This window comes from Lithobates pipiens, unplaced genomic scaffold (assembly GCF_037356315.1).
Source record: "Lithobates pipiens isolate NorthernLeopardFrog02 unplaced genomic scaffold, aLitPip1_a1.2 Scaffold_18, whole genome shotgun sequence".
NCBI lineage: Eukaryota > Metazoa > Chordata > Amphibia > Anura > Ranidae > Lithobates > Lithobates pipiens.
In genome coordinates this window covers 448,900,891-448,972,979 of record NW_027507758.1, presented here as the reverse complement: position 1 = coordinate 448,972,979, position 72,089 = coordinate 448,900,891, and positions in this window count along the sequence as shown.

The following is a 72,089-nucleotide window of genomic DNA, read 5'->3' as shown; positions in this document are numbered from 1 at the left end:
CTTCCTCCTGGGGCTGCTTACTATGAGGGGCTCCCACCATCCCTGTGCTATGCTGACTTCCTCCTGAGGCTGCTTATTATGAGGGGCTCCCACCATCCCTGTGCCATGCTGACTTCCTCCTGGGGCTGCTTACTATGAGGGGCTCCCACCATCCCTGTGCTATGCTGACTTCCTCCTGGGGCTGTACTTCTGCTGTGCTTATTATGAGGGGCTCCCACCATCCCTGTGCTGTGCTGACTTCCTCCTGGGGCTGCTTATTATGAGGGGCTCCTACCATCCCTGTGTTGTGCTGACTTCCTCCTGGGGCTGTACCTCTGCTGTGCATATTATGAGGGGCTCCCACCATCCCTGTGCTATGCTGACTTCCTCCTGGGGCTGCTTACTATGAGGGGCTCCCACCATCGCTGTGCTATGCTGACTTCCTCCTGGGGCTGCTTACTATGAGGGGCTCCCACCATCCCTGTGCTATGCTGACTTCCTCCTGGGGCTGTACCTCTGCTGTGCATATTATGAGGGGCTCCCACCATCCCTGTACTCATAAGTGAGTACACCCATCACATTTTTGGACATATTTTATTATATTTTTTCATGTGACAACACTGAAGAAATGACACTTTGCTATAATGTAAAGTAGTGAGTATACAGCTTGTATAACAGTGTACATTTGCTGTCCCCTCAAAATAACTCAACACACACCCATTAATGTCCTCTGTAAACCTCTGTCAACAAAAGTCAGTCTGTGCCCATCAATGCTAACTCTAAGCCTCCCAGTCTGTGCCCATCAATCCTGAGCCCCTCAGTCTGTGCCCATCAATGCTGACTCTGAGCCCCTCAGTCTGTGGCAATCAATGCTGTCTCTGAGTCCCTCAGTCTGTGCCCATCAATCCTGAGCCCCTCAGTCTGTGCCCACCAATGCTGACTCTAAGCCTCTCAGTCTCTGCCCATCAATCCTGAGCCCCTCAGTCTTTGGCCATCAATGCTGACTCTGAGCCCCTCAGTCTGTGCTCATCAATGCTGACTCTGAGCCCCTCAGCCTGTGCCCATCAGTCTGTGCCCATCAATCCTGGGCCCCTAAGTCTGTGCCCATCAATCCTGAGCCCCTCAGTTTGTACTTGGGGCAGCGCCTTGAGGTGATTCAGTTTGCGTTGTGTGCTATACAAATACTTCATTTATTCATTCATTCATACCCATCAATGCTGACTCTGAGCCCCTCAGTCTTTGCCCATCAATGCTGACTCTGAGCCCTTCAGTCTGTGCCCATCAAACCTGAGCCCTTCAGTCTGTGGCAATCAATACTGACTCTGAGCCCCTCAGTCTGTGCCCATCAATCTCCTGCTGAGTCATGGAGCTTGAGTCTGAATTATTCGGCCATGCTGTAACAGGGTCTCATCTCCTACAGCAGCTCCTCCTGTGATAGACGGAACTTCCGTCTATCACAAGAGGAGCCGGTGTAGGAGGCAGGCCTCTGTTACAGCGCAGCCGAAGAATTAAAAAGCAAGCTCCATGACATGGCTGTGTTATACACAAGAGGAGGAGGGAGGGGACTCGGGGAGGACTTTGCAATCTGCACTTGGATTGGCCGCAGACACTGCAAGAACTGCTTACAGACACCAGTGCTAAAATGAATGGCTGCGTGAGCGGCGCAGCCATTACTTTGACAGGCTGTCACTGAAACGGGCCCACTGAGCCATCAGCCCACTGGGAAACTCCCAGTGGTAGATTTAGCACAGAACGGTCCATAGACGACTGAGCATAGAAGCAGGGATCACTGTGGTCTAGTTGGCAGCGGTGGTGGTGTAAATGTGTCCAAGAACACTTATGCCGCGTACACATGACCAGACTTTCCGGCAGACTAGGTCTGATGGTCTTCCAAACTGACTTTCGGCAGAATTCCGACTGACTTTCCGAACTAATGGACTTGGCCACAAACGAACGGACTAAGTCCGTTCATTTTGAACGGGATGACGTAAACGGGACTAAATAAAGAAGTTCAATAGCCAGTAGTCAATAGCTTCCCTTGCGTCGTATTTGGTCCGTCGGACCAGCACACAGACGAGCGTTTTTCCCAATTTTAGTCCGTCGCAATTGAGTCTGTCGGATAGATTTGAAACATGTTCTATTTCTAGGTCCATTGTATTTTCTTTTCGAAAAACAATCAGACTAGCTCACATCCGATCGGATTGTCCGACAGACTAATTCCTTCGGATCTAGTCTGCCGGAAAGTCCGGTCATGTATACACGGCATCACTTATAATCCAGTGTGTGTGCATACCAGCTGGGGAGTGGGGATAGTGGGCAATTGAACTCAGGCATGGTTCAGTTCAACCTTGCCCAGTGTGTGTACACTCTTAGAGACTGACTAATGGCAACACAGTACATTGTCAGTATTCCCTTTGGAATAAGAAACAGGTAAATATTATGCACTATTTTATTTATTAAAGAGGAAGTTTGAATTACTTTTATATTTGTGTTGTTAGAATTGTTATTTATTTCATTTATTTACTATGACTTTCTATTTTGCAGTTGCTTTCTTTTTTTTAATAGGTATTTAAAGCGCTCCAATAATTTATTCAGTGGATACATACTGCAGATTCACCTCACATCACCCTGCCGTCAAGAAACGTACAATGTAAGCTCTCACAGGCATACATAGTAGGGCCAATTTCGACCGAAGCCAATTAAGCTACCAGCATAGACTGTGGAGTAAACTGAAGTACACAGTGTCAGGAACCTGTTTTCAGCACACTGAGAATTAATTGGTGAAGGATGAATTTTGAATGGTTGCTGTTGATAAGTGCACTCTGGAAACATGAAACTACTAATATCTTTATCAAATGTCAATATATATTGTAGGATCACTGCCAAGGAGCTTTAAAGTGAATATATAAACGCTGACTATTTCAAAACCCCTCCTCCCAATAGAAATGTAAGGTATCTTTGCATCAAAAATTCCACATTCCTGTGTACCTATATCGCATACAGAAAAAAAATGTTGGTTACTAAAAAAGAAATAGTAAAAAAATCTGTACCCTGCAAAGGAAAGAATTAATACTTACCTTGCCTGCTGCCTATGCTGCCAATCGGTGCTGTATTGCAGTCAAAGAAGCTGCAGTTAATTACTGTATTCTGCTTATTCCTGTTCTTCCGCTGATCACTTTGGTTTCTCCTGCAGGCCCCTATATCATTACTGTGTCACTTTATATAATGGACACAAAGAGAGGGTTTTACTAAAACTGGAGCATGCAAAATGTGGTGCAGCTCTGCATAGAAATCAGTCATCTTCCAGGTTTTATTGTCAAAGCCAAACTGAACAAGCTGAAGCTGCACCAGATTCTGAGTGCTCTAGTTTTATTAAATCTCCCCCAAAAGTGTAATTTATTTGTAAACCTGGGGGGTCAGTGATTGTAATGTGAAAGCAAGTTCTCTATGGGCCATCTCACACATGCGCATTGCGGCAAAGCATATTAAAACATAATCCATATGTCAGTTGGTGCATGGCAGTATCATTTACGTTTAATGGCACCTTAATGCAGCTCAACAACATACTGCAGTTCTCTACTATGTATGGTGTATGTATATATATATATATATATATATATATATATATATATATATATATATATATATATATATATATATATATATATCAATCAGTATCATGTGTCCATTTTCATTAGTGTGTTATACTTTGGCAGCAGACGATAATAAACAAATAAAAATGTTGTGCATATAGAGTTTTTCTCCACCAGTGGATGTAATGGATACCACTCTCACCTCACAAGATAGACCTAATATATATTGGGCCAAACACGCTTTTTACACTTTTAAATATGGTTATTATACTCTTTAATACATATCCTTCCATTTAAGTATGGATCTCTATAAAAACAGTCCACCGCGCTAGGTTTGAGTTTACATCTATGTGGGGCACCCAAGTCTGAGCACATTGGAGCACGGATATATCAACTTTGAGCATGAGCACTTTATATCCATAAATACTGGGATTGTTTCATATTTTGTACATATAATCTGTACCAAACCTAGCACAGTGGACTGTTTTTATATTTTCTTTTGCCTTTCTGACAATCACGTTACTGTTTATTACCTCTATAGGTGCTTGGTTTTTTATTTTTTCAAATATGGATCTTTCATTGCTGGTGTAAAGGACTCCTCAATGTTAATTCATGTTCCTCTTAGTGTTTTTTTCCAATATTGGACCCAAAATAGAATGATTTTCATAATGTTTACTGTTATTTTAACTTTATTTTTTTTAAATATAAAAAAATGCACTTGCAATATATTAGAAATAAATTTGCCTGTATATATTCCAATAGATGCAGCCTTTGTGTACTCTTGTACCTCCAACAAAATGGAGCTCCGCTTACTTCCGGTTGTGGTGTGATGTCACTGCCTCCTCCTCCTCCCTACGCGTTGCATCACTGTACCACATGACCCTTGACAAAGAGATTGGAAGAAACAAAGAATGAGTGGAGGATAAGAGAGGACAAATAGAATGGAGGGAGGCAAAAAAGTTGGGTATGGAAGGGAGGGACAGGTGAAAAGGAAAATTTGTAAAACATGAGTGGAAGGATGGATAGAAAGAATATAGTTAACAGGAAGGAAAAGATTAGAAGGGAGACATAATTAAAGGGAGAGAAAGTAAGGTAGGAAAACAAACATGATAACGGAGGGGAAGGAATTGAGTGAGGGAAGAAATGGATGAAGTGACAGAGAGGAGAGAAAATGAAGATAGGAAACAAAGGGAGGAGACAAAAGAGCAAGATGGGAGGAAAAGTCAAGTAGGGAAGGTGAGAATCAGTGAGTGGGGGAAGAGAGAATAAATAGAGAGAAGAATGATGAAAGGAAAATTGCTTTTGGAAGTCACCTAATTTGTAAATAGAGTCCATCTGTGTGTAATTTAATCTCAGTATAAATACAGCTGTTCTGTGAAGCCCTCAGAGGTTTGTTAGTGAGCCTTAGTGAACAAACTGTATCATGAAGGCCAAGTAACACACCAGACAGGTCAGGGATAGATTTGTGGAGAAGTTTAAAGCAGGGTTAGGTTACAAAAAAAATCCCAAGCTTAGAATATCTCACGGAGCACTGTTCAATCCATCACCTGAAAATGGAAAGAGTATGGCACAACTGCAAACCTCAGACTCAAGGGATGCTTTTCTTCAGCAGGGACAGGGAAGCTGGTCAGAGTTGATGACAATCTTAGAAGAATCTCCGACCCTGTGTACAGGGGCTTAGAATCTGCAAAAGACTTGAGACGGAGGCTGGGGCCATTTACCTTCCAGCAGGACAACAACCCTAAACATACAGCCAGAGCTACAATGGAATGGTTTAGATCAGGAGGTCTCCACACTTTCTAAACAAAGGGCCAGTTTACTGTCCTTCAAACTTTAGGGGGGGGGGGCAGATTGTGGCTATTGGGAGTAGAAATAGCCCTGGTGTCAGTGGGAAAAACATAATTCCCCATTGTTTGTTTCAGTGGGAGTATTGGTTCACCATCTTTGGTGTCATTGGGATAAATTGTGCCCCATCATAGGTGTCATTGGGAGGAATCGTGTCCCATATTAGATGTCATTGGGAGGAATTGTGCCGTAATGTTGGTTAGATTGGGAAGAATTGTGCCCCATTGTTGGTAACAGAAAATTAAATACTGCCCCAAGAGCCAGATAAAGACAAGCAAAGGGCCACATCTGGCCCATGGGCTGCAGTTTGGAGACCACTGGTTTAGATCAAAGCATATTCATGTGTTAGAATGGCCCAGTCAAAGTCCAGACCTAAATCCAATTGAGAATCTTTGGCAAGACTTGAAAATTACTGTTCACAGACACTCTCTATCCAATCTGACAGAGCTTGAGCTATTTTGCAAAGAAGAATGGGCAAACATTTCACTCTCTAGATGTGCAAAGCTGGTAGAGACATCCCCAGAAAGACTTGCAGCTGTAATTGCAGTGAAAGGTGGTTCAACAAAGTATTGACTCAGGGGGGGCTGAATACAAATGTACACCACACTTTTTACATATTTATTTGTAAGAGTTTGAAAACAATTTACAATCCTTCCACTTCACAATTATGTGCCACGTTGTGTCGGTCATCACATAAAATCCCAAAAAATTATATTTACGTTTTTGGTTGTAACATGACAAAATGTGGAAAATGTCAAGGGGTACGAATACTTTTTCAAGACACTGTATATACCATCTATAATTCACATGGTGGCAGGTCTGTCTACATTACACTGAAATCCAGTTGCTAAGGGTTACTGCCTTTGTTTATTGAAAAGATTTCATGCAAGGAAATGTTGTATCATTTGCTGACCTGTTAATCAAACGTTATTCACAAATGAAAAGTTTGAAATATTTTATACATCAGCACACGATGAATGAAAAGTGCGCGGACAGTAACATTTCTAGCCATAATCTTTCCTTTTCAATCTTGGAGTTCATAAATTACGGTTTAATGTTTACAGTTTGCTAAAAGCAACACAAAATTCATGATCATGCTCACTCACATGGGATATAATTATTTGTGGTGTCCACCCCTGCTTCCTTACTGTGTAGAAGAACTAACACCATATTTCAAGATGGATTCATCCCTGAATGTTCATCACAGATATTTTCCAATCATGCAATAGAATGATGAAAATAGCAAAGGGCATGTAGCTGGAACTAACTTTACCTTGTACTAAGCATTTCTTTTTCAGGGTCTACTTATACCACATGCATGTGCTGGTTGCTCCTTCCATCAGATCCTCTGCTCAAATGCTGCTTGGAGCTCAATGTAAGTGCTATATATGTATTGCAAGTTGTGGTATCACTGCTAATGGCTTGTGAGACAGACAACCCATAACTACTAAAAACTCATATTTTACTCCACTTTTCTCTTTGTTGTCTTCACTTTTTTGGTCTCTTTCCTGTTGCACTGCCTTAGAATTGAGTCATTAGTGCGCTGGCCTTTAGATTTCATACATAACTGATATATGTCATAAGTCAGAGAAACAGGTCACTTGAAGAAACACCCAAAAGGACCTACAAAAACATTTTCCTCCACGACATATGTTGGATATCTAAGCCATATGGAAAAAAAAATGATACTCAGAAATGTATCATTTTAGTTTTTTTTCCTTTTGATCATATTTGAAACTAAGAAAAATATACCTTTTTTAAAACGTTTCCTTTAAAAGAGAAGTATGGGTTTGTTTGTTTTTTCCTCCCTCATACTTACCTAGGTTCTCACAGTTCCCTGAATAGAGAGCTGCTGACTGTCAATCAGCAGCTCTCCACTCTGCTCCTCCTCGCTCACTGGAGCGCTGAGCTGTGGAGGGGCGGGGAGCTTTCGCCTCAGCCTCTCGGTGTCTTGCTGAGAGGCTGAGGCGGGTATCAGTCCAGGCACCTGGTGGATCCAGACTCCCATTGTCAGGATGACGTGGGACTTCAGCCCGCCCTCTGCTGAAAATGGATCACAGGAGTGCAAAAAGAACTGCACTCCTGTGACTCATAGGAGAAGCCCAGCCAAACAAACTCAGGCTGGACTTCTCTTTTAAGAATAACTAAACTCAACAACAGAGTGAAATATATTCCAGCTTCCAGTCATTAAAGGTTAGTTTTCTTTCTTTTTTTTAGCTAAGAACATTCTTTACAAACACAGAATTACCAGTTGATCTTGCCAGAATTGCAGTATCATTGTCACTTCCTGTGAGCTGCACCAAAAAATATCTTCCTTACTAAGTATCTTCCGTAAACTACCAATTGCTCTGCCCCGATGTAATGGAAATGGAGACCTGTTATTTGCAGGATTACCAGTTGAAAATAAAAGGACCAAACCTGAAAAAGAAAACTGATTTAGAAAAACTAATTTACACTGTCTACTTTACATTGTAAAGTGTAATTTCTTCAGTGTTGTCACATGATAGGATATGATAAAATATTTACAAAAATGTGAGGGGTGTAATCACTTTTGTGAGATACTGTGTATATATATATATATATATATATACATACAGTATCTCACAAAAGTGAATACACCCCTCACATTTTGTAAATATTTTTTTATATCTTTTCGTGTGAAAACACTGTGGAAATTACACTTTGCTACAATGTAAAGTAGTCAGTGTACAGCTTGTATAACAGTGTCAATTTTCTGCCCCCTCAAAATAACTTAACACACAGCCATTCATATCTAAACCGCTGGCAACAAAAGTGAGTACACCCTTAAGTGAAAATGTCCAAACTGGGCCCAATTGGCCATTTTTCCTCCCAGGTGTCATGTGTCTCATTAGTGTTACAAGGTTTCAGGTGTGAATGGGGAGTAGGTGTGTTAAATTTGGTGTTATCACTCTCACTCTCTCATACTGGTCACTGGAAGTTCCACATGGCACCTCATGGCAAAGAACTCTCTGAGGATCTAAAAAAAAAAATTGTTGCTCTACATAAAGATGGCTTGGCTAAAAGAAGCCTGCCAGGACCCTGAAACTGAGCGGCAGTACGGTGGCCAAGACCATACAATGGTTTAAGAGGACAGGTTCCACTCAGAACAGGCCATGGTCGACCAAAGAAGTTAAGTGCCCGTGCTCAGTATCATATCCAGAGGTTGTCTTTGGGAAATACACATATGAGTGCTGCCAGCATTGTTGCAGAGAGTGAGAGTGATAACACCAAATTTAACACACCTGCTCCCCATTCACACCTGAGACCTTGTAACACTAATGAGTCACATGACACTGGGCAGGGAAAATGGCTAATTGGGCCCAATTTGGACTTTTTGACATTTTACTCACTCTTTTTCACTGTTTACAGTATATGCATTCAAAATAAAATAATATGCCAATGGACTGGGGACACTCAGCAGTAAACAGGGAGCATGTGCCTTGGATGATAGGGTCTAATAAAACTCTTGAACACGTTTTAGTATGTTATGATGAGCATGTATGCCAACAAATTCAGTAGTTTTTGGCTCAGTGGTGTCTGTTGTTGAGAGTGCACCACAGAAAGCCCTTTAGATCTCTTAACACCTTAATGTTAACTCTCTGAACCCGCTTTACCACTTTTGATATTTTTTTCAAATCATTTGGCTTTCATTCTTATAACAGGTTAATTGTTATGGCAGCTGCAGTTCATTGTGTTTGTTGTTTTTACACAGGATATATTGTAACCATCTTGTCTGGTATGGTATTGAGGTCACTGAATAGTGTATGGTTTGTGAACTACCGCATTTCATCTGACTGGGGCCTTTGAAGTCTTGTATGCTTTTTAGCTTCATCCTCTAATAGCTTACAGTAAAAGCCTTTCTCTTTGTTCCAGCTCTTTGTTTCACCATGACTCACAAAGTAAAAGTCAGAGGAAAGGCAGTTTCCTTAGAATAACTATAGGAAATCTTACATAACATTCAGTCATTATAAAACCAAATTTAGTACTCGAGTAACGTGTAATAATTAATTTTTTAACATACTGACCTTGTTTCAAAATAATTTATTGGTTCTTAAAATGTATAATTATAGTAAAATTATTCACTGCTTTCCATTATTAGATATAGTGATAACATTAAAGAAATAAAATAAAATAAAAAAAACATGTGTACAATCAGTGGCAGCCCGTCCACACGGGGTGCAGAGGTGCCGCCCCCCTAATCCATGCGCCTGGCCCCTAGTCTACATGCAGGGTGCTGGACGCATGGACTCCAATGTTTTTTTTTTAAAGAAGCACATGATTAGTGATTCTGAGGCTCTAATTGGCTTCAGAAAAGGGTGGGCTCGGGGCGCAGAACACTGCACCCAAGCCCACCCAGTTGAGTGACAATATCAAATTATTATTCGCTATTGTCTTCCTGATTCTCCTGCTGGTCATTCAAAAAGCGGGTCCAGAGACCCTTCACCTGATTGGCCTAGAGGAGAGGCAATCCTATTGGATGCCGCCGTGAAGCCCAGGAGGAGGAGACGCAGGGTGAAGCCACCGTCCAGAGGAAGTGCTGCCCACAACCTAGATAGGGTAAATATGGGTCTCGTAACCGTGTGGGGGGGGGGAGGGGGGGTGACCCGAATGACCAGGGGGTGGCGCAGCAGGTGGATTGTTTGCCGCCATCCAAAAAAATATACCACCAGCCACCACTGTATACAATGATGGGTTTGCTAAAAGTTTAAACGCTTCTTGAGATATACAGCTAAACTCTAAATGGAGGAAATTTAGTTAAAGCGATTTATATATATATATATATATATATATATATATATATATATATATATATATATATATACACACATGTATATATACATGTATATATACAGATATCTATCTATCTATCTATATACACTTTATTTAAAAACCGACATTTAAAAAAAATACTGTTTTCACTTTTTTCATCCTTTTTTTTGCATCAGTGCTTCCATAAGCAGTCACTCCAATATTGACTGCATATTGTTGCTATGGACTGGCTTTCTGATAGTGACAACAGTGGATCATTCATTTTGAAATGTGTAGTCTCCACCACTCATGCATGTAACAACAGAAGAGCAGTTGTTTGAAAGTGTCTGAACCAGTATCGTCATGGAAGGATCATCAGATATTATTTTAATGAAAGCTGCAGATTTAAAGTGATTGAATACAACGTTGGGAATTGCATTACCATGTTAAAGTTAACATTGGATTTTAATGAGTTTACATTTTTCATTCCCTCCTAATTAGTACCAAAGGTCATCACCAACAGATATAAAAAAATGGAACAGTGCACCTGTGATGTTCACAAACCCTTAAACAGTCTCTTTAGGTACTACCCTCGACAATGTATTTCCTTATTGTGGCCATAAAAAAAAATACCTGGTATTTCCATATGTGGAAGAGTATGTGAACACTTTCTATAATGCAGGGCTCAGGTCTGAGAAGCTAATCACCTCCAATCAGCCAGGCTTGAACACTGTTACATTAGATTTTCAGCTGCATAAGTTGCATTGCCTTCCAACATTGAAGACAATTGTTACTGTTTATGGAACAAGAATGCTGTCATATGTCTGTGGGTTCCTTTAAAGGCTATAATGCAGATGCTCTAAAAGTAGACCTGAACTCAAAAAGTGAAGATTTGCTATCTCTAACGTCTAGAAATTCTAATTGTGTCTAAGCAGTACCCTTAACGATTTACCCTTAGTCTTGAATTCATTTTGAAAAACAGCAGTGCTGCATAGCTGTATATCTGCAGAACTTCTGAGGCACTGTGCTTCTGACTGCTAGTTTGGTGTGATATTTGGTAGTGTGACTTAACTACTCAGCTGTTGGGAGCTACGGGAAATAATGGTAGCTCTTTTGTCTTTTTTGGGCACGGGTTCCATCATTTTGGTCTTCTTTAACGTGACAGGACATAAAAACCATGCACCTAGTTTTGTTGATGTGTCAAAAAAAATGTAATTTGGTGCTGGTGCCTATATACCAATCAATTAGATGTTGAAACATATGTACCCAAAAGTAACAAAAATTAGAACTGGTATATAGACTCTGAAATCTCTATACTTCTAACTTCAAAAGAAATGATAATCTATCTTTTGGAGGTACTACAACACAGTAAATATTATGTACAAACAAACCATTTTATTGAACATATAAAAGCACATAAAAAATATATATTGTCAATATGCCCCTGTTGAAGACCTATGCTGTTGAAACGCGTCGGGATTGCATTTGGCACCCCACATTGCTTTTTTCCTTCTTTTTAATATATATTTTTTTGTCATCACATGTCATAATTTTGTTATAATTTTTATGACTTTTTTAAAATAAAACCCAATGGTTACCATCTGACCTGAACCATTTGGAGCCTCTTTTTCCTTTTCCTTTCTTTTGTGCGGACCATCCCCCGCATTTGGGGCTGGCACCCCAACGCGACTAATTAGATCCAGACGCCTTGAGAGACGCCTTGAGAGACGTTTATCACAGCCTTTCAACATCGGAAGTCCTTCCAAACTGGAGCCCACTGAGCTATCCATTTGGACTACTATCAATTCATCACTGGTTCCATGTTCGGACCTCAAGCGCTGTTGACTCAACCGTCGTATGACAGATGAGTCCACCCTCTCTGGTAAGAGTATTTAACCTATTTTTTGACACTACTTCAGACAAGCCGTTATCTCTGGTTTTACCTGATCTGTGGATTTCCTGTTTCCCTCATGGGGAAGATTAACCACAATATTTGTGCACCATTTAATATATGTGGACTATTTTCACTGGGACTCACATTTTAGCTATTGATACTTTCCAGTATCCACACATTCTTTATGTTGTATTTTCAGTGAATTTACATTTTGATTCTTTCTTGTAACTGCATAATTTATTTATGTGCGGTATACTGTCACTTTTAGACACATCTAGCGCTACACTATTTGTTACTTTACTATGTACAGACACACTAGTGCTAGGGTAACTGCGGTTTTTCTCATTGATAATAGCGCATGCCCAAAGCAATTGGTTAATTTCATCTCATTGGATGTGTCTTGTTAGGTAATTAGTAGGTGTTCTCAATTAACCCTTTTGATGCTAATCTCATTCCTATTACGTCTAATATATCTTTGAAGCTTGTGTTTTTTTTCTATTTTTACCCAAATCTTTCAATACATCACAAAGAACAGAGAAGTGTTTCTAAACCCAATAAATTAACATTTTCAGATCTTAGGCCATACACTGCAGTCAGTTAGATCTTTAAACAATTTGATTTAGTGCAAGAGCCTGTTTGATTTCTTATAGTTTGAATTAATTGTTCAAGTGCATCTTCCTATTACCTATTTTGCCAAAATATTAAGTTGTATGGAGATTGGCTAATCAGATTGCATAGTGCATGACCATCTTAAGTGCCAAATTTGGAGTGTAGATGTGCCATGACCCACTTGTATTTTCCTAATGATATTTCTTGGGCATTATACAAGGCACATGAGAAACCACCTTTTTTCAAGACATGCTAGAGTGATCAGGAATCTTCAAACTACAGCTCTCCAGCTGTTGCAGAACTACACATCCCTTGAGGCATTGTAAAACTCTGACATTCACAGACATGACTGGGCATGATGGGAATTGTAGTCTGAGTCATCTCCTCCTAGTTTGAAGACCCCTGTGCTAGACCATTATTATGCCTCCAGAATTGGGAGTATGGCATCTACCTAACTTCTCTCTGCTGGTGGACACAATAACCTACATCTATAGATATATATTTGGGCAGCACAGCGGTGTAGTGGTTAGCACTTTCAACTAGCAGCAAAAGGGGTTGCTGGCTTGAATCCTGCCCGCAACACTATCTGCCTGGAGTTTGCATGTTCTCCCTGCGCCTGTTTGGGTTTCCTCCAGGTACTCCAGTTTCTCCAGCAGTAGCACAAGCAACTTCCTGTAGGGGCATGATGTTATTCCTGTGTGCTGGCCACCACCTCCGGGAACCAGATATGCTCCACGGGTACATAGCTATGCGCATACAGCAGTTGCACATCTCACATACACAGCAGTCACGCATATAGCTGCAGGAACCCAATTTTTAGAGAAATTAATAGTGATGCAGATTTCCACAACTGGACTAACAAATGTTTCTAGTGAAAGGCACCTGCAGGCATCATCCCGGTACCGTTTTTCAGAGCGGGCGATTGGCTTTCCAGCCATAACGACCAATGCGGCTAAAAGCCGCTCGGCTGTTATGCCGGAGGAGTGGGAGGGGACGTCCCCCCCTCCCGCCGCCTCCCGCCGCTCTTACCATTTTTCAGAGCGGGCGATTGGCTTTCCAGCCATAACAACCGAGGCAGCTAAAAGCCGCTCGGCTGTTATGCCGGAGGAGTGGGAGGGGACGTCCCCCCCCCCCCCCGCCGCCTCCTGCCGAAAATGGCGATCTGAATACTTTGAAGACCCCCGATTCCTCCATAAAGAGTACCTGTCACCACCTATTACTGTCACAAGGGATGTGTTTACATTCCTTGTGACAGCAATTTTTAAAACAATTTATTAATTTTAAAATAAATAAAATAAATAAGAAAATTTTTTTTTAAAGCGCCCGCCGTCCCTGCGAGCTCGCGAACCAAAGAAAACGCATACGGAAGTCGCGCCCGCATATGTAAACGGTGTTCAAATCACACATGTGAGGTATCGCCGCGATCGTCAGAGCGAGAGCAATAATTCTAGTACTAGACCTCCTCTGTAACTCTAACCTGGTAACCGGAATTTTTTTTAAAGCGCCGCCTATTGAGATTTTTAGGTACCGTAGTTTGTCGTCATTCCACGAGTGCGTGCAATTATAAAGTGTGACATGTTTGGTATCTATTTACTTGGTGTAACATTATCTTTCACATTATGCAAAAAAATTGGGCTAATTTTACTGTTTCACCTTTTCTTTAATTAATGAAAGTGTCCCTTTTCCCTAAAAGTTGTGTTTAAATCACCGCTGCGCAAATACCGTGTGACATAAAATATTGCAACAATCGCCATTTTATTCTCTATAGTCCCTGCTAAAATATATATATATATATAATGTTTGGGGGTTCCAAGTAATTTTCTAGCAAAAAATATGGATTTTAACTTGTAAACGCCAAATGTCAAAAATAGGCTTAGTCATGGAAGGGTTAAAGGCAAATATTAGCCCATGGAAATTCAAGGGGTTAGAGGGGGGAGACAAGAGCATTGGAGAATGGAGTGTGGAGTTCCCCGTTAAAGGCAAAAACTAGCCCAAGGAAATCCTCATATGCATTAGAGGGAGAATAAAATAACAAGATACATGTCACATGTTGGCAACGTAACATGCTAACATGACCTGTGTGCAAATATCCTTAAAAAAAAATACATAAAGGTGAACGAGCGTAAAAAAAAAGAAACGTTTAGAGGTGCGCCCGTTCAACCCATGCAATTGCATTTATGTTGCTTTACATTTACTAATATTTTGGCTGCACAGTGAACAAACGTATTTGAACGTGCACAAGAGCCGCTTGCGCATGTGCAGTGCTTACATTGATCTTGCGCAGTTCTAAACGTACTTGCAGGCACAGCAGGATTTTTCTGAAAAAGTTACTTTCTTATTCTATTTTGGGCATATTTGTTACTTGGGCATATGTTACTAAACGTCCTCACATCACCCCATAATATTGGCACCTCCATCTTCTGTTAATATTGATTTGGAGATGCCGTGCGCCATGTCCATAGTGGCGCACAGATTGCATTCTCCTGTGCGCCGGGTTCGCTATAGTAAATGGGGGATTTGTGCTCTGTTCCCAGCACACCGTTTCATAAATATGAAAATGTGCATTGCGCCTCGGCGTGCACCTCTACTGATGACGCATGGCTTTTGTAAATCAACCCCATTGTCTACTGTCTGGTAAGTATTATCTTGATTAGAAATGCTGAAATTCTAAAACAAGAGCTGACAGCCAATTACCCTATTTGTTTCTAGAGAAAAAAATGACTTAGAATAATTGCATTTTTTTAATGTTGTTTTTATCTGAAACAGGGTAAGTACTAAAACCAATCAGGAGAACTGTGTGCTCCCAAAAGAGCACTGCATGCCTTATATATAATGCCTGCTTAATTAAATTGGCACAGTATGATGTTTTTGCTTGTTGAACGGAAACACCAAGGCCATTTCATTTTTTTCCAAATGGCAGAAAAGTGTCGCCCAGAGAATTCTTGACTAAATGGAGTTCTGCTGATCATAATTAATTTGTGTGTTTGTTGGTAATTTAAACAGTGTATGACTACTTAAAGAAGGAGCATAATAAAAAGTATGAGGGAAAAATATCTGACTTCTCTATAGTCCAATATGTTTTGCCATGTATTTGTTTGTGTGCCTTTACACAATATAGGGAATTGACATACTGTAAATACTGGGTATAGAGAATTTTCTATTTAGCATGCAATTTCATGTTGTCTTAAAAAGACCCTGTGGAAAAAAACAATGCTTGAAAGCTTTGATACCTGTAAATGAACAGTGCAAATACTCACCTTTCCCAGTTCCTACTAAGGATGAGCCAAACACCCCCCTGGTTCGGTTTGCACCAGAACATGCGAACAGGCAAAAATTTTGACAAACACGAGAACACCGTTAAAGTCTATGGGACATGAACATGAAAAATCAAAAGTGCTAATTTTAAAGGCTTGTATGCAAGTTATTGTCATAAAAAGTGTTCGGAGACCCTGGTCTTGCCCCAGGGGACATGTATCAATTAATTATTTTTTTAAACGACCGGGGAGTGTCTATAGCAGGGGTCTCAAACTGGCGGCACTCCAGCTGTTGCGAAACTACAATTCCCATCATGCCTCTGCCTGTGGGAGTCCCACTTGTAACTGTCAGCCTTGCAATGCCTCATGGGACTTGTAGTTTCTCAACAGCTGGAGGGCCACCAGTTTGAGACCCCTGGTCTATAGTATGCCTGTAAGTGGCGTGGTTTTCCCGTGTTTAGAACAGTGCCACAGCAAAATTACATTTTTAAAGGAAAAAAAGTCATTTAAAACTGCTCGTGGCTGTAATGAATTGTCGGGTCTCAGCAATATAAATAAAACTCATTGAAAAAAATGGCATGGGTTCCCCACCAGCCTATTACCTGGCCCTTTGGGTTGGATATGAATATTAACATACTTGCCGCCCGTCATATAGCAAAATGACATCAGCAAAGTGGTTGCGATATCCTTACCGGACGTCATATGATGTCGCCCGGGGGCGCGCATCGTGGCAATCATTGTTGTGGTGTGTCAGTCTAACACACCGCAACTCCAACCTAGGTAAAGAGTCTCTGACAGAGACTCTTTACCATGTGATCAGCTGTGTCCAATCATGGCTGATCAGGATGTAAACAGGAAGAGCCGCTGATTGGCTTTTCCTCACTCGCGTCTGACAGATGAGAGTAGAGGAGAGCCGATCGGCTGCTCTCCTGACAGGGGGGGTCTGTGCTGATTGTTTATCAGCGCAGCCCCCCTCCTCCCTGGATGCCCGCCCAGTACCAACAGGATGCCGCTAGGACCACCAGGGATGGCCACTACACTGGACCACCAGGTATGCCACCCTAGACCACCAGAGAAATGCCAATCAGTGCCCAGGCAGCTGCCAATCAGTGCCATGATTGAAAAATGCCTGCCAGTGCCAGTGATGCATACCTCCCAACATTTTGAGATGGGAATGTAGGACACCTACCAGCAAAGGTATATAGGCATGCCTCCTGCCACACCCCCTTAAAGGAGAATTAACCCCAAAAAATGTTAATTAAATCCACAAGGGCTTTTTTTTTACCAATACTATTCCTTTATATTGGCTTTTAAAATTTACAGATGCAGCAATTTAGAATTTCGATAAAAAGTTTAGCACTGCAAAACACTTTTTGAAAGATAAAAAGTGCATTTTATATACAATTATATAGATCAGACCAATATAAGACCAATATAAGACAGACCAATATAAGGGACAAATGAGGGGGGAAGAGGGACAGAGGGACATTGCTTAAAATCAGGGGCAGTTCCTTGAAATCAGGGACAGTTGAGAGCTATGGTGATGCCTATCAGTGAAATCCAGTACCAGCCATCAATGCCCATCAGTGCCACCTTTCAGTGCTGCCAATCAGTGCCCAGCAGTGCCGTCTATCAGTGCCAACCATAAGTATCCATCACTGATTGTAAGCTCTAATGAGCAGGGCCCTCTGATCCCTCCTGTATTGATTTGTATTGAAGTGTACTGTCTGCCCTCATATTATAAAGCGCTGCGCAAACTGTTGGCGCTATATAAATCCTGAATAATAATAATAATAATAATAATCACTGCATCCTTCAGTGCCCATTAGTGTCACCTATCTGTTCTCCTCTGTTCCATCTATGAGAACCCATCAGTGCCACCTATCAATGCCAATCAGTGCCCCATAGCTGTGCCACCTATCAGTGCTGTCTATCAGTACCCATCAGTGCCCATCAGTGCCACCTCCTAGGTGCCATTTCATTGGTGCCACCTCATCCATGACGCCTTATTAGTGCCCATTGGTGCAGCTTACCAGTGCCCATCAGTGAAGGAGAAAACGTACTTATTTACAAAATCTTGTAACAAAAACAAAGAAAAACATTTTTTTCAAAAATTTCGGTCATTTTTTATTAATTTAGCAAAAAATAAAAACCACAGAGGTGATCAAATACCACTAAAAGAATGCTCTATTTGTGGGAACAAAATTATAAAAATTTACTTTGAGTACAGTGCAGGTATGACTGCGCAATTGTCATTTAAAAAGTGACAGCACTGAAAGCTTAAAAGCAGCTTGGGCAGAAAGGTGCGAAAGTGCCCTGTATTGAAGTGCTTAAGGGGAACCCCCGAACCAAAAAAATAAATAAAAAAATTGCCCTTCAGGTCTGGTATGGAAATTAAGGGAAACCCTGTGCCAAAATAAAAAATAATTGCATAGGGTCCCCCCAAAATCCACACCAGACCCTTATCTGAGCACGCAACCTGGCAGGTCACAGCAAAAGGGGGGGTGAGAGGGTGCCCCCCTCCTGAACCATACCAGGCTTCATGCCCTCAACATGGGGAGGGCACATTGGAGTAGCCCCCCAAAGCCCCTTGTCCCCATGTTGATGGGAACAAGGGCCTCATCCCCACAACCCTTGACCCGGTGGTTGTGGGGGTCTGCGGGCAGGGTGCTTATTGGAATCTGGAAGCCCCCTTTAACAAGGGGACTCCCAGATCCAGCCCTCCCCCCTATGTTAATTGTACCCCTACCATTTCACAAAAAAAGTGTAAAATAATATTAAAACAGACAGGAGACACTTTGGAACAAGTCCTTTATTAAAAAATAAAAATGTGGAGTGCGCATGCGCGTGGCGCCGCGATCGGACATGATCTGATCCAGCTCCGCATTCCTCCGGCAAATTTCAGCGATATTTAGCGAGGGGGGACGCCCGGAACGCCGTCGGATCTTGACCCAGTCTCCCGCGAGCGGAGGATGCAGCGGAGAGTGACGGGGAACGGCTCCAGCAAGCGCAGACATTCCCAGCAGCCTCGTAAGCCCCGCACCTCACAGGCCTCACAACAACCCAAGATGGCGCCCGGGAGGAGAGACAAGCAGAACGGCAGCCCACAGCCCCCCCCGCAGCGCCTGACACAGGCTGAGCTGCTGCGGGGAGAGGAGAACACAGTTAGTTCTAAGACTGACACCCAGCGACCCCAGGTAGCACGGGACCCCAGAGAGACTGATGTTGACCCAGCCTATGCTTATTCCCCTCCAGTTATGCAGGAGGGGGAGAGGGGGGGCGCAGCACGAGGAGGTGGACAGGGCTTGCTGACAACATTGCCCCGCTCTAGCCTTATCACCCAGGCTGAAGTCCACAGGGATCCCTTCTCATCCCAGTCCCAGGAAGACCTTTTTTCTTCACAGAGGGGACACCCTCAATTGTCTCCCTTGTCAGACTCTCCTGAACACGCTATACTGTTCACGGGCTCCCCGGCCTCCTCCACAGACAGGCAGATGGCCGAAATGGCTGAAGCTGTGTTGAGTCAAAATGGAAACGGGCCTGCCCAGCATCCCACCCCTATAGCCGCATATTCAGGGGACACTGTCCTGTTGGCCAGATTTTCTGCCCTGTTGCAACAAGAACTGTCTAAAGCATGTGATATAATTACAACTGGCATGAAAACCGACTTTCAAAACATTGGAGAACGGCTAGACACCATTGAATCTAAAATGGATGGTACGGTGAGGCGTGTGAACCAGAATTCTAAAATGATTACATCTCTTCAGGACCAACTTGACCAAGCGAACGCAAAGATTGAGGATCTGGAGAACAGATCTCGGAGATACAATTTTCGAGTACGGGGTCTCCCAGAGACGGAGGCGAACTTAGAAGAATCGATCCACGCCTTGATGACGGAATTGATACCAGATATCTCCCCCCATCAGCTAGAGCTGGACAGGGTTCACAGAGCCCTGACCGCCCCGAGAGCGGATGGACTACCGCGAGATGTGATAGTCAAACCTCATTTTTACCGGATTAAAGAAAGGCTCATGTTGGAAGCAAGACAGAGAGGTGATATCACTATGGCGGGACACTCGATCCAGATTTTCGCGGACCTAGCTCCATCGACGATCCAAAAAAGGAGAACACTGAAACCGCTTCTGACTCAACTTATCGAGCACCGTATCAAGTACCGATGGTCTTTCCCTTTCAGATTGACATTCGCCTATAAGGGTAAAACCCATTCCTTCTCTGACTTTCAGTCTGGTGAGGCGCTGCTCCAGAATCTAGGCTTGCTTCCTTTGGAGCCTTATGCCTCCAACTCCCCCGTGGATGAGGGTCGACCAGTCTCACCTCTGTGGTTACAACAAGGCAGGTCCAGGGCTAGGAAGTCTCAGTCGGTCACCTGACCAGCCATGGGACCTCTCTACCCTAAATTGGCCCTGATGGGCCCTTGTCAAGATTGAACTTGATATCTCACTGGGACTCGGACGCTATCCTGTGTCTCTTCAGGGAGTTTTTTCCCCTTGTTTTTGTTTTTGTTTTGTCGTTTTGTTTCCTGTTTTGTTTTATTATTTGCTGTATGTTCCTCCCCCCCCCCCCCCCCGGACTGTGCGAGGCTATTGTTCCTCTGTATGGAGGTGATGGCTTCTTCTAGGCCCTTTTTATGTCATCCCTAATTCTTCTGGGGGGGAGAGGGGGGGGAATGCTGCTTCACGGTTGCTTAGAGAGCTATTATACCCGAGTTTATTGGTTTCCTCTCCCGAATGGCTTGAGGGTGACTGATCCTTATGTTAAGCTCTCTAATTTTAAGTTGTTTTTGTTCTTCTGAGGTTGCCTTGATTCCGGCGGCGGGCTGGCTTGACCCCTTCAACGGCCGTGTTTTTTAGAGCCGGAGGAGGACGCACGCCACTCGTGGTGGACTTGTTGCTACACTTTTAGTGGGGACAACTCCACGACAAACAGGAGGGACTTAGTGCCCCAATAGGTGCACTGCCAGACAGTGTGCCGGTTACTTTTAGTAGCAATTTTAGTTACCTTTGTCATCCTTGTGGTGGCAATGAACGAGCAGTTCTATTTTTATTTTTATTGTTATATTTCTAACCTTCTGTCTTTTCTCCTCTCTTTCCTTTCTCTATCCTGTTATTCTACGGATGCGCTCTGGTTCCGGGACTGGATCCAGCCGGGAAGTCCAGACGGCCTCGGCGGGGTCCGCCTCCGGCAGCAACACAGTGAGTACAACCTGCTAAACCATCATGACCAATAACCCACAACTGACTTATTCCATAGTGACACATAATGTACAAGGCCTGAATTCCCCGACCAAGAGGGCAAAAGCTTTTCACCAATACCATAAAATGAGGGTGGACGTCCTATTATTACAAGAGACACACTTCTCAAGGAACTCAGCCCCAAAATACCTAAATGTCAGATACCCCACGGCTTACCTGTCTAGTGGACCCGATAAAAAAAGGGGGGTGGCTATATGCTTCGCGAAACGCGTCCCTTTCACCCCAACTACTGTTATAAAGGATAGGGAAGGTCGATATATTCTAGTGGTCGGGAAGATAGATGATAGCGTAGTCACCTTTCTCTCATACTATGCCCCTAACACGGGTCAATTATCTTTCTTCCGGGCAATGTTAAAAGTGGTGATGCCTCATGTGGCCGGTCAGGTTGTATTCGGGGGCGACAGTAATGCTTCCCTGGATCGGATCTTGGATAGGTCTAACCTGGGGAAGTCTGTTCTGAAACATACCCCAAAACACAGCTGCGAAATAGCTCGTTTAATACACAGTTATGACCTCATCGACCTCTGGCGTAATGTACACCCTTCTGTTAGAGATTATACGTTTTATTCTCCAGTGCATAAAACATACTCCCGTATAGATCATTTGTTTACTTTGTCCCCTTTGTTCCCCCATGTCTTGGAGTCTAGTATTATCCCTGTAGCATGGTCTGACCACTCTCTGGTCCAGGTGGTCCTGACGGGCTTATGGGCCAGACCGTGCTCGACCGCGTGGAGATTAAACAAATCCTTATTGAATGACCCACTCATTGCTGACGAAATAGAAAAAACTTTACGTCACTACTTTCAGGACAACCCCTGTGAAGACACTTCTCCCTCTATAGTGTGGGCGGCCCATAAGGCCACTGTTCGGGGCAAGCTAATACAAATATCTGCCAGAACCAAACGGGAGAGAGACCGGATGATTCAGCAGCAAGAAAAGGAGCTGTTAGACATAACTCAGGCACAAAAAGCTAACCCGCAATTAGATCTTAGGAGCCAGATCGACGCAGCGCGTTTGGCTTTAAATTTGAGCCTCACAACCAGAGCGGACAAGTATGTCAGATGGAATAGGCACCGATACTATTCTCTCGGAGACAAACCTAACACCCTACTAGCTAGGAGGCTCAATCCAAGACCCTTTAATCCAGCACCCCCTAAATTGAGACTAAAAAATGGCCACGCATCCCAAAATCCTCAGCTCATCGTGCAGGAATTCTACGCATTCTATTCTAAGTTGTACGATTCTCCCAATGATCTTAATATACAAGAGGCGGAAGCATTTTTGCGGGATTTACCGCTCCCCACATTATCTAGAGAACATGTAGAGATAATGGAGTCAGAGTTTACAGAGAGGGAAATAGCGGCGGCCATCAAATCCCTGCGCCCGTCTAAATCACCGGGCCCTGACGGTCTCTCGGGCCACTATTACCGTAAATATAGTGAGATCCTGACTCCTCACCTCTGCTCTTACTACAATGAGCTGCGCAGGGGTTGCCCTTTGCCTCCACACGAGAATAGGGCTTACATACATGTAATTCCCAAGCCAAACAAGGACCACGGTGATTGTACTAACTATCGGCCCATCTCTTTAATCAACGTGGACCTCAAATTAATGACCAAGATAATGGCTACACGTTTAAATGGGTTCCTAGCACACTATATTCACCCGGACCAGTCTGGGTTTGTCCCTACTAGACAAGCCCCAGATCAGACCAGACGGGTCATTGATCTTATCTCTGCTTTGAACTCGGGTTGGGATGGAGGGGGACAGAGAGGAGCACTACTGGTCTCTCTTGACCTGCACAAAGCGTTTGATTCCTTGTCCTGGAATTATTTGTTCTTTATTTTGGGTAAATATGGTTTCGGACCGAGTTTCTTGACTACGCTTAAAATGATTTATGACACCCCCACGGCGAATCTAATGATCAAAGGGCACCAGTCACCAAACATACATATACGCAGAGGGACCCGCCAAGGGTGCCCCCTGTCTCCCCTATTATTTATATTAGCTTTGGAGCCATTGGCTATTAAAATCCGTGCACATCCAGATATATTGGGTGTCACAAGTGGCGGACGGGAACATAAATGCGCTTTGTTCGCAGACGATATCTTATTGCTCCTCTCCTCCCCAGTCACCTCTTTACCTAATTTGCACAAGGTATTGCAACATTTTACATTCACAGGGTTAAAAGTAAACCACTCCAAATCTCAGGCACTTAATGTGTCCCTACAACCGCATATAGTTCGTGCTCTACGGAGCTCTTTTTCATTCCAATGGCAAGACAAGACCTTACCATACTTAGGTATCACACTGACCCCTACTCTCACGTCATTGTATAAACATAATTTTCCCCCACTGTTCAAAAGAATTTCTGCAGATCTTAAACGATGGTCGAATAACTCTCCGTCATGGTTTGGCAGGTTGTGCTCCATCAAGATGACAGTCTTACCTAAAGTACTCTACCTGTTCCGGTCCCTACCTATCTCTGTTGATAGGCGAGAACTTCAGAGGTTCCAGGGCAAACTGTTGGACTTTATATGGGAGCACGGAGGGCCTAGGGTGAATAGACGGACGATGTATACACCAAAGGTGGGGGGTGGCTTGGGCATGCCGGATTTGTTTAAATATCACCAGGCGGCACTAATTTCACAATTAATTCGGTTCCATACTAATCGAGACAGGCCGCTCTGGATGCTGCTGGAATCCTCTCAATTTCCAGGAAAAGAAATTAGTCACTTAATGTGGATGAGAGCTAAGGACCGGCCCACGGTGATGTGCCCGACTTTGTCCTTCTCTCTAAATTTGTGGGATAGGCTAACTACTACCCATAACTTCAAATCCGGACATGCCCCGCTAGCCCCTTTGCTTAACAACCCGGTGTTCGCCCCGGGTCTTTGCCCCCAAGAGTTTTCATGGTGGACCAACAAGGGTTTACTTCGGATAGCTGACTTGTGTGACCATAAGGGGGCTCTGTCGCGAGCGTCCCTGCAAGAAAAGTATCAGCTTCCGAGGGCAGAATTCTATCGCTATACTCAAATAGCGCACTTTTTGGCGTCACTGAGTCGCACCTCTGCACTCACCACATGCACCCCGATGGAAACTATTTGTAGGACGTACGACGGCCTCACGGGTCACATATCTCGGCTATACAATATTTTGTTCCCCCCTTCTCAGAAATTGCCATACATGGAGAGATGGGAAGGGGATATGCATGTCACTTTGACGATGGAGGAGTGGAACAAAGTAATACGAAGTGCATCAAAATCTTTCATTAACACATCTTTGATTGAAGCAAACTATAAGGTGCTGATGAGGTGGTATATGGTTCCGGCCCGTCTGGCCACCTTCGCCCCTGGGGCGTCTCCGCGGTGTTTTAGGGGCTGTAATGCGGATGGTACAATGTATCATATATGGTGGTCGTGCCCGAAGGTGCGACGGTTTTGGATACGCACATACAATTTTATATATTCTTTGACTCGAGTGAACCTCCGCAAATCGCCCCTGCACGCGCTGCTGGGACGCCCCGTAGAAGGGGCTTCAAAGCCAATGAGCAGGCTTATAACTTTTATCTTTGTGGCAGCGAGGATCTCCATAGCTAAATCGTGGAAATCACCAATTGTTCCGTTTTACTTACTTAAAGCAAAATTGTCCTGGATAATGGTGAATAAACGTTTATCGGCAATACTCGCTGACAGAATGGCTTGGTTTAATAGAGTGTGGGAACCTTGGATTAGAGATCTGGTAACTGAGTAAGGGGAGTCCTTCTGATGTGGGGCTGGAGGGTGGTCCCCGGGAACTGGAGTGCATCCTTCTTCTTCTTCTTCTTCTTCTTCTTCTTCTTTTTCTTTCTTTCTTCTTTTTTGCTTTTTATTTCTTACTTCTTTATCCTTTCTTACTATAGCTACTTTCGTTCATTTCCTTTTTTTAATTGAGTGCACCTGAAAACACAAGTGCCCGTACCCCCTCTTCTTTTTTTCTTTTTTTTCTTTTATTATCATATATTTAGGAGGTACTGTGGCACTGAAGTCAAAAAGGGAGGATTGGATAATGAGGGCTCAGATGCTTGTCTCTGGACCCCTAATAGGAGCAAGATGCAGGATAACTACCTGGAGGGGTTGGGCCTGTAACCCTTTGAAATACCCTTGCAGCTTCACACATGTACAACCGTTTCTTTCCTCCTTCCTTTTTATAGTTGAATTGTTCCGTATTATTTTCTTGTGCTTTTATGCATCGACAATGTCAGATACTGAATTTGTAATTTCTTCTGTTGAAAAGTGAATAAAAATATTGTAAAAAAAAAAAAAAAAAAAAATGTTTTTTTTTTCCCCTGGTCATTGGCAGGAAAAGCGGCAGTACGGCCTCAGAGCCTACCTATTAGCAGGTGGCCATAAATTCCCTGGACCCATGCAGCAGCATCTCCTGTATCCAGTTAGGGCCATGGCGGATGCCATGTGCGGTGATGTATTTTTTTATTGTATATTCCATGGCAGCAGTTTTTGTGTGTTTGTCTGTTTTCTTCTCTGGCTGGAGCGCATTTGCATTCCAAGCTGCTCCTCTCTCTTCCAGTCTGGCATCGCTGGGTTACTCCTGCCCAGCTACTCAGAGCATGCGTGCTGTGTGCGGCGGTGGCGTGATTACAGTGGAGAAATTCAATCAGCGGTATTGTTGATATTAGGATTTCCCTGTGGGCAGCTTACAGCAGTTTCCCTAAATGCTGTGTGCAATCATCACAGGTATATGCTCTGCATTAACACCCCTGTGTGTGATTCTATCACTTGTGCAGGTTGTCTGTCTGTGCATCTTCACACAGTGGATGTATCACTGCCCCCCCCCCCACTTGTGGCCAGCCCTTGTGTAGCAGGTATGAGAGGGTGTGTTTAACCCTTTGCTTGCAGACTTGTGCACTCTTTGTTTTTGTTGTTTTAACCCTTTCCTTTCTACCTATTCTACCCTATTTTTCTTTTGTGAGTCCTTCTAGATTGGATTAACAATACACGGCACAAGATAAAAAAGACCTCATTAGGTCACAACATTCTTCTTCCAGATGTAGTCGCCATAGGTCACCGTCAGGGTCCAGCCTTCATAGCAGAAAGTTCTGAATCCTCCTTTATGCACCACACCACGGCCATGTCAACTGATCCAAGGAGGAACTCTGCTGGGGATTCGGGACTCAGGTCCCAGAGGGCAAGCAAGAGCTATGCTAAGCCCAAGCAGTTGGAAAAGGGGAATTTCCAGCAAATGGAATCTCTGGTGAGCCACGTGGTGCAAGAATTCCTTAAAAAGTGGGGTACAAGCCACAAGCAAAATCCAACAGCCATTATGGCGTGTTCTCCCACTAAGATGACCAGGAAGAATTGGAACTGTCCCAAACAAGCCATCCATCCATGAAGTCCTCAGACAGTGAGGCAGAGGGCGATCTGTCACTTTGCTTATTCAACGCCTTTGGTCAAGGCAATGATGGGGGTGATTACATGAATAGAACCTGTAGAGTCTCCTGCAAAGCAAGAGAAAGTTCTTTAAGCACCTCTAGAGAGAGCATTCTAATCTCCCATTCCTAACGGAACTAAGGGACATTATTTTGGATGAGTGGAGCAAGGTCGCAAGATATAACTCTCTTCTGAGCAATATGGCAAAGCTCTATCCATTTGGATATAAGGATGTGAAGCATCTAAATGCCTTGATGAGGCAAGCAAGCATGTTGCTCTTCCCTGGAAGATGCACTGAATGGCCTGAAAATCAGCTTGGGCTCTTGTGGCAGGGGTTAAGCTCTTGTCAGTTGTGGCAAAGTGAGTACTTTGGCTGGGGCCTGGGCTTGCTGATCCCACCTCTAACAGGTGTAGTGTAACATCCCTTTGAGGGAGCTTCATCTTTTTGCAAGCTTGATAGCACTATAACCTGGGCCACAGTTGGCAGGGTGCTGCCTCAGGACCGGCACCTGCTAGGCCAGAAGATGACACAGTCTAAGGATCAAAGTTCAGAGCATGCAAGGGTTGCACATTTTTCTAGACCAGGTCCGGATTTTAGGAAGAGCTGGTAAAGAAGCCAGATATTCCCCCTGATTTAGGCTAAAAGCTTGACCTTGGGTATCCAAGAAGCTACTGAGATGGGCCTCAGCCCATTTGAATGTCAAAGTGGTAATTTCAGGACACGCACGGTCCATCAGAAGTTCTCCACATCTCAGATTAATTTCCACAGATTTTGCCTCACTCTGATGTAAAAAAAGCATATACTCTTATTTTATGTAAAGTCACTGGTGTCACAAAATGCCACTGTGTCAGTCTCAGCATGCAAGAGATTTCAGGACATGTACATGCTCCTCTTCATGGTCATGAAGAGGAACAGCTTGCACAGGCCGGTTTTAGACCTTGTACATCTGAGACAATTTTCAGCAAAAGGAGAAGTTCAAGATGGAGACATTATCCCTGATTTATAGGGAGTCCAGCCAGGTGACTGGCTTGTTTCCAATAGATCTAAAGATGCTTACTTTCATGTGCCCATTTTAGAAGACTTCCGCAAGTTTGTTCGGTTCACTGTAGGTCAAGATTATCTCCAGCTCGCTTGTCTACCAACATCACCCTGTGTGTTAAAGTCTTTATCAAAACAAGGAGCATACACCTGCATAGTTACTTGGGTGTCGTTCTACTACTGTCCCAAGACAGAGGGCAGCTGCTGGAGCCCAGAGCTCCGGTCTTTAAAATGCTCCTCAAATTCAGCTGGTGGCTGAATCTGGAAAAGAGACACATTTTGCCCACTTAGTCTCTTGTGTGCTTCGGGGCTCAGTTCAATATAATCAAGAGGACCATTGCTTTGTCTCTGGATCCCGATATTGTGGAACAGAATACTCCCGGCCCTGTCTTCCTCTCACCTGCGTGCCTTTCAGTGTATAAAAATGACTGGCACTATGGTGTCTATGGATCCGATGGTCAAATGGACACTGTGGAGAAGGAAGGGCTTTCTTCAGCAGTGGGAGCCAGGAAGCAGAATTCGGGTTATCTACATAGCCTCAGTCATGAGAGCAAGTCCCCTGGTGGCTGCAATGGAGAAACTGCCTTATTTGGCAGTCCATTGCCCCATTTCCTGTTTCACAATCACGTTCGATGCCAGCAGTATGGGATGGGGGGCTTGCTGTTTGTCGAGGATAGCTCAAGGCAGGCTGGGCTGTCAATTTCACAAGATTGTGTTGAACATTCTGAAACTATCGGCAGCCTTCTGCACCCTACAGACATTTAACCATATAACAAAGGGAGTGTCAGTGCTCTTAGACTAGTCAACACTATGGCGGCCTCTTATGTTAAAAGACAAGGGGGGACTCACAGCCTGTTCTCTGTTACAGGAAGCCATATCAATTATGTCTTGGGCTCAGAAGAATCAAGCCTACATCTCAGCAACTTATGTCCCCGAATTCCAAAATATTCTGAATTTCAATTGGACAACAAGCAATGGTCTCTACATGTGGGAGTTTTCAGGTGCAGATGCCCTGATGCATCATTGGAAATGCAGCGGGACCTGTGTGTTTCTTACAGTCCTAGTAATGGTCATCCTCAGGTTTCTACGAAGACTTCAAACAGAGGTTGTGGAGGTACTGGCAGATATGCCTTATTAGCCAATTAGGCCATGGATCCCCTTGCTAGCACAGTTCAGCTACCAGAACCCAGTGCCCCTCTCCTCATGCCAGACCTTCTTTCACTGGGTGCAATTCTACATCCATGTCCAGCAGAGTTGCATCTGACTGTCTGGTTCTTGAAATTTGAGGTTTTCGGCTGCTCCTCCAGGGTCATCTCTGCTCTTTTGAATGCTAGAAGAATGAACACGAACAACGTTTATCTGGTCAAAGTTTTTGCAATTCATGTCTGCTGCTAACAGATCATGTAGTGATCTAGAAGTTCTAAATATTCTGGGCTTCCTCCAGTCAGATTTAGATCTGGCTCTATCGGTCAGCTCCCTCAGAGTACAAGTGTCAGCTTTATTGGCCTTCACGGGTGTATCCAGGTCTAAGCATCTTTTCCTGCCCAACAATTCTTGAAGGGAGCAGCTAGGCTCAGACCTCCGGGTAAGCAGGGTTCTCCAAATGGAGTGTCCCTCTTGTTCTCAACCCCCTCTTGGGAATTGGAGCAGAGTGTTCTAGGGCTGTCTCCATTAAAGGTCTCTCTGTCAAGTTCGCCTTTCTCCTGGCTATCACGTCGCCATAAAAAGCCTCAGAGATTGATTCAATGGTCATGGAGAACTTTTCTTAACGTTCTTTCCAGTTCAAGCAGTGCTGTTACCTATGCTTGACTCAATTCCCAAGGGTGCATCATTCTTTCATGGGAACCAAGAAATTGTTCTGCCAACCTTTAGAGTACTAACTTGCATCCTTTAGATGTGGGAGAGGTCACACTGTGGCTTCATTTATTAAAGTGCATGTCTAGTAAACAGGGAGTCCTGAGTTTGACTCTCAGTAGTGCCTTCCTTTGGTTCTAAGAATCTCTCAGATAGTGTGAAGTTATATCTACAAGCTGCAGCTTCCTTCAGGCTTCAGAACGCCACTTCATTCTTTTTTTGCTGGAAAGGACAAAGGGAAACATGCCTCATCTAGGATGATTGTGGTATGGATTGTCTAGGTCATCTGACAGGCTCACAGAGCCGAGGGCTTGGCTCCTTTGGAGGTAGTGACCGCTCACTCAACCAGGAGTGAGTCTATATCTTGGGTAGCTTCGCAGCTTGTGGCTTCCAATGTAATCTGTAGGGCAGCCTTCTGGTCCTCAATCAATACATTTATGGCTCATTATTTTGTGGAGCCTGCTTATTTATCCTCTTTTTTTTTTGGCTTGCAGGTCCTATCTGTTGCCGGTACTAATTAAAGCCTTTGGTTCAGCATTGCCCGCCCATAGGGTGTATGGCTAGTTAGTTCCTATACATATGCTGCTATGGAGTCTGTCAGGAAAACCAAAAATTTGCTATCAAATACCGTAATTTTCCTTTCCTGATGGACTCTATGACAGCAGGCATTCCCCAGTGTCTTGAGTATGCTAGTTACAAAACGCAGGCTCTGGCTCAGAGCAAAGGTTTATGGGGGTAGGGCCCTTTAGCGGAGGAGTGGAGGCGAGCTTAATACTGCCATTGAGTCCATCAGGAAAGGAAAATTACGGTAAGTATTTGATAGCAAATTTTCTGTTTTAGGCCAGCTGTGCTGTCTGATAGGGCTGTTTACATTTCTGGACTGAATTGAGAGAAACATAAATTCTTTGGCAGGTAAAACCACTCTCATACATGAAGGAATCTGTGTATGTCTGTCTATACTTGTGTATCTGGTGCTGGGAGTTCAGATAAGCTGGGAGTGTGTTTAAAATCCCTGTCTGCTATCCCCTGTTTATAAATGGAGCTGGTAGACAAGTGGTTAACACATCTTTGAAGCACTGAAAAATGCATCTTTTCATACTGACAATCCACAGCCCTGCTGACCTAACAGCTAATAGCGCCTTCTGTGAACTGTTGACTTTGTCAGCTACATTGGAACAACCATGAACAATTATGTATTCCACTCCTTGCTTGATAGCTCTATATAAGTCCTACTTCTACTCTTTATCATCAGTAGTTGAGGTAAACTTTAGATTAGTACTGTTTTTTGGACAGCTTGCAGTTTTTTTGTTAAAGAAATGGAGATGCATTGTGAGTAGGGCCTTTCTTCAGCATATGAAACATCTGCAATAGTAGGGTGTTTTCTACAGATGTGCCAACTGACACACAGTTTTCTAGCATCAATATGGATCAATTGTGTGATGGCATGGACCATTCGTGATCATATTGAGAATCGCTCAAAGCAGCAAGATCCCAGTGTTTCCTTTTGGTCTACAGTAGTATAGAGAGTAGCATCTTCAGGTCTGATTTGTTTGTTGAATTCAAAATCTTGTAGTTGTAGTGCCGGCTCCTGAAGAGCATGCGCTATGTGTTTTTGTCATTTTAATATTCCTGGAACCGCAGTTTGATTTTGGGTTCAATTATATTAAATTTTGGTCTTGGTACCAGTCTAGCTGGATTGCATTGTGTTCTGCTTGACCATAGGTGGTGCTGTCATCTCTGGTAGGTGCTAGAATGCAGTACAGTTAGGTGCATTGAGTGCCAGTTCTCTCTCTGAACCAGCCCAGTGGGAGTGTCACTCTTGCTGTGCATTCTGGGAGAGGGTACTTAAGGTGCTGATATCACGTGCTTCGTGGTTCCGGTCCAGAAGTGCTTTCTGTCTGTTTGGTCCTGGTCCTCCTGACCAGCTCCCAGGGCTCTCATGGCCTGGGGTGCGGATCCATCCAACTCCAAGTCTCGGGGCTGGCTGGCCCGAGGCAAAGTAACTGAAGGAAGGATTCGAAGGTGGTCCAGTGCCATCTCGGTTTGTGGAGAGGCCCAGTAACTGGAGAAGTATCCGGGGAGGACTCTTCAGGAGAAGGCCGCGCAAAGGTTGGCTTCTCAGAAAGAGCCTGGAGGCTTAGTTGAAAGACCCCAAGCGAATCTGATCTTTTATGGTATCGCCGGACCAGCTGCAAGATACTGGTACCATATGAGGATTCTTTAAGTTGTCTACATCTTTCAGTTATTCAAGTGTCCTATAACAAGTCTGTGGCAGAGACTTTATTCAAGTGTCCTATAACAAGTTTGTGGCAGAGGCTTCGCTTGTTTGATGACTCTATCGGCTGCTAGGCCTAGTGAGAGAAGGACTATCCGATAAGGGTGAGGATCCAGTTGTGAATGGATATTCTCTGGATTTTCCTAATGTGAGAGACTCTTTTCTACTTGACTTAGTTCCAAGAGTACCTGGACTTTCCTACCTAAACCCTCTAACCCTACTTTGAGAGACTGTATTTCGTTTATTCTTCTTTGCAAATAAAATCTCTTAAGCGGATCAGGTGTTGGTCTCTGCAGTTCTTGGGCCATCTACCTCGGGAAACCTCTAGACATACACGAGGTCAAGAAGGTAATGGTAAGCCCAATCAAAACAGCCGCTCCTTCGGTGTCAGTGTTACATAGTTCAAAGGAGAAATTAGTGATATTATTTAGATACTATTTGCAGTGTGTACTTGTTAAAGCTCAGGTGCATTAGTTTCTAAACTTAAGCCCCATGCACACTATCAGATTTTCTGCTGATTTTTGTCTTCATATTTAACCAAACCATGTAGTGCAAGGACCTGCCTGATTGCATATAAATTGAAATTCCTAAGATTTGAAATCATATTATATGGTTTTGGTAAATCTGAAGGAAAAAATCAGCAGGAAATCCGATAGTGTGTATGGGGCTTTAGTCCTTGCGTACCCCAAATAGGCCATGTTTTCACAGGTGCTTTAAAGAAGAACTCCAGGCAAAACTTTTATTTTCCCATGGGAAATCAATGTCAATGACTTGGTATTTATGAAAGCTATTTTATCTAACAGACATTCCCAAAACATGGCCGTTTGGGGGTAGTTAAGGAATGAGGTTGGGAATCAATGTTAAAGTGCCATGGTCTCCTGAGTTTGGATTAATAGACATTCTGTGCCATTGTTCTGGTGTGGAGAACTTTCTGATATGCCCCACACTGTTCCTGACATACACAAATAATCATTTAGTTTGTTGTTTGTGTATGTACCTAGCACAAATTCACTTCTTCATTTGTCATTGTTACTATGCTGTAGGAATCAATATTAGTTTCTGGGTGATCACAAATGAAGAAGTAGTCAAAAAGATGCTGGATGTCAGCTATCACTGTCCTTGTCAGAATTGGGTTAACATCCCCATACAGTAATTCTGTTATTTAAGTTAGACCAAGTAGGGAGAAGAGTATTCAAACTGACTCCTTCATATTGAGCACTAGAGTCAAATACTGTTTTTATTTGGCTAGATTTTCAAGGGTGGTATACTTCAGGGCATTCTTCTCTCTCCTTTAGAGGTAGAGCAGGTTCAGCATGGTTTTTATCCAACACTTTTTGCATGAAGACTAAAAAGTGTTTGTCAGCTCTGGTTTCTTCTTAAAGGAGCACTTTAATGAAGAAAATCTGAAAAATGCCTTGTTTAAAATTGTTCAGTAGTTTCTCCCTAGGTGTATAAAAGATCAAAGGGATATCCAGATGTTTTTGCTAGAATTAAGTGAATTTCTTATCCATGATCTCGAGAAACTCTTTATCTTCAACAGCAAGGGCAAGTTTATTGTCATCACTAATTGAGCTGAATACCGTGACACCAAAGCCACCCTTCCAATGTTTAAAGGTACTCAGGTTTTTTAGGTAATGTGTTGCCAGTCTACGATTTTGTCAAACATAATGAAAAGGACATGGTTTGAAACAAGTATTTGGACCACTAGGAAACATGCAGGTCTTGCAAGAAAAAATGTTGGTAGTTTACTTAATTTTGTTTACACAAATATTCCAATGGTGACCCAACCAAGATCAAAGCACTGTGCATATGAATTAACACAAGGGCCATTGATTTGCTGGTGTGCTTTATGGACCATTAAAATATCTCTGCCTAAAAGAATAAGGATTTCTGTATTTTGGCAAGAGTTGGTAGATAGTTACTTCTCAAATGAAGATGGTGAAGGGAAGCTTCAGAAGTAGGAATCTCTTCTCTGTGGGAAGGAATCTGATTTCTCTCAACAAAGGTTGGTAGTGACAATGTTATGCTGCCATTAAGGGAAGCTATCATGCAACCATTGACCCTCTTTCTGTCCCCTCTCTGAAACATCCCCAACATGTACCAATGTTGCATGACATCTCCTTTAGATAGAGACAATTGGAGAATTTTGCCCTGGCAAATGAGCGGTTGATCATCCAGGATTGCATATAGTTTCATAGTTGCACACAAACACATATACTCTGTACACATAGATATATTCACACATACACACACAATCAATAGCTTAACCCACTGGTGACATGGTTGGCTGCTCTTCTAGCATATTCAGTTGATTTATGAGAAATCAATAGGAAAATCTCAGTTTCTTTCTATGAAATACCCTAAGGAATTTAATAAAAGACAGCTGATGTTTGCTCATTTATTCAAATAAAGGCTGTAATGTGACTAGTGTGTATTCTCTATTTATGTTGTGCTTTTACATCCAGCCAAGACTGTTGCTTTATGGAATTTCCCAGGGTAGATGTTGCTAGGGTAGATGTGAGCATAATTCTCCGGCAGAAGCTTATTTCTACTGTATGATCATAGCAAAGCCCAATAACATGCAAAGTAGTATCTCTGCAAATACCAGACTTATTGCATTCTTGCAGAAATCACAGAATGAAAGCAAGCTAGAAAATTAGCATCTAGTATATGTTCCAGAAGATCATATAGGTTTTAGAGAGCTTTATTCTGACCCTGAGCCACCATTTGAGCATTTAAAGACCTTTTATAGTCACAGCACACACTACCATTTTATAAAATCAGAATTATAATGGCAATACAAACAATAGTTATATCTGACAATTTAAATACAAGCCTACTTGAAAAATCTCCTTTCATGTGAGTGCTGCCTGTCTGCTGGCCATCTATTTCAAAAACATCCTGCATGCTTTGGAGCTTCTCCTCTGCTGTTACATTTAACTTTAGATGGACTGCTTATCCAATGGTACCTTCCTACCTGCAAGAGTGATTCCTGTACTGACTCTACCTCCTGAAATTCCACTGTAGTTTAGAGGACAGGCTCTGTACAATGTGTGACTCAGCAGTGCTGCCTACTCAAAGGACATAATAATAATAATGATAATCAGTATAAGTATCAATAATAATAAGTATCACAGAATTTAAGGAGGTAAATGGGTGGGGATCTTCACAAAGTTTACTAATTTAAAGATTGTTCAGATTATTATAAACCTATTGAATTTACAATGAAGAAATCATTGATATACAATGTGGAAATTATAATATATGATTTTACGTTTTGACCACAGATACGTTTTAAGAATGGGAGTATGCTGCCAATGTGTTCAAACTGGATGAAAAGCCATGCTGTATATGGTTGGCCTAACAAGGTCTTATAAAATGGTGTCACTTGACTTTCAAGTTTTTGAAAATGCAAAGTGGTTTACAGTTTGCAGAGTCTATTGCAGCATTATAATACAAGCTTTTTTTTTTCCAGATCGAGGGTAGCCAACTATCAGTGTTCATTTTGAACTGCTTGATGTATAATACAAAGGTTTATTGATTACTGCTATGTAGTCTGAGAGAAGCACTGGAAGCATTTTTAAAAAAGTGTCTATGTTTCCCCTAGGATTCTGTCCTATGTACGTTGGAAGCACTGGGAAATCTAGTTGGTCTCTGGAGACATATGAAGATGAATTAATTAGTAGCAATTATGCCTCTGCTGAGATTGCTCTTGGTAAATGAAGCAGCCCTCTTCAGTGGGTGTCTATCAGACGCTCACAAACCTTGGGGAGTACCTGAGCACCCAACTTTATGAAGAGATACAGTGCAGCAGCAGTGTTTGGCAAGTAACAAATGCTGTCTTTGGGAATGTGAACACAAAGTCTAATTCCCTACACAAAAATAATTGTATGTGATGTTAGAGTAAATCGAGCTTGGATCTGTTATTGGTGTTATGTTTTAATTGCTGTGAACAAGCTGCTTCGGTTGAATTATTAAAATGCTGTTCATCCTTTTTTTATGTTGAAAGTACATTAACATGGTAGATTAAATTATATTTAGTGTCCCTTATATACATTTTAGCACCCAGATTTAAAAAAAAAAACATTCTGATCAAGACATCTTTATTAACAAATGCTTATATTCCAGTATGTACATGAGTAGGAATCGCAGTCAAAAACTGTACAAATTATTGTCTGAGATTTGTAGTGAACAGGTGCTTAGTGTTGTGATCTTTCACTAAGCCCCAAAGTGTGAATAGCAAATGTGAAGCCAACATATTTTCCTGGATTTTGCTTACTAAGAAGGTTTTAATAAAATTCTTGCATTCATGTACTGTGTACTAAATAAAATGATCCATTCGTTTTTACCTGCCCTTCAATAACCCAGAGCTTCATTATAATGTAATGGAGGTCGTAGCCTTCACTTTATTAAGTTACAACACAAGGTAAATTTGTATTCAGTGTAATTTCAGTTTTGTACTTCTCATGCCTCGTACACACGGCTGGACTTTCTAGGTCCGACAGAATCAGTCCGTCAGACAGTCTCAGCGTGTGGGGGCTAATCTGATCGTTTTTCATTTAAAAAATCAGACGAACCTATAAATAGAACAAGTTGCAAATCTGTCCGTCGGACTCAATTCCTATCCTAATTTGTTTCCTATCGGGAATCCTATCCTATCGTATGTCTTTATGCTGGTCCGACAGATCAAATACAACGCAGCTATTGGCTACTGGCTATTGAACTTCCTTTTTTAGTCCCATCTTACGTCATCACGTTCAAAATGAACGGACTTTCAAACGGACTTAATCCGTTCATGTGTGGCCAAGTCCGTTAGTTCGGAAAGTCCGTCGGAAATACCATCGGACCTAGTCTGCCAGAAAGTCTGCCCATGTGTACACGGTATTAGGAACAAAGGAATCAACTCAGAATCACTGCAGTTTATTTCTCGGTGTCAAAACAGGTTAAGTGATAAAAGCAGCTATAAAAATGTTGTGTTCTCCAAAGAGTACTTTATACTTTTTATACCAGCAGCCTAATAAAATCTGGGAAGTGTCATGTTTTTTTGGGTTGAGTGTAAACCCCAAGCCTTTTTTCATTTCTTCAAAATGGCAGATAAAGTGTCACCCGGGGAAATCTTGTACATTTCAATGTACACCCCTTAAAAAGATAAAAAGAGTAGCTGAAGGCAACTGCAAAAAATGAATACATGAATTACTGGTATAAATTGTACTAAGAGTCCCCTCAGTTTGGTTTGAAAGGAGTGTATAGTGATTTTATTTGTAAGTGCTGTCTGGATACAGTATTTACTGTGGTCAGGACTACATAAAAAAATATAAAAAAGTATCCCAAATTTATGAAACAAAAAAAAAGTATTCTACAGGGAGAAGGAAGAGAAGAGATAAACAGTATGCATAAAATTCCACATTACATGTTGCTTCTGTGAAATACTGCCCGTGAAAATCTGTTTGACACATCTCTTCATTATGCTGTATTTCTTAGCATGTATAATATTGTATGTCAACTCAAAAAAGCAACAAGCAGAATGTGTTTTTGGTCTTCCCTGCAAAGATAGCGCTATCTCCAAAAACATTTTTTTTAACCCTTTCAAATCCCAGGGTAAGGCTCCATTCACATTTGTGCGACTTGTCGTGCAACTTTGGACATCAAAGTTGCATGACAAGTCGTTCCCCATGTTTTCCAATGATAACCAGTCATATATGCACAACTTAAAGTTGCAGCAACTGCAAAATAGTTCATGCACTACTTTGGTCTGACTTTTATGCAGCTTGAGGGCCATAGACTTCAATGTTAACCCTCAGAAGTTGCATGAAAGTCATAGCTGAATGTTATACAATGCAATAACCTGGGTTTGATCAGTGACATATTGTCCATTGTCACTGGTCAAAGTCAAAGTCATATCCAAGTTGCACCCATCCAAAGTTGCACTCCAAAGTCTGCACAACTTTGCAGTTGTACAAGTGTGAATGGAGCCTAAACAAATCTTTTATGACCAGACCAAATGTTTAAGTTTGCACATGCACTGGTTTACACAACTATAGCTTTTTAATATACACATTTATTTCCACACCATTTTTTTAAACACAACTCTAGCCTTCACTTATTAATTTGTTTTTAAGAAATACCCTGGATATATTTTTGTTAAACAAACAGTAAAATGGGAAAAATGCTACATTTTTTTTTGTATAATTAATATTATTTGAAACATTTTCACAATATTATCATATCCTATTTATTTTGACCACCAAATATTATTGGATTTTGATGTGTACATCTGCACTATATGATTGAAATGTAACTGTATATATTTTAGTTTTCATTACTATGCTCAATAGAGTTCAATAGCTGTCATTTATAAATGTTTTTTTTTTTCATGTTGTATGCTGCCTTTTTCCATCTCTCATCACAGCTATAGCTGTGGTGGAAATTTAAACTTTCCTCTGGTCCATAGGGAGTATACATATACTATGGAGATTAAGTGGTTAAAGAATTTCAACTATGGCCCAAACCTTTTTCTAATTGAAAACACCAATTTTCTGTTATCTCTTAATAATGGCTAACAGTAAGTATTTAATGTACCTGGATATCTTTATTATGCAGGATGTGAATGTGCGGAGGTGGTATTGTTTTATGATAAGGGTTTTAATAAAAATATACTTTATAAATGGATGGAGCGCCATATTATGTTGTTTTTTTTTTTACTTTGGAAACCACTTATTTTTTGGTAGTGCGGTTGGGTAAACCTGGGTGGGATTTGGGAGGTAAGCGCAGAGACGTTAAGCTGTCCTCATTTGTGATTTTAAAATGCCAGTTAATGTTATGCAATTTAATCATTCTACAAACATGGAGTGCACACTCCTGGATTGCCCATGTTTGTAAACCTTTTTTTTTTTTTTATCTATTTAAGTTTTATACATAAACAGCACTGGTGGAATAAGAGCCACTGTGGAGGCCTTGGGATTTGTATGCGAAAGAGATCTTATTGGAGAATTATCCCCCCACCACTATTTGTCAAAAGTCCTTGATACTCTCACACCTGATTTAATCGCAACCAATGAATGTACAATATAAATGCTTCCGTTATTGACTTATCAGAGGTTGATGCTACAAACAGTAGATACCGTTGAAGTCAGAACAGGACAAGTTTAATTTGCTAAAGGTTACTATGCATAGGATTAAAGTGACTGTAAACCCTTACATATATCCACTGAAGTGATAAGCCTCAGATGATACACAGAGATTAAACAAATCCTCCTACATACATTGAGGGAAAATAGTATTTTGTACCCTGCTGATTTTGTACATTTGTCCACTGACAAAGAAATGCTCAATATATAATTTTAATGGTAGGTTTATTATAACAGTGAGAGACAGAATAAAAACAAAAACAAAAAATCCAGAAGAATGCATTTCAAAAAAGTTATAAATTGATTTGCATTTTAATGAGTGAAATAAGTATTTGATCTCCTATCAATCAGCAAGATTTCTGGCTCCTAAGTGTCTTTTATACAGGTAACGAGCTGAGATTAGGAGCACTCCCTTTAAGAGAGTGCTCCTAATCTCAGCTCGTTACCTGTATAAAAGACACCTGTCCACAGAAGCAATCAATCAATCAGATTCCAATCTCTCCACCATGGCCAAGACCAAAGAGCTATCCAAGTATGTCAGGGACAAGATTGTAGACTTACACAAAGCTGGAATGGGCTACAAGACCATTGCCAAGCAGTTTGGTAAGAGGGTGATAACAGTTGGTGCGATTACTGAAATGGAAGAAACACAAAATAACTGTCAATCTCCTTCTGTCTGGGGCTCCATGCAAAATTTCACCTCGTGGAGTTTCAATGATCATGAGAACGGTGAGGCATAAGCCCAGAACTAAATGGGAGAATCTTGTCAATAACTTCAAGGCAGCTGGGACCGTAGTCACCTGGAAAACAATTAGTAACACACTACGCCATGAAGGACTGAAATCCTGCAGCGCCCGCAAGGTCCCCCTGCTCAAGAAAGCACATGTACAGGCCTGTCTGAAGTTTGCTAATGAACATCTGAATAATTCAGAGGAGAACTGGGTGAAAGTGTTGTGGGTAGATGAGACCAAAATCAAGGTTGAAATAAATAGGGGGTGGTTTTTGGATTCCCCTATTTAACCACTTGCTTACTGGGCACTTAAACCCCCCTCAGTCCCAGACCAATTTTCAGCTTTCAGCGCTGATGCACTTTGAATGACAATTGCGCGGGCATACAACACTGTACCCAAATGAAATTTTTATCATTTTTTTCCCACAAATAGAGCTTTCTTTTGGTGGTATTTAGTTACAGCTGGGAGTTTTATTTTTTGCTAAACAAACAAAAAAAGATGCAAAAAAAAAAAAAAAAATCATGTTTTAATAGTTTGTTATAAAATTTTGCAAACGGGTCATTTTTCTCCTTCATTGAAGTGCGCTGATTAGGCGGCACTGATAGGCTGCATTGGTGGGCACTGATGGGCTGCATTGGTGGGCACTGATAGGCTGCATTGGTGGGCACTGATAGGCTGCACTGGTGGGCACTGATAGGCATAGTTAAGGCGGCACTAATAGGCACAGATAAGGCGGCACCGATGGGCACAGATAAGGCGGCACTGATGGGCAAAGATGGGCACAGATAAGATGGCACGGATGGGTGGCACGGATAAGTGGCACGGATGGGTGGCACGGATGGGCACTGATAGGTACCACAGATAGATGGGACTGATGGGCACTGATAGGTGGCACTGATAGGTGGCTCTGATAGGTGGCACTGCTGGGCACTGATGGGCGGCACTGCTGGGCACTGATGGGCGGCACTGCTGGGCACTGATGGGCGGCACTGGGGTGCAGCACCTTTGAGGCAGATTGTGGGCACTGTGGGTGGCACTGTGGGTGGCACTGTGGGTGGCACTGTGGGGTGGCACTGTGGGTGGCACTGTGGGCACTATGGGCACTGACGGGGGGCACTGACGGGGGGCACTTACTTTTACTTTTACTTCAGGATGGCACTGCGGGAGGCAGGTGGGCACTGGCAGGTGGCAGCTGGTCCCTTGTATTGATGGCCGTGATCGGGACTGATGTCCCGATCACGGCCGCCGGTGATCGGCTTTTTTTTTTTCTCCTCGCGCTGTCAGCGCGAGGAGGAATAATAGCCGATTACCGGCTCCATTCTATCACATGATCAGCTGTCATTGGCTGACAGCTGATCACGTGATAAGGGGTCGGGATCGACCCCTTGCACGGATCGGTGATCAGGCGAGTCTCATGGTCTCGCCGATCACAGATCACAGGCCGCTCGTACACGGGACGACGTCAATAGACGTAGTCCCGGAAATGTAGGTCCGCGCTAATGCCGTCATTTGGCAATAGCGCGGATCCCAAGTGGTTAAAGCAGAGTTCCGCCCACCCCTTTAAAAATTAAAAGCCAGCAGCTACACATATTGTAGCTTCTGACTTTTAACATTAGGACACTTACCTGTCCTGGAGTCCAGCTATGTCGGCACCGCAGCTAATGTTTCCATTGGCTGGAAAGGTGATGCAGCCGCCATTGTGGCTTCACGACCAGATCCCTATTGCGCATATGTGCTGCATTATCTCACTGGCCCGGCAGAAGGGGAGGAGGGAGGGGGACTGAGCTGCTCACCTAATTCGCCTTGGCCCAGTCTCCCGGAAGTGGGGGCAAGGTACCTGTAAAAAACAGGTCCCTGCTCCCCCTCCCCCCTCGAAAGGTGCCAAATGTGGCACCGGAGGGGGGGGGATCCAATAAGCAGAATTACCACTTATGGGTGGAATCCCTCTTTAAATTACAAATATGTATTATCTTGCCTGTTTCTATAATTAGCTAGTCTATCCAAGCTCTGACGATATTAATGGTAATGATATAACAATAATATTAGCTATAAAAATAAACACAATGCCCAAAGAAGCAAAGGTCTTGTTTATTACAAAGAAAATAGAGCACTAAAATAAAATCTAAGGATAGTAATACAGAGCAAAAGTCTATGGGACACGAACATGAAAAATCAAGTCCTCATTTTAAAGGCTTGTATGCAAGTTATTGCCATAAAAAGTGTATGGGGACCTGGGTACTGCCCATATGTCAATGCAAAAAAAGATTTTAAAACAATAATTTTTTAAGGTGCAGTGATTTTAATGATTTTTAATGATGCTTAAAGTAAAACAATAAATAATAATGAAATATTCCTTTAAACATTGTGCCTGGGGGGTCCCCTTATGCCCTGTACACACGGCCGGACTTTCCGACGACAAAATCCGTCAGATTTTTTCCGACGGATTGACCCAAACTTGTCTAGCATACACACGATCGTTCTGAACGCAGTGATGTAGAACACGTACAACGAGACTATAAACAGGTCAGTAGCTCATAGCTTTCGTCCTGTAATCTATTCTGAGCATGCATGGCACTTTGTCCGTCGGAATTCGGATTTTGTTGTTGGAAAATTTTAGATCCTGCTCTTAAACTTTGTGTGTCGGAAATTCTGATGGAAAAAGTCAGATGGAGCCCACACACGATTGGATTTTCCGACAACACCAACCGATCGCACATTTTCCGTCGGAAAGTACGACCGTGTGTACAGGGCATTAGTCTGCCTGTAAATTGGCACATTTGTGCGATGTATAGAACATGCCGCAGCAATAATGACATTTCTAAAGGAAAAAATGGTCTTTAAACATGTCTGCGGCTGTAATGTATTGCTGGCTCCTAGCAATATAGATGAAAAAAACGGTATGGGGTTCCCCCCACCCAGTCGATACCAGTCCTTTAACAAGGGTGCCCCCAGATTTTGCCCCCTCCATGTGAATGGGTATTGGATACATTGCACCCCTACCCATTCACCAAAAAAGGTGTCAAAAAGTGACACAAGAGACAGTTTTTGAAAATTCCTTTATTAAAAAATGTAAAAAAGTGTCCAGTGATCCACCGTCAATCTCGCCGCCCGATGGACCTGAAAAATTTAAAAACGAAAAAAGCGCTGCCTCCATGGGAGGACTCCCAGCGACACGGGTGGCCCTCCCCTCCTCTGATGCCCCGGGAAAGCCATGGGGAAGTCCCCGTGCGTCAGAGGGGGATGGGGTCACCCGGGAACGTCATCGTGTGGCCCCGCCCTCAGTTATAAAAGAACTGTCACCTGCGAGGACGTGTCATATGGCGGGTGCCTCCCATGGGGCGGGTCGGTCGAGGCTTTGTTTTTTTTTTACATGTCCCCTGGGAAAGGACCCAGGTCCCCAAACATTTTTTATGACAATAACTTGCATATACACCTTTCAAATGAACACTTTTGATTTTTCATGTTAATGTCCCATAGACTTTAATGGTGTTCCGGCGGCTTTTGAATTTGCCCCGAACACCGCATATTGTTCGGTGCTCTGCATAACAACCGAACAACCAAAGTTCGGTCCGAACTTATGCTCGGGTCGAACCGTTTGCCCATCCCTACTCCCTCCCTGTCCAGTGTAGTCCTCTGTCCAATGAGTGACTATCCGTACTTTGTAAAGGGCTGTCATTTCTAATCACCAGGAAGTAATGTGTTACCTTTGTAATATGTTGCTGTCTCCACCAGGTGGCACTGCTATTGTACCATCATATTGTACCATCAAACTTACCCAGGTCAGCATTCCAGTCCACTCCTGGTAATCTTCACATCACCAGGAGGTCTGAGCTCATGCTCTCTTATTCCCATACCCCACCGTCAGAGGGTATGCGTGATTCCTCTCTCAGATGAAGACCTGATATGCACCTTTCTGCTATACAAACCCTGCTGGGTAATCTTTCTCTTCTAGCATTCCAGGCTACTCCCAGCCATATCCAGATGGCTTTAGTATAACCAGGTCTCAACAATCCAGAAATATCTGATATTAAAAACCTTGTGGCTTCCAACATAAGTTGTACCTGTTTATCTGCAGCCATTGGTCCTGTACATCCTTGTAAAACTCAAAGATTAAAAGGATTTTTCACTGAAGCACAAAGCAGGGGCAGGGAGTTAAAGTTACACACAGCTAAGTGAGGAGAGCTCTGAGAGCTAATTGAAGGGAAGGGACACACCCCCTCCACACATTACACAGGAACTATTCAGAGGTGAGGATATCAATCAGAGTCTGTGTGCTGGAGCTCACTCCTCCCTCACCTTTTTATGTTTTGGAGTCAGGAATTAGTCTTGCTGATAGCAGATGAATGAGGCAGCAGAGAGAGACGACACTTGGTGATTTCGATAGAAACAAGTACATGCTATGTCAGAATGTGCTTTGTTCATATTTCATGTCAGAGGTTTACAACCACTTTGAGCCCATTAGTATTTCCATGTGGTTAACATGCAATGCATTTACTTTACGGCAAAGGTAAATTTAGTTTGGTCATTTAATTTGCAAAAACGTATTCAATTAATGTAAGGGGAGACTGAAAAATATGTACTTTTTCTTATGGTCCCGAACAAAGGGCATGACATAATTAGTCATGATATAGAGTATCTCATCATGTACCCCATTTAAACTAACATGGTATGGTTTACAGGTTAAACAAGTTACCATACCATAGAGGAAGGTCTTGAGTTTTTTCCTAAGAAAATCACCTGGCTTTTAGGAAAAAACTCAAGACCTTCCTCTTTTAGCAGATGATCAAAGCTCGCCACAGCGCCTTGAGGCGATTCAGTTTGCATTGTGCACTATACAAGTATTTCATTCATTCATTCTTTCATACCGAGTAATGAGTATGCTACAGAATAATTGCATGACAAATCTACAGCATGCGCACTACATACCCGTTTTACATTTACAAGGTTCAAAGCATTTGTGTGCAGTTTCTGTAAGGTTACTGAACTTGATAGTCTTCAGTAGTCACACATTTGAACTCAGATGTATTTCCAGTAAGAGTCAGCTAAGTAAAAAATCAATACCATTAGCTGCTGAAAGGGTTTTCCCAAAACAAATATCTGCAGGATAGATATTTAGCTTTGCTCATTTTCCAAGTACGGAATCAATACAATCCATAAGTAGAACATTATATGATAAGCCCTGTGAGTGATATAGTTAACCCTTTTAGTATGAGTTATTATCTAGAGATATAACTCAAATAAAAAATAGCATGATAAAATATAATGCACATAAATAACACAAATATCTCAACATATTTCTGCTAATGAGTGGTACATCAGTGTACCAAAGCACATGGTTGAGCTGCAGTATTACCACGTCCTTCACTGTCCACCTGAAAGAGAATATAAAGCCACTCAGAGTTGTACACATGCCACGGTGTAATGCATGTGGTTGCAACTGGGTGATACAGTGCTTTTCTAGGTTAAAGAACCTGTAAGACAAAGGCATAATGAGCTAGTATTTGATCACCTATGTAGTTTTGATTTTTTGTGCTATGAACAAAAAAAGGCCGACAATTTTGAAACAAAAACACATTTTTTTTAACTTTTTGCTATAATACATATCCAAAAAAACAAAAAAAAATAAAAAAATTATTTATCAGTTTAGGCCGATATATTTTCTTCTACATATTTTTGGTAAACTAAAACGCAATACAGATTGGTTTGCGCAAAAGTTATCGCGTCTACAAACTACAGGATAGATTTGAGGCCTTTTTGTTAAATTATTTTTACTGGCAACGATCTGTTTTTTTTTTGTTTTTTTTTACTGGACTGTGACATTGCAACAAACAAATCTGAACCCAAATGACACTTTCTGGGGACCAGTGACATTATTACATTGATCAGTGCTAAAAAAAAATGCACTGATCAATGTAAAAATTACACTGAAAGGGAAGGGGTTAATAGTAGGGGGCAATCAAGTGGTGTGCTCCCTCAGCATGTTCTAACTGTAGGGGGGATAAGCTTACTGAAACATGACAGAGATCACTGTTCCCAATGACAGGGAACAAAAGATCTGTCATGTCACTAGGCAGAACAGGGAAATACCTTACTTATATAAGCCAGGGGTAGGCAACCTCAGCCCTACAGCTGTTTTGAAACTACAAGTCCCATGAGACATTGCAAGACCCATCACAGGCATGACTTCTAGAGGCAGAGGCATGATGGGATTTGTAGTTTCACCACAGCTGGGGGACCGAGGTTGCCTACCCTTGACATAGGGTTTTCCCAGTTCTGTCTCTCCTCGCCGCAATCGTGGGCCACCGGCGGACATTGAGTCCACAGGACCCCTGGGCACACTCCCGGGGCGTGCCCGCTGTTCTTCTTTTTCAAACTGATGTACAGGTACATCAGTTTGCGCAGGAGAGCTGACCTGCCACAGTATATCAGCGTGAGCAGGTGGCAAAGTGGTTAAAATTGCACATGCTCATGGAATGGCAACAAACAATGGTACCTAAATATCGCCATAGGCGACGTTTTACATTTTTTTACAGGTTACCTTTTTTAGAGTTATAGAGGAGATCCTTTGCTAGAATTATTGCTTGCACTCTCTAACGATCGTGGCGATACCTCACATGTGTGGTTTGAAAACTGTATGCATTTGCTTCTGCACACAAGCTTTTTTTTTTACACTGTCCCTTGGATATACAGTATTTGTTTGTTTGATCATTTTTATTCCTATTACAAGAAATGTAACATAAATAAGCATGGCAGGTCCTCTTTATTAAGAGATATGGGGTCAAAAAGACCCCAGATCTCTCATTTACTTTTAAAAGCAAAAAATAAATACATTCTCCTTAAAAAACAAACAAAAAAAACAACAAAAAAACAACCTTTGTCAGCCCGTGAACAGGAAGAGATGTCTGACTTCGCTCTGGTCCTCCAAGGGCTTAGAGCAGACTGGAGGCTATTCTGCCCTTACTCAACATAAATGGGTGACCCCACACCCCTCTGACTCCAGGGGGAAAGCCATAGGGAAGTCCCCGTGCGTCAGAGTCTGCTATATAAGAGCTGTCACCTGAACAGAAGCCTCACACAGCGGGAGACTCCCATGGTGGCAGATCGTCCGGAGGACAACGAGGGGTAGAAGAAGCCGGAGGAAGATGCCGGACAAGAAGACCAGAGGAAGAAGCAGGGGAAGAATAAGATGGAGGAAGAAGCAGAAAACTGAAGGAAGAACAGAAGAAGATGGAAGAAGAAGCAGGGAAAGAAGAAGACATTAATAAAGGAATTGTCAAAAACTGGCTATTGTTTTTTTTAACATTTTTGACACTTTTTTTGTGAAATGGTAAGGGTACATTTGTATCCCATTACCAATTCACACAGGGGGGGCCGGGATCTGGGGATCAAGGGGGCTTCCAGATTCCGATAAGCCCCCCACCCGCAGACCCCCACAACCACCGGGCAAGGGTTGTGGGGATGAGGCCAAGGTGCTTTGGGGGGCCACCCCAAAGCACCCTCCCAATGTTGAGAGGATGTGGCCTGGTACAGTTCAGGAGGGGGGGCGATCTCTCACCCCCCCTCTTTTCCCGCGGTCTGCCAGGTTATGGGTCTGGTATGGATTTTTGGGGGGCCCCATGCCATTTTTTTTGCACAGTGTTTTTTTGGCACGGTGTTCCCTTTAATATCCATACCAGGCCCTTCAGGGAATTTGGGGGGACCCCCACACTTTTTTTTTAAATCTTGGTTCACTGTGGGGGAATCCCATGCCATTTTCTTCAATGACATTTACGTGTATTGCCGGTGTCTTGTCGAATACTGTCCCCCGTCGGATAGTGTCCGCCCTGTACTGCGCTTGCGCAGTACGGAGGACAAGGAGAAGCCGAAGGTCTCCGAAGATGAACGACGCCTGCGCATTGAGTCCAGGTTCAATCCCCACCATCCAAGTGGACATAGAGTTAGAATAAAAAATTGCAGAGTGAAGCAAGGCCGTGCCCGAAGCGTGGCAAGCGAAGCATGGTGGGCGAAGCGAGCCCACGAGGGGCCCTCTTACTAAGTGCTGTTTAACATCATCTACCGTATGTCCACTTGGTGGGGCTTGAACCTAGACTTGGGGCACAGGGTACTATAAGGTGCGTAGGCGCCGTTCATCTTCTGACACTTTCCCCATCTCCTTGTACTCCGTACTGCGTATGCACTGTGCCTGTGCAGACCGGGGCGGACACTATCCGATGGGGGGACAGTTCTCGGCAGAACACCGGGACTGACAATTCATTATAGCCGTGAGTAGTTTTCAATTACTTTTTTTCCTTTAGAAATGTAATTTTGCTCTCAGATTGTTCTAACCAAGGGAAACATGCTCCACTTTACAAGCATACTATAGACACCCCCCGGTATGAAATTTAAAGGAATATTTCACTTTTATTGTTTCACTTTAAGCATTATTAAAATCCCTTCTCCCGAAAAAACGGCCCTTTTTAAAACCTTTTTTTGCATTTATACATGTCCCCTGAGGCAGGACCCGGGTCCCCAAACACTTTTTATGACAATAACTTGCATATAAGCCTTTAAAATTAGCACTTTTGATTATTCATGTTCGTGTCCCATAGACTTTAATGGTGTTCGCATGTTCAAAGAAATTTTTAGCCTGTTCGCATGTTCTGGATGTGAACCAAACCGGGGGGGTGTTCAGCTCATCCCTTGTGTTCTATCCTAGCCACTATGATTGCAGTCTTATATTTCTTGTTGTATTCTTTGTAGAGTTGGAATGCTGATGATGAACCCTCAGCCTCGTATTTTTTTGAAGGCCTTCTCCTTGTTCTTTTATATGCATTTGTACGTTGGAGTTAAACCACCCAGGACTTTGATTAGCTTTTTTAAATGTATTTCCAATTGGGATGCACTGGCTACTGCCCTTATTTAATATGTTCTTAAAGCATACCCATTTCTCCTCCGTGTTCTTTGTTCCTAAGAATTTATCTCAATTTGTATCTTCTAGCAAGGCTCATGTTTAGCGAAGTTGGCTCTTTTTTGAAATTCAGTGTCCTTTGTGTTCCCATTATGTGATTTATACTGAAACTAATTGACCTGTGACCGCTGTTTCCTAAATTGCCCCATATTTCTACATCTGTGATCAGGTCTGTATTGTTGGTAATCAGTAGGTCTAGTAACGCATTGTTTCTAGTTCCACGTCCTCCCTTGCTCCATTAGCGATGTAATCGCTCACATTCACTTGTATTGGCAGTCCCTGAATTACAAACAGAATAGGGACTGCAGGTTTGTTCTTAAGTGGAATTTGTGTGTAAGTTGGAACAGTGCATTTGTAAGTGTAACTTCAGCCTGCACAGGTATGTGGGATGTTCCGGGCGCTTCTGGGCATGCACTTATGTTATCTGGGGCTCTTCTGTCCATGCAGTACATGTAGTACTGCAGTGTGGGATGAGTCGAGTGCTGCAAAATAGCTGCTCAGAGGTATCCAGGACCAGCGTGGAGCACAAGAGGTCGACATTGAGGTCCGTTCGTAAGTAGGAGTCATTCGTAACTTGGGTGTTCATAACTCGGGGTATGCCTGTACATCATTTTTGATATACAGGCATACCCTTCCCCCTTTTTTACCCTCTCTATCCCTGCAATATAGGGAATACCCTTGAATGATTGCCAGACAATCATGAGAGATGTTGAACCAAGTCTCTGAAATTTCTACAAAATCAAAATCCTCCTCGAATAACAGTAGTTCTAGTTCTCCCACCTTGTCTGCCAAACTCCTGGCATTGGTGAACTTGCCACGTAGAATAGACCGGTCGCATGGTCTCCTTATTGGGTGTTCTGAGGTTGCAAATAGGACCTAAACCTACCTTGGGTTTAGGTGCTTTAGTCAACCCACCACTAATGTCCCCAATACTAATGTCAAAATAATGATATATATTTACAGTTAGGAGGTAAGCAAGTGGTTATAATGTTTTTTTTTTTGTCTCCATACACAAATGTTTTGTCTTTCATTTCTATTTTAAACCAAATGGGCTGTTTTACAAGGTGACGGTTTACAATCACTTTAAATAAAGTAGAAACGCGCCTGTCAATTGTCCATCTGGCTACTGGGACCCCTGGGGAGCTTTGCCATCTACACTTTAGGATTCCAAAGGTCAGTGGCAGCTGGTGCTCAATTTTCTTGGTGGGGGAGGGGGGCGGCCTGCAGCCAATCGGAGCTTGCTCAATAGATTGTGGCTTCCCCCCCCAATTACAGGAAGACATTAGCAAATACTAATTCACTAATGTCACACATCTGGGTGGGCTCCGGGCGGGCCCACCCTTTTGAAGCCAATTTGAGCCTCCGGCTCTAATCGTGTATTTCTAAAGAAAGAAAAAACATTGGAATCAATGCGTCTGGTAACCTAGATAGTAGATCAGGGGTCGGCTGCAACTTGCACCACTGCCACAGACCATCTTCAAAGGTTGCAGAGACAAACCAGAAGTTCAAACCAGCACAATGGCAGCTAAAGGCCTCTAGGTTTTTATCACTGTTTGTGTCCCTGCTGGGTTGATTTACTCTATTTTTGCCCTGGTAACCACTGACATGGGGGCACAAATCAATTTTTTTACAATTGTCACTAGAACAGGAGTTGACTGGTAATCTTCCAATGGGGACACCTGGTCCTGTGACAGCTATCTAAGAGGGAATTTATCTTGCTCTGGAGAAATTTCATCTCGCTTACTGTTTTATGTCTCTGAGACAGGAAATTGAAAATCTCTCCGAGTGGGGACAAAAAAGTGAGGGCTTTTAACCCTTCCTTACTTAATCTAAAAGTAAAACATAAAAATTGTCAATACATATACTTTAAAGCTATTGGCCACTCTTTTATAATTCCTGAAATTCAGCTGTATTGTCACTATGATTACCGTATATACTCGAGTATAGGCCGACCCGAATATAAGCCGAGGCCCCCAATTTACCCCCAAAAAAACTGGCAAACTTATTGACTCGTGTATAAGCCGAGGGTGAGACATGCCTGTCCATCCCTGTGTGTGTGTCCGTCCATCCCTGTGTGTCCGTCCATCCCTGTGTGTCCGTCCATCCCTGTGTGTCCGTCCATCCCTGTGTGTCCGTCCATCCATCCCTGTGTGTGTGTGTGTCCATCCATCCATCCATCCCTGTGTGTGTGTGTCTCCATCCATCCATCCATCCATCCCTGTGTGTGTGTGTCTCCATCCATCCATCCATCCATCCCTGTGTGTGTGTGTCTCCATCCATCCATCCATCCCTGTGTGTGTCTCCATCCATGTGTGTGTGTGTGTGTGTGTGTGTGTGTGTGTGTGTGTGTGTGTGTGTGTGTGTGTGTGTGTGTGTGTGTGTGTCCAGCCTACCTTTGTCCCGAGCCTCCGTCCCGTGCCTTGCCTCCTTGCCTCCGTCCCGTGCCGTGCCTTGCCTCCTTGCATCCGTCCCGTGTCGTGCCTTGCCTTGCCCCCGTCCCGTCCCGTCCCGTGCCGTGCCGTCCCGTGCCCTCTTCGTCGGCGGCCATTGTAAAGTTCAAAAGCTGCGCCGCCGCCTTCGCCTGTGATAGGCGGAACACTGAATTTCCCAGCAGCCTGTGTTCCGCCTATCACAGACGTCGTATCATCCTCGTCCGTAGTACGAGGATGATACGATGTCCGTGATAGGCGGAACACAGGCTGCTGGGAAATTCAGTGTTCCGCCTATCACAGGCGAAGGCGGAGCCGGAGGCGCGGCTTTTGAATAGAATGGCCGCTGTCTGTCTGCTCGACACGCTGATCGAGCGGGCAGACAGCGATGACTCGAGTATAAGCCGAGGGGGGCACTTTCAGCCTCAAAAAAGAGGCTGAAAATCTCGGCTTATACTCGAGTATATACGGTAGATATTGTTCCTTACATGTACCTTTCCAAAAATCAAAAACAACTTTGGATTTTTTTTTTTTTACGTATAGATAATACAATGCTTGCTTTTGGTGTAGCATGATGTGTTTCTAGGGGACACAGTACTTCCAAGCTAAACATCTGCTAAGATACAACAACAAGCTGAAAGCCACAGTTACAAGCCACCAGAGAGAGAGCATTTTCATAATGGATTTAAGTTAATATCTTTCTGATGGCAATGCAAGGAGACGATAACATATAGAGCATTTTCTGTTAGTATTTGTCTTAGTTATAATAAGCTACAAATAGTGAAATAGTGTCTTCACAAACTAATCTCAGTGCAGATGAAGAAGAGTAGACGATTTCAGATTCACCAGCTGACTTGTAGATACAGCAAAGCAATGTAGGCTCTGAAGCAATGAGGTTATTTTTGTATTCTTGCTCCTGCAGTTCACTAATTGGCTTGGTTAAATTAAAGTAGAACTAGGACTTCATTGATTTTTCCCTTTGGCCAACCTCCATTTACAAAGTTGTCAATAAGTAAAGTGAAGCTTCCAGCATAAATTTGGAACGGAAAGTTTCCAAGACCAAATATATCACTTGACAAGTCACAGATACCGTATGCACTAGTGGTTAGAACATAGCTCAAGAATTCAGTACATTCTGGTCTCAATCCAGGGTGTCCGGTCTGCTATTTATAATTCTAGAGAGCTTAATCTAGGGTCATGTATGATTAACCCCTCCCTCCACTTGTGTCTGGTGACCTTTGCAATCAGGATACATTACAATAGTGGAAATAAGAAACTGCTTATCTTATATAAATACTGCTGACTAGGAACTGGAAGACACTGTAGGTTTATTATATTATGGTAGTTACATATCAGTACAATATCAGCGTTCATCTAATGATTTGAAATACAGCATTAAACTTTGAACATTGGATTGGCAGTGGTTGAGATGTTTTTTTGTTTTTTTCTTGCTTTACAGTGACCTTGTCCTTAGAGAAGGATGGGACTGCTATTGCTGGCTTCCTTCTAAAAAAAAAAAAAATGCCTGTTGCCTGGCACCAATACTTTTTAAGTCACAGCCCAGAAAATCCTTGCTGGTAATCATACCTCCCAACATTTTGAGATGGAAATGAGGGACACCTACTAGCAAATGTATGTAGGCATAGGACACACCCCCTGCCACACCCCCTTAAAGGAGAATTAACTAACAAAAAGGTTAATTGAATCCACAAGAGACTTTTTTTTTACCACTACTATTCCTTATTGGCTTTTAAAATGTACAAATACAGCAATTTATAATTTGGATGAAAGGTTTAGCACGTGGAAACACTTTTTTAAAGATAAAAAGTGCATTTTATATACAACTACAGTGCCTTGCAAAAGTATTCACCACCTTGGCTTTTTACCTACTTTGTTACATTACAGCCTTTGGTTAAATGTTTTTTTATCTGAATTATATGTGATGTATCAGAACACAATAGTCTAAGTTGGTGAAGTAAAATTAGAAAAATATATACATAAAACTATTTTTCAGAAATAAAAAACTGATAATTGGCAAGTGCGTATGTATTCACCCCCTTTGTTATGAAGCCCATAAAAAGCTGTGGTGCAACCAATTACCTTCAGAAGTAATACATAATATACATAATCAGTGAAATGATGTCCACCTGTGTGCGATCTAAGTGTCACGCGATCTGTCATTACATATACACACCTTTTTGAAAGGCCCCAGAGGCTGCAACACCTAAGTAAGAGGCACCACTAACCAAACACTGCCATGAAGACCAAGGAATTCTCCAAACAAGTAAGGGACAATGTTGTTGAGAAGTACAAGTCAGAGTTAGGTTATAAAAAAATATTGAAATCTTTGATGATCCCTAGGAGCATCAAATATATCATAACCAAATGGAAAGAACATGGCACAACAGCAAACCTGCCAAGAGACGGCTGCAGACTAAAACCTACGGAACGGGCAAGGAGGGCATTAATCAAAGAGGCAGCACAGAGACCTAAGGTAACCCTGGAGGAGCTGCAGAGTTCCACAGCAGAGACTGAAGTATCTGTACATAGGACGACAATAAGTCGTACGCTCCATAGAGTTGGGCTTTATGGCAGAGTGGCCAGAAGAAAGCCATTACTTTCAGCAAAAAACAAAATGGCACGAATTGAGTTTGCAAAAAAAAGCTTGTGGGAAACTCCCAAAATGTATGGAGGAAGGTGCTCTGGTCTGATGAGACTAAAATTTAACTTTTTGGCCATCAAAGAAAACGCTATGTCTGGTGCATTCCAACACATCACATCACCCAAAGAATACCATCATGCTGTGGAGATGTTTTTCAGCAGTCGGGACTGGGAAACTGGTCAGAGTTGAGGAAAAGATGGATGGTGCTAAATACAGGGATATTTTAGACCAAAACCTGTGCCACTCTGTGCGTGATTTTAGGGTAGGATGGAGATTCTCATTCCAGCAGGACAATGACCCCAAACACACTGCTAAAGCAACACTTGAGTGGTTTAAGGGGAAACATGTAAATGTGTTGGAATGGCCTAGTCAAAGCCCAGACCTCGATCCAATAGAAAATCTGTGGTCAGACTTAAAGATTGCTGTTCACATGCGCAAACCATACAACTTGAAGGAGCTGGAGCAGTTTTGAAAGGAGGAATGGGCAAAAATCTCAGTGGTAAGGTGTGGCAAGCTCATAGAGACTTATCCAAAGCGACTTGGAGCTGTGATAGCCGCAAAAGGTGGCTCTACAAAGTATTGACTTTAGGGGGGTGAATAGTTATGCACGTTGACTTTTTCTGTTATTTTGTCCTATTTATTGTTTGCTTCACAATAAAAAAAAAATCTTCAAAGTTGTGGGCATGTTCTGTAAATTAAATTATGCAAATCCTCAAACAATCCATGTTAATGCCAAGAGGAGTGAATACTTTTGCAAGACACTGTTTATAGATTAGCCTAGAAAAAGCCTTATTATTCATTGGTTAAACAATGAAAAATGGATGTAAATGGACGAACGGTCCATTGTTGCATCTGTTTTTGCATTGGTTCTTAGGAGCAACCAGTCACTGTGGGGGGGGGGGGTTTGGGGTGGACAAAAGCAGGAGTGCAGTTTAGCAGTATACACAGTGAGGGAGCAGCCTGCAAAGACAGGCTTCCTCACTTGCCAACACTGACTGTAATTGTCAGCTTTTAAATGTAATTTTTGACTCTTTTTTTCTATACTTCATATTTTTTTTTAGCAGAGACCCTAGAGAATAAAATAGCGATTGTTGCAATATTTTATGTCACACTGTATTTGCACAGCGGTCTTTCAAACACAATTTTTGGGGAAAAAATATACTTCAATTAATTAAAAAAACTGTGAAAAACAGTAAAATTAGCCCATTTTTTTGTATAATGTGAAAGATTTTTTTTTTACGCGACAAAAATCGTGAGAGAATCTAAATCTTTATTCTAAGCAAAAAAAAAAAAAACGTGATTCTGATTTAATCCAGAATCGTGCAGCTCTATTGTAAACCAAAAATCTTAATCAAGTGGTTAAGTGGATGTAAAAAACGAATGAAAAACCGATGTAAACTGATCTGTTTTTACTTTGAAAAAAGGTGACAGAACTGGTGAAACAAACTGAAGGCATGTGTGAAAGGGGCCTTAAGGTAGTATTAGCCCTCCTTTACATTAGTGGGACTTCATAGTTCCAAATCGCATAACTATTGCCAGGAATGCAACTGTTCAAATTGCTGTGACTCATGTTGCAGAGACTTTGAAAATGGTTCTTACACTACTTTTTTTCCAATTTCATTGCGAGTTGCATAGACTTCTGTCGCAAGCCACAGTGAAATCAGAGGTGCAAGTCGCACTGATCTGCTGCTTCGAAATCATGCTGAAGTAGCATGAGTTTACCGCTGGGTGAATCAGGGCTTAATCCCAAAAACAAAAAGGTATTAAATTGCAGTTTGCCAACTCTTAGATGTGGTGGCTGCATTCATTTTTTAAAGCAATTTTAATTTATTTTCATCTGGTGATCCAGCAAGTTGTTTTTCAACTTACTTTAACCACCTCCCACCCGCCGTATAGACTAATGATGGAGCCGGGGTGGCTCTCCCGTTCTGGAATGATGTCATATGATGTCTCACAGCGCTTGTCACACCACAGTGATCAGCTGCGTGCTGTGTCACTGGGACATGGCATAACCCCGATTTCGGTAAACAGCCCATGAGGAGGCTCTTTACCCATGTGATCAGCTGTGTCCAATCACAGTGCAACATCGCTGAAAGCTGAAAATTGGTTTGGGCAGGAAGAGGGTAAAAGTGCCCTGTATTAAAGTTGTTAACAGACCAAGCTGCCCAGACAAAATAGCAGTTAGAGGGTTGAGACAAAGCATTTACCACTGACAGAATGCTTACAATGGTCATCTTTTGTTTTTTTGTATAAAACCTTTACTCCAAAAGGAAAAAAACAGTTTGCTGTAACCGCTTCTAAAGTGTTAGCTGGAATTCAGCATCAGTTTGTTAGTCAAGTTCATCTAAATCTTCTAGTCTAACACTACCCAACCCTCTGGCTGAAAATTCTGTTGTCCAAAGGTGTTTGCTTTACTACTTCATCCAGAATACAGGATGACACTAAGCCAGGAAGTGTGTTACTGGGAGGATGAAAAAAAAAAGCAAATGCACCCACCACAGCAACCACTAGCCCCATTGGTAAGCTGCAATATACTACATTTTTGGGGGTTATGCATCCAAATAAAAGCACTGATGTCACCAGCATCCAGCCCCTTTGTTTAGGTGTATGTGGGGGTGGTGAGTGACCTGGCCTGCAGCTGACTGAAAAAAAAAAACAGTGAGCCTTTGATGTTTGGATAGAGGTGAATTGGTAGGCTGCTCAAGCTCAGTGGCAGCCTGTGCACTGTGGGTTCACAGGTGCCGCACCCCCCCCCAACACCGCTGCCGCTCTTCCTATCCATGAATTACAATTTCGGGGACAGGCGCGATCGCCCCCCTGTGACTCTCTCATACTCCCCCTGACATCATACAGGCTCCCCCCTAACCAGACACCATCTCCTGCATCTACAGAATTGCTCATAGAGCGATCAATGGAGAACTACATGCTCTCCCCCATGGGACAGTTCCCCTGAGAGATGTGGTCGTTAAACCCCACTTTTATGGGGTCAAGGAAGAAATCATGAAAAGATCACGCCAACAAGCACAACTGGTGTTTAGAGGACACACAATACAGATCTTTGCCGACATCTCCCCATCTACAACTCAACGGCACAGAGCCTTGAAACCTCTACTGGCGGTCCTCACGCAAATGGAAATCAAATATTGGTGGGTCTTCCCCTTTACGTTGAAGTGTACCTTTCTAGCTTCCCAGACGGGGAACATGTTCTACTAAACCTGAAACTTATAACTCAGGACTCAGCAATGGATAAACCCAAACTTGCAATTGGGGGCTTCTAACAGGCCTATTCCTAAAAGCCCCATCTCTCGGATGTGGAAGATGGCCCTTTCCCGTTTGACGTTACTTGTTTTTAGTCTGATTAACTTTATTCAGGGTTGTCTCCTATGTTTATGGATCAAACTGACTGTTCCATCTTTGCCTGAGGGGCCCCTCAGGCAATCCCCAACCTTACATCGGATCAAACACTAAAGTTAACCTTCAGGGGGCTCGTCCCACCTTAGTTCTCATGAAGTTCATTGAATGGTACCCCATGTTACCCTGTTCCTTCCCTTCCACTTCTCCACTCCCCTTCCCCTCTCCACCGCACTCCCTTCCCCTCCCCTTCCCCCACCCATCCCTTACCACTATCCCCTGATTCAGCCTCATGGCTTACTAGCCTTGTTACTGCTGGTTGTGATTCATTTTTTTTGTAATAGTGTTAACATGTTTTTGCTTTCAAGGATTGGTTGCGGCTGGGGCAGCTGTAATGCGCCTCCACCTACCCTTTGGCTATGGTCCTCACGTGCCCGTACAGTAGGACTGTAATCCTCGTAAAGGGCTATGATTCCTTGTACTTGTGGAATGACCAGGGGGCAGCTTTTTTCCCCTTCTCATTCCAGGCTTCTGGTAAGCCTTAGCTCACTCACTATTCTTTTTCTCCTTCTTTCCTTCTCTATCTTCTTTTTATTTTTAGCCGGAGTCCGGACGCTCCCTCACCAAGACAATTCCCAGAGCCCTGGATCACTATTGCGCCTGGTTGCAGTTTTCTTTACAGCCTTCAGGATAAGATAAATTTACCATGCCTATCAATCCCAAAAAATTGATATAGCCCTGTTGCAGGAAACCCATTTCCCTAAACGGTACATTCCATCCTTCCTCCATGCACACTAGCCTCAGTTTTTCCTTGTGAATGCTGAGGACAAGACAAGGGGAGTGGCCATCTTGATCTCTAAAACTTGTAAATTTACCCAGCAACTAGAATGCAGATTCATTCTAGTAAAGGGAAGGCTTGACGACCACCTGTACTCGCTGGTCTCCTATTATGCCCCCAACAAGGGACAAACAACATTTTTCCAAACAATCCTCCAAACCCTGAGCCCACTAATGGAAGGCACAGTGATTCTTGGAGGTGACTCCAATACGGCCTTCGATCAGGGTCTGGATAAAACCAAGCTCCTGAAAGTGCAACATACTCACCCCACTAAAAGGAGCTCCAAAATTGCCAAACTAATCTCCCAGCATAGCCTTGTGGATATATAGAGAGAATTTAACCCCTCCAAATGAGACTATACCCATTTCTCAAACCCACAGCAATCATACGCCAGGATAGACTATATCTTAATTTCTTTGATACACATCCCCCAGCACTTAAATCCTACATCAAGTGCACAGTGTTATCTGACCACTCCATGGTCCTACTCACCCTACGTATAAATGCGTCTAGCCCAAACATCTCCCATTCAATGAGAAACTCAATTAGTCCATACTCAGTAACCCCATTCGAACCCTCGAACTAGAAAAAGCTTTGAAGGAATATTTCTTACTCAATGACATGGAAGGGATCACGGCAGAGACTCTTTGGGCAGCACATAAGGCAATGATTTGCGGAAAGTTCATCCACATAGCGTCCCAGTTAAAAAGAGAGAGACTTAAATAAATAGAGAAACTAGAGAGGGACTTCTCCTCATTACGATCACAACATAAAAAAGATCCATCCCAGGTCTCAATAGCACAACTAGATGCATCACATCTTGCACTCAACCTATCACTCACGGTTAAAGCTGAAAGGAGCATCAGGTGGAATGGAGCCAAATTGAATCAACACAGGGATACCATCGGCTCGATGTTAGCCTCCAAATTGTCCCCAACTACGCTCATGTACGCACCTGAAAATTCAAGGCAGGACCACAACTTTAAACCCCCAATGAATAATACAATCTTTCCAGGATTTCTACACAAAAATTATACAAAGCAGAGGTTAAGGTCAACCTTCCTAGTATAAACTCATTCCTAGAAAATCTTCCTATTTCGACCATAGGGAAACACCACAAGGACATGATGGAAGCCCCTATTGTAACTGAGGAAGTTCTTGACGTTATCAAAAACCTCAAAGGGGACTCAACCCAAGGTCCAGACAGCTTCTCTGTCCCTTATTATAAAACATTCGTAGTTACCTTGGCCCCATTTTTAACCAGGTTCTTTAACTCTAAAAGAAAGGGTGATCCTTTGGACAATCAGCTTAAATCTGCGTTCATCGCAGTTATCCCCAAACCTGATCAAGACACGGAGCTGGTAGGTAACTACAGACCCATTTTGTTGATTAACAATGACTTAAAGATTCTGACCAAAATCCTCGCAAACCACATTGGCTCCTTTCAACAGATTGGCAACCATTTCAATAGCAAAATCAACACAATTCGCAAGGAGATAGCCAACATTCAAATTCATCAGGTCCAACACCCCACACAATACTCTTCTCCTTCTCCTTTTTCCCAGTTACCACAGATGAAGTTGATAAACTCCTCTCCATGGCCCACCTTACTACCTGTTCCGTGGACCCTGTCCCCTCTTAATTACTAGGACCACCTTCCCATTCTATTCTAAACTCCCTAACCCAAATCTTCAACCTCTCCCTCTCCTCCGCCACCTTTCCTTCCCTGCTCAAACATGCACTGGTTATCCCCATACTCAAAAAACCCTCACTAGACCCCACCTGTTTGAATAACTTAAGACCCATCTCCCTGCTCCCGTTTGCCTCCAAGCTCATCGAACGCCTTGTCCATGACCAAATGAGTCGCTACCTCATGGACAACAACCTTCTCGACCCCCTACAGTCTGGCTTCCGCCCACAACATTCTACTGAAACTGTCCTACTAAAACTCACCAATGACCTACTAACTGCTAAAACCAATGGGCACTACTCCTTACTCATACTTTTAGACCTCTCTGCTGCCTTTGACACAGTTGACCACCTGCTCCTCCTCAGTAAATTACGCTCCCTTGGCCTCCGTGATTTTGCTTTATCCTGGTTCTCCTCCTACCTATCTCAGCGCATTTTCAGTGTCACTTCCTCCACTCCCCTTCCTCTTTCTGTTGGGGTATCCCAAGGCTCCGTCCTTGGGCCTCTCCTATTCTCACTCTATACCTCTTCCCTGGGCCAATTGATAACCTCCCATGGCTTCCAATACCACCTCTATGCCGATGACACCCAGATCTATCTCTCCACTCCTAAACTCACCCCCTCGATCTCTTCATGGATCTCAAACTTACTGAATGACATATCGATATGGATGTCACACCACTTCCTCAAACTCAATCTTTCTAAAACTGAGCTTGTTATATTTCCTCCTTCACCATTAATATCAACAACACAACCATTGGTCCCTCCACACATGTCAGCGTCCTGGGTGTAATCCTTGACTCTGACCTCTCCTTCAGCCCCCATATCCAATCACTGGTTAAATCCTACCGCCTTAAACTCCACAACATCTCCAGAATTTGACCCTTCCTGACTAATGACACCACAAAGCAACTTATTCACTCCTTGATTAATTCCTGCCTTGATTACTGCAACTCTCTCCTTAATGGCCTACCCTTAAGCAGGCTATCCCCCCTTCAGTCTATTATGAATTCTACTGCTAGACTAATACACCTCACTAACCGATCCATGACTGCTGCTCCTCTCTGCCAATCCCTTCACTGGCTTCCCCTACCCCACCGTGTAAAATTCAAAATGCTAACCATAACATACAAGGCCATTCACAACATTGCCTCCATCTACATCACCAACCTAATCTGCAGATATTGCCCAAATCAACCCCTCTGCTCCTCCCAGCACCCCCTCCTCTCTAGCTCCCTTGTTACCTCCTTCAGGACTTCTCCAGAGCCTCTCCCATCCTCTGGAACTCCCTGCCCCAGTATATCCGATCAGCCCCTACCCTGTCCACCTTTAGGAGATACCTGAAAACTCATTTATTCAGGGAAGTCTATCCCACACCCATCTAACAACTGTCCCCGAGCCACCCCCATCAAATCATTCTCTGCAGCTATTCGTTTTTGTACCACCACCCCTTCTCCTAATGTAAGCTCTACAAGCAGGGCCCTCCTGTACCATTTGTATTGAACTGTACTGTAATTGTGTTGCATCCTCTCCAGCCCCAAATCCTGGGGTGGCATGGGTCTCCCTAACCTCACTTGGTATTACCAAGCTGCTAGTCTGGCTCAACTTTCCAGTCTATTCTAGACTAAAGAAACCGGACTAGACTCACATAGAGAGACAGGCAGTGCCAACATACACTCTGGACTTCCTTCTCTGGTGCCACCCTAAAAATAGACATCCAGTTATGTCCCCTACCTTGTCCCACTCACTTTCCCTATGGGACACTTTGAGAAATATGCCTTCCTTGATCTCAGAAATTCACCCTTTGGCTCGCATTTTCAATAACCCGCAATTCAGCCCAGGCATGGATGTTAAATCGCTTCAATGCTCGATAAGGGACCATATTGGACATTACTTTTCCTGCACAGGCCCACTCTCTGTTCAGCACTGCAAGAACAAATTGGATCTTCCGGACTCTGAAAAATTTAGATATTACCAAATTTTTATTTTTTCATCCTCACTTTGGAAAAATAAACCTAATCCCCTGAACTTTACAGATTACGAGCATTGGTGTGGCCAGGGGACAGGGCAAAGAGATGGCATATCTCTGATCTACTCATCACTTGCTAGGCACACCACTAAATTCCCATACATGGAAGCATGGGAAAACATCTATAAGCATGGCATAAATCCTTCCCTAGATCTTTCAAATGTACCATTAATAAAACGCTGATAGAGGCCTAAAGGTAAAGGTTATCACCAGATTGTCCCTGGTCCCTACCAGGATAGCTGCCATCTTCCCTCCCTCTTCACCCTTATGCTTTAGGGACTGTCACATGATAGGCACGATGGCTCACGTATGGTGGGAATGCCCGAAAATCAGGGGCTACTGGGATAAACTGTTCAACATCATTTGCAAAGTAACTGGTCTCCCAGTCCCACAGACCCCATCTATAGCCCTACTAAATATCCCCAAACATACCCAAAAATGAATACTCTTTATCCTACTGGGAGCAAAGATCACTATAGCTAAAGCTTGGAAGGGAGCTAGGGTCTCCATCATCGCAACCAAAAGAAAGATCTCTTGGATAATGACCCAGGAAAAAATAGGCAGCTCTATCCTAGACACAACTAAACAATTTGAAAGGACATGGGAGCCTTGGGCCGAATACGTAGGAATTTCCCTGGGTTCTGTTCCAGAAGTATGTTCTGACTCCATAGTCCTGGTCCTCCTGACCAGCCCCCAGGGGCCCTCATGGCCTGGGGTGCTGATCCATCCGTTTCCGAGTCTTGAGACTGGCTAGTCCGAGACACAGTAACTGGAAGGAGAATTTCAAGGTGGTCCGGTGCCGTCTCGGGTTTGGTGAGGCCCAGCAACTCAAAACGCAACCAGGGGAGGACTTTTCGGAAGAGGGCCATGCACAAGGCTGGCTACTCGGTAAGAGTCTGGAAGCTGAGCTTAAAGTACACCAAGTAAATCTGCATTCTTATGGTATCGCCGGACTGGCTGCAAGATTCTGGTACTGTTGTAAAAACTTTAGATGAACACAGAAAGTCTCTCACAGGAACTTAGTTGTAACCGAAGGATGAAATTAGGAACTTTCTTACAGTACCAGATTCTTCCAGCCAAACTGATGCCAGAATCACAATTTAGTGAAATTAACTCTAAGACCCAATTATAGTCTTAGGAAAAAACTAAATTTACAAACATAGCGCATACTCTTCAGGAGTACCGGCGCTACATAAAACAGCACTCTGTTCTGCAGCAACCACGTCCTCTAACAAGTTCTCAGAAACAACATCAGTCAGACGATCCTGGAAGAAACTGGAAAAAAAGTATACATTTCATTCAACTAAAAATTGCAAAAGTGATAAAAGGGGTTGAAGTGGGCATGAAAATCAAATTGACTACATCCTTTTTTTTTAACATAACATTCATTATAGCACTTAACCCTTTGCACAGTAATATGCTTAAACATATTTTTATATCTAACTGTATGCAAGAAACTGCTTGCAGCTGGGGGTCTTTTGTCTCTGGAACTGGATCTTTTCCACAGTTCTCTTTCTGGTTGGGAGTTCTGTTTTTAGCCATGCTCCCAAGTTGATGACTATTGTGCATAGTAGTTCGTGTTTCTTTTGTAATTGCAAAATAACTAACATTAGGGAAATAAGGAAATTAAAAAAAAGCATAATATGTTGCATAACTATTTTCAGATGGAGCTTTCCAAAACAGTTTGCTTCTGTAGCACCCTGCAGGGAGCTCCTCCAAAATGTACTTGCCAGGAGTAGTTATCCGGGTTAATTGATAGAGATCTATTGATTTCTCCCTAAGTTTGGCTTTGTTGCACTTTTCTCTTCTACCACTAGGTGGCTGGGTACTTGGTGGTACTAGATATGAGAAGGGCAACCCAAGGTCAAGTTATGGGTACGGGGGGTGTCTCAGCAAATGGGCAGGGGGGTTTCTTGAATCCTGTGGCCTGCTGGGAGAACCTGTATATTCGGGTGGAGTCAGGAGATCTATGCTCTGTGCCACGTGGACGGCTGTCTGCGTGGACGTGTGTTGTGTGCCCGGGCTTCTATGACAAAGATTGGGCCTATCTTGGGGGCATCTGGCGGCTAGGCTGTGTGAGCACCTCTCCAGAATTAAGAGAGCATGCCAGAGTTGGGATTGCGTCTTGCAGTCCAACCAGAAGTGACGGCCGGAGAACCTGTCAGTGGTAGAAAGGAAGCTGTCACCACAAAGGGACCAACCACCTTATTACCAGGGACCACAGTGAGTAACTGAAGCAAGTACTGGAGCAGCATTCTCACCAAATTGGTATGGTGGAGAATCAGGAAACTTCAGGCAGTGATCAAGTCAGGGACCCAACCAGCGGAGATGGCGCTTGCATAGCAGCCTCGTGTATCAGCGGTGAAGCTTGAGAAGTATCTGGAGTGCTACGCTAAGGACCCAGCAGGGAAGCGTGCATGTACAGATGTGGTCCCTTGCTGGGGCCTTTCCCTGCATGGCTGTCCTTGAATTTACAGCTACTTAAGGGTGTCCTGGCCCTAACCCTCTTTCCCCCAAAAATACAAAAAGCACTGTTAAGAGAAATAAAACCTCTTTTACATCCAAGAAGTGTCTAGCGCCCAATAACTTTGTCCACCTTGCACCCACTATGCCTCACAACCCACCACATACAGGAAGATGTCAGCTATCTTTGGCCTGGAAAGTTCTCATTAGACTGGACAAGGCCAGAGACCTTGCTACACTTCTATAATGTAAATGTAGTGGCCATAACCCGTTGCAGGGCGGGCGGCCTTGACTTATTGGGCTTACCAGTTACCTTCTCTTGGCCTGCTCTTCCACATCTAGGGGTTCCCAGGGTTGATACCGACACTGACATAGATGAAGTCCTCTTAAAAAGGGTTTATTTTGCAGCAACAACTTTCAACAACACAGTCTCTTAGGGAACAGAGGGCACGAGTGAAGAACTCAGGCAACTTGAACTGCAGGTCTAACAAAGTCTCTATTTCCACCCAGAGAGTAGCCACTCGCAGCTGGGTACTTCAAGGCTGAACAGATCTCTAGCCAGAGATCATGGCAGTGAGCATGTTGACTCAAAACTTGAACAATCAACTAAGGGTGAACAGGAACCTTTTTCCTCACTACCTGGAACGTTTCCCGTCTCCTCAATGGTACTGGAAAAGTGTAAATTCATCAATGTCCTTCCCAACTCAGTAACCAGGCACTTCAGAGGATGCCACTTGCCAGCCCTCCTCCGAAGAGTCCTCTCCCGGACACTTCCACGAGTTGTGGTGTACCTCCAAGCCAAGAGCACACCCAGACACTTTGAATCCTCCCTCAGTTACTGTGCCTTGGACCAGCAGGTTCCAAGACTCGGGAACAGACGGATCCCTACCCCAGACCAGACAGGTCTATCAGGGGTCACTAACAGGAACATGTTGCGGGATGTTGAACACCCCGTGACCGGGACCCCTCACGGGGCTACCCAGGTCCTGAAACCAGAACAGATCCCACGGGTCTCACAAACTCCTCTCCTCCCCACACGTGACCCACACCCCTTAAGTACCCCTTCCCAGACTCCTCAGCGGGCCCCGGCACTCCCACTGATTGGCTCAGAGAAGGCTGATACCTAAACATCCAACCAGACCCGGTTCTGGCCTGTCATGTGCCCCTCACCACTCACATGACCAGGCAGAACTTCCAAACACAGCCTGGCCAGACTGGTGTTAAGGCCTACCTACACAATTAACCCTCAGAACCCCTATTGTTCTGAGGCAAAAACTAAATTTACATGCGTGTGACATTTTATCCAAAATGTCATTCGCTACATAAAGGCTGTTCTTTATAAATTCTGTATACAAGTCAACTAGAACAACGTCACATTGCTTATCAGAGGGTTCAATAGGACTTTCAATTAGACAAATTACAGCTCCAAAGCAGGCAATATCTGCTGCAGGGTCACATACCTGTAAATGGTCAATGTACATCTTTGCCAGCACACTACAGATCAAGTAGCTTCTGAAAGTTTTATTGTAGAATGATTATTGTATTTATCGGCGTATAACACACACTTTTTTCCCCTTAAAAGCAGGGGGAAATCGCGGGTGTGTGTTATACGCCGATCCCGCGCAGTTCTGAGCCTCTGGGCAGCTTTCAGCCACCTTCAGCTCTTCTCGGCGGCTTTCGGCCGCCTTCAGCTCTTCTCAGCGGCTTCCGGCCACCTTCGTCCGTTCTCGCCAGCTTTCGCCCGCCTTCGGCTCTTCTCGGCGGCTTCCGGCTGAAGGTGGCTGAATGGGCGAAGGTGGCCAAAAGCTGCCGAGAAGAGCCGAAGGCGGCCGGAGGTGGCCGAGACCGCCCGAAGGTGGCCAGAAGCCGCCGAGAAGAGCCGAAGCTCTGTATCTCGGCAGCGGCATTAAAAAAAAAAAGAGGAAAATAAAACTGACAAGGCTGCAGTGGTGGACAAGGCTGCATGACAAGGCTGCAGTGGTGGACAAGGCTGCATGACAAGGCTGCAATGGTGGACAAGGCTGCATGACAAAGCTGTATGGCAAAGCTGCAAATGACACTGACAAGGCTGCAATGGTGGACAAGGCTGCATATGACACTAACAAGGCTGCATGACAAGGCTGCAATGATGGACAAGGCTGCAGATGGACAATGATAAGGCTGCATTGATGGGCATTTAAATGTAAGTTTTTTTTTCCTTAAACTTCCCTCCTAAAAGTTTTTTTCTTTAAAATTCCCTCCTAAACTTGGGGTGCGAGTTATACGTCGATGCGTGCTAAATGCTGATAAATACGGTACATTACAATGGACAAAGTACAAGGTTTTTGATTTGCGCAGGACCCCTCCATCAAGCAGCTCGAAATGGAGCTCAAGATGATGAGGATGGCCTCTTGCACAATACCCATCCAAACACCCCTGGTGGTGAAGATGGGGACTGCTAGGGCAGCGGAAGGGTGCAGGTGCCAGGAAGGTGCAGCGAACATGGAATTGGAGATGCTGAGGTTGGATGAGCAGAAGCGAGGAATCAAGTCATAAGCTGAGTAACAGCCAGGCAGATAGGTACAGAATAAAGATCATAGTCCAGGTCAGGGACAGGCAGGGGTTGGCAACATGTTGGCAGGGAGGTACAAAATCAGCAGACAGAGTCTTAGTCAAAAGTCCGGGCCTAGGTCAGTAACGTGAATCCGTAGCAGCCATAAGCAGACAAGAGGATTTCTGGAGAGTCAGACGGAGCCGGGTCAGTAACAGGATCAGGCAGGCTTTCAGGAACAAGGTAAAGCTGAAGACCATCCAGCAATGATATTAGGCAGATCTCTGGTTTAAATAGGCTGCTGGGTGCCAGAATCTGTGGGTGCATCCATGTGTGTACATGGGTGCCGTGGCTTGTGTGTGCACATTATCCTTCTTGCAAGTCAAGTTATACATCTAATATCTATCTTCAGCTAACCCTCACTCCTCTAGGAACCCTTTATAATGTATTAAATGTTTATTTGTTAAACAAAAATGATATGTAGTGTGAAAAACAGCCTCTAAGGACCCTGTCATAGACAGAATGTATATACCATCCAAGTTGTGTTGGTTCTCCATAAAAAACAGGTCTTGTAAAATATGAAACTGACAAAACCCTGTTATGTGCATAGTAGACATTAATGGATTAAAACAGACATTGCAGCTTTAATGTAGGGCCTGCTTTTTAAGGCCCCTTACACACTGGGTGGGCGGGCTCCATTGGAGTCCACCTCCTCAGCGGGGAATCTGTCCACTGATCCCCACTGAGCAGGTGGATGGCTGGTCTATGTCTGCTTCACTCATGCAGAGCGAACACAGACACAGCCCACTTTGCTTTCTGGGTGGACGGATGTAAATGGACCACCTGTCCGTTTTTTACCCAACTGCATTCCGAATCTGCCAGAAAGATAGAGAACTGATTCCCATCTGTCTGTTTTTAGTGAATTCAGAAGGTGACAACGGACACAGGTCCATTGACACCTGGCAATCCATAGAGGAGACTGTAGGGATCGATCATGAAAAACGAAGAGGAGGACCTGATCATAGAAAAAACTTTAGGGTGAAAAAACTAAAGTGGATTTCTGCTTAAAAAATTTTTTTATTAAAGTCAGCAGCTACAAATACTAAGTAAGGGAAAATAGATTTTTTTGTTGCGCTGCTGGGTTACATATATCCAGGGTGGAGGAAGGCTAATGGGAAGGCGGGGGGGGGGGGGAAGAGAAGAGGGAAGGACAAACAAACACAAAAATGGGGTGAAAGATGGGGAGATGGGAGGTATGTACTGTGACTATGATATACAGCAGTATTTGGACTTCTAGTGTAGTATTTCAGAAGACAAATCCACAAGATTCTGCAGTTCTTAATAAGCAATGCCAGATAATAGTCAATATTGTGCAGTTATTAGCAGGAAAATGTTAGATTATAGCCACAGGGAAAAAAGTGGGTTCTTAGCACAAGCAGGGAGGCAGCATGTTCAAGGGTTGGAAGGCACCTTTAAGAGATATACAAACAGAAAAAAACAGCGCCAACCTAAGTGCAGTATAATAAAACACAGGTATTTATTCACAAGATAATCCACTCACTCTCTATTGGAGTAAATCAGGCACACCGTTTATACGGTCATCAGGTACATCACAGGGCTCCCTGGGGTAAGCTGTCCTCTTTGGCTGTGGGTTCTTGTCCGGTGGCGCCGGTGGTTCCCAGCGTCTCCGGCTCGGTATCGGTCACGGGGGTCAGCTGATGGATTGTTCGGGGTCACGCTGTGATGACGTCGTTGCGCACGCGTTCGGAGCATGAGTGCTCTTTCATCAGGCATCTAGCTACAAATACTGCCCATGACAATTCGAATCACTTTTTTGGCAAACTCTGCATTCAGAGAACCCTGCACTTTACTTTCGGAGTGATTATTGTTTGCGCCTTTATCACTATAACCGGACCCCGCTTTCCGATTATTATACACGGCCTGATTGGCCTGCTAGCATACTACTTCTCACGTTAATGCTAATACAATCACGCACTGGAATTCCGACTATTATACATGGCCCGACTGGTCTCACAATATACAGCCTTCTAAACGTGTTTGTCAGACAACTAGAAAACGCCATGAAATCCTCCACTATTCAAAACAATATTATGGCTTCTATCTGTACCTAGATGTTACAATAACGTGGATGCCTCCTGTTTACTCACTACCCAAAACTTTATTACAGTATAAAACTTCACAACACAACTGGAATTAAATTTAAAAATCAAAATGGTCTCCATCATACTTTCAAACACGAGCCAAAAGACCCCAAGCTCCTCCCACCCAGGGGCGGACTGACCATTCCCGCACTCGGGCACTGCCTGAGGGCCTCATGCCACCAAGGGGCCCCATCAGGGTTGCCAGCCTCAATAAAACCAGGGACAGTATGTAAAAATCTGTGTTTTTAAAAAAAATCCCAAGATTATAGCTGCCCTGTCTCTCCAGTACCTTTTCAGTGTGTGTATGTGTATTCTGTGTGTGTATACTGTGTGTGTATATTGTGTGTCTGTGTGTGTATAATATTTTGCCTGGGGGCCCCATAATCTCCTATTGCCAGAGGGCCCCATAATCTTCTCCTATTGCATGGGGGCCCCATAATCTCCTATTGCCCGGGGGCCCCATGAGTTGTCAGTTCGCCCCTGTTCCCACCAACTTCCTGTTGCATACCTGCAAAGAACTTCCTGTCTGCTCAGCTCCAAAAAAAAATCTAAATGGTTTATTTAAATATCAATGGACAGTGAGAGGGAGGGGAAGCCTAGTTTCATCTTCCCCAAACTTCTAAAGTGATAAAACCCAAGACAGTGGATGGGCGGGGGCATGAATTGCCCTCTGAAAACGCTCCAAACAATTAAAAATTAAAATAACACACACCGTTAAAAGTAAAAAAACTCACTTAAAGTTAGTAAATTCAGTACAAAGTAAGGATATCACTTAAAACCAAAATTCAATACAAAAAACGCAATAGTTTTACTGAAAAGTATGTAAAAAGTACAAAAATAGCAAACCTTGAAAAAGATTGAATTCACTTAAACGGAAATGGTGCCTACGCCATTTGCAATGACAAAATAGTGTCTTCGAAATCCAACAGTGGAAAAACAATTGAAAGCAGTGAGTTTAACATTTAAACAAAACAGTTTCTCAGTTCCCGGGTGTCTCACCCCTGAAATTGGAGCAATTTCCACTCACTTACAGGTTAAACAGTATAAAATCCTTAAACTGTGCCTCTACAAACCAAAATCACCTATTTAAAACTGGCTCAAAAGCAGAACAATTCCACCCAAAATCCAAAACACAGACCAAAATCAAGCAATGGCCACATGGTGAAAAATGGCGGACGACAAAAGGGCCACATGGTAGATAGCAACACATAAAATGCAGTTGCTGATCCCGCCAAAATCAGTCCAAACCAAGATTTCTTCACTAAAACACCAACATATTTCTCCACAAAAACTGACTAAAACAATTGAGCAACACATACTCAGACACAGGCCATCCAATAAAACAACAAATCCCTAACCACCAACGTTACATAAAACACAAAATAACACAGATTCAAACTTACACTCCTGTTCCCAAATACAAAATAATACTTGGCTCTGAAAGTTGGAAAGTCAACAGATACACAGGACCAAGCCAATGCTGCTTGCATGCTTGATCTTTTCATTTCAAAACAAAAGAACTCTCCCCATGCTATTGTCTAGCTTCCAGAAATGCACGGCCAATGCGGTGCAGCACCAATTCCCAAAAGTAGTTTCTGTACTTCTTTTGCCAATTTCGGGGTGCAATTTCCATTTACATCTGTGCAGAAACTGTCTCTGAAATCGCCCCAAAGTCGGAACTGACAAGCGGAAAAAAAATTGTGCAAGTTAGTGTGAACCTAGGCTTAATGTTGCCTTTCAGCAAGCGGGAAGTGAAGCGACTTAAAACTGAACTCTGCAATAAGCAAATATTCTCTAAATAGGGGAGCAATATGTGTTCATATTTTAATCTCAAGTGTAATTTGTGTATTTCATCCAGATCTGTACAGTAATCCATTGTGAAACATTGCCTCTGTGCAGGACATTTTTGTAATCAAGACAGGCAGCTTGCAGTGGGTGTGTCTGTTGGTTTCCACCCACAAATCTTCTCTCTACAGAGTCTATGCGCAGCACAGTAATGATGTTACTGCTACCTTTACAAGGAAACAGGGGACTATTGCGGTACCAGTGTATAATGAACCAAATTTGGAAATTATTAAAATACAGATTAATATTTATTAAAGAAATAGTAACAATGATTTAAAGAAAACAATCAAAAAAATCCACATAATAAGAACACAACATATTAAATACATGAAGTACAGGGATTACAATATTATCAGATATAAGATATACACCAAAGTGTGGGTCATAGTAGTAAAAAAACATACCTATCGTAAGGTGTGTAGAGGCATAATCCCAGCTGCTGCCGCTCCATCATAGCGCCGAATATGGCGCCATATAAACCCCCAACCCGGAAGTCAGGGAGCGTCACCATTGTGCTCCCTGATCACCGCGTCATGACGAACGTGCGCATGCGCAGAGAAACAAACTGCGTGTGCCGAAAACCTCAGTCGAGAGCCGACAACGTCAGCTCGCAGCGTGGGGAAGAGACCAGGCGGAGTGGCGTCTCTATTACGAAAATGCCTATCCGCATATTCTCAGGACAGGACACGGCATTACCGGGTCTGATGGCCGAGTGTGCGCGCGCACCCTGTCAGGGTTGCGAGCGCACATTATCTGCACTGAGACCCAATTAAGGGTCAAATTAGAAAAGGCTAATTGCCCATAGGTCATGGGCTGAGACAGGGGTCCCAAGGACATCACTTGGCCGCCCCATGGGGGGAGCATAAGCTCCTCAAACCCTCTCTGCCGGGATACCTAACATTGAGGGAGTCAAAAGATATGCTATACAGAGTACTAATAATTTACAGACATATACAATAAATTTAAGAGAAACAGGGGACCACCACGGTTAACAGATAGAACAGGGGTATCTAAACCCCTGACAATCAACATTATCGTGGAACCCCAGTATGACATATAATAATAACAAATAATCTGAATAAAAAAATACCCAACATAGAGAGAAGGGGAAAAAGAAAAAAGGAAAAAACACCCGCTGGACCTTTGTCCAGAAAAAGACAACATTAACTAGTGAAGTATAAATTCATAGGGGAGGTTAACATGCAAGCAGCAAGGAGAGTGGAGGTGGTTAAATGCAAGACTTGTTATAAAAAATATTTATAAGAGTGGGCCTCATTCAAGTCGGGGGGGATGAGGGCATTGTGACGCTCGATCCACAGGGTTTCACGCCTAAGGATCTCGCGATCCCAATCGCCACCTCTCGGGTATTGTGGAATCACTTCTAGGACCATGAATTTTACATTCTCAGGTTGGAATCTGGGATAGATCCCGATATGCCGACCGACAGTAGTAAATTTTCCATTAGTAGAGTAATA